This window comes from Peromyscus leucopus, chromosome 3, assembly GCF_004664715.2.
Source record: "Peromyscus leucopus breed LL Stock chromosome 3, UCI_PerLeu_2.1, whole genome shotgun sequence".
Classification (NCBI taxonomy): Eukaryota; Metazoa; Chordata; class Mammalia; order Rodentia; family Cricetidae; genus Peromyscus; species Peromyscus leucopus.
Window position 1 is genome coordinate 85671239 of NC_051065.1, and position 72089 is coordinate 85743327.

The following is a 72089-nucleotide window of genomic DNA, read 5'->3' on the forward strand; positions in this document are numbered from 1 at the left end:
GCTTACCATTCCCGTCTATCTGTGTCATAACCTTTATAGCCCAGGTTCTCTCCCATCTGGAACCTTCTTATCCCAGATATGAATCTCACCAGCTCCTCCCTGGAGGATCATGCCTGTCTTCTCATCATGAACCATATGACCATCAGTGAGACCCAGAGCTCATCCTCCCTACCCATCATCCTTTCTCACTTCCTGTTCTCCTCAACAGGAATCCAGAACAACCAACACCAGGAAAGCAGCACCAACAGCAGAACAGGCAACTTCATTTTGAGAAGGCAACCCAAACAGACCAATCAGTAACCACAAGCAGACAACTGAACTTTTATCTGAGACAAGCAAGTGTGTGTGTCCTCCCTAGGGAGCAATATGCAAAGTCCTGGGTTAGTGCTGCAGTATAGATACAGGAAAGAGTTATGCAGGATGCTCAAGATTGTAAAAATCACATAAAATATCTTCTATGTCAGAGGTGATAATAATTAAACATAACGTAGTACTTGATGTGAAAATAACATCCTAAAAACTGTCAATCTGCGCAATGGCAGAAACTTGGTAAGCTCTGTATTCCAGAAACACTGGAAGGAGTGAAATGGAAGGAGTATGTATGTAATCACTTTCTCTGTGTTAATAACTATGTATTTCTTCCTCTTTCATCAATTTTACAACAAAAATAGATCTCCATTTAACAATATTAAATGCAGAATTTAGGAACTGTCTTTCCTGTGTTTCATTGAATCTGTCTCCATAGGCATAGAAAAAAATAAAAATACCAAGAAGGTATATCTTACATGTTTACTATGAAAATGTAAATGCAATGAATACTAAAAGTAATTTTCCTTGGATATGTGGTTTAAGGAAAGTTTGGAAGTGATTTATGGGCTTCTGGTGTTTGTTGAAAATGATATTTCACAGATGTATTACGTCTCAAAAGTTTTATATAAATTGTATATGTATAACTTTTTGTACAACAATTATACATTAGTGAAATGATCATTTTACATTTATTTATTGATTTATTATGTGTTTGCATTTATGTGTAGAGGAATGTGCATTCCTTGGCACACACATGGATTACAGTGGACAGTGCATGGGAGTCAATCCTCTCCTATCATGTTAATCTAGGAAAATACCAAGTTGTTAGCTTGGTTGCAGACACTTTTCTTTGTTGAGACATCTCAGTAGGTCATTGAATGAAATGGTTTTAGTATGATGTACTGACAGAAAATTCTCCCAGGGAATTGATAGGTAGCTCAGCAGTTAAGACTGCTTGCTGTTCTTTCAGAGGACCTGATTGAGTAACTAGAGCAATTATACTTTAGAGCTGCTCACTATATCCTATAATCAGCTCCAGGGAATTCACCACTGCTTCTGTCCTCTGAGGTACACACATTCATGTCTGCTTATACACAGAGAGAAACACTAAGCCATACACATCCAGTTCAAAATATATAAACATCTTTCTCACAGGTAAAAAGCTAATAGGTACATGCAAAGTTAAGAGAAAAGGGAATTGTTATACCTCAGAAATAGAATTTCAAATTCAAATTAATCTGTCATTAAAATCTGATGGAAGCCCTTGTCCTGTTTTTTGTTTGTTTGTTTTGTTTTGCAACTTTATACAAGATCATGATATCCATGTTGAGAGAACTTCAACTGAGGAAATACTTCGATAATATTCACCTCTAAGCAAGTCTGTGTGGTTTTGGCTTGATTAATGTTAGATATGGTAAAGTGCAGTTCAACATAAACAGTGATAACCATGGGCAGGCGGTAGCAGGTCATGTAACAAAGCAGGGTGAGCAAATCAGGGGGAGTAATCCAGTAAGCAGCACTTTTCCATGGCCTCTGCTTCTGTTTCTGCCTCCCAGTACCTGCTCTGCTTCAGTGCCTGCCCTGACTTCCCTTCATGATGAACTGTGAAGTGGAACTGCATACAGACCTTAACCCTTTCTTTCCCAAGTTCTTTCCCTCATGGTGTTAGCATTTTCAGCATCGTATAGCCATCCCTAGGGTCCTACGGCTGCACATGTGCTGTCAATACTCAGGCAAATGTTCAGTCAGACCAGGTTCTTATGGCCATACATCACTAAGTAATCTATGCACATGTGCTGTGTGCCTGAGTAAGCCTATGCACTCATGTGCTAAGCCCCTCCTTAAAAGTGAGCTCCGCCTATTTCTCACTCTCCCAGTCCCTTCTCTTTCCAAGGCAGGCCTTCACCCCCTCTCTTCACTCCCTACTAATAAACTTCACACATGGGTTTTGTTGTACTTGTGGTTCATTCTCACCACAGTTAAACTACAGCCCATAGTTTTTACCACAATCATAAAGAGCAATCTAGGACAAGCCTCAAGAGTTATCACATGGCTCCAATACTGTTAGTAAAATAAACTTCTTAAGAGAAAGGCTGGGTTCGAATACAGGAATGAATGAACAGGGGTATTTTATATTTTTTACATATTGAGTCTCAGGAATACTCTCCCAATTCAGAATTTTTCTCTAACAGGAAAACAAAATTCTGTTAGATTCTCATTAGTTTTGAATGATAGTCTTTCCCCTCATAGACCTCTGTGTTATATCCACCACAAAGATGTCCAAATTCACAGAAGACTCCATCTAGGTGAACAAAAATAGATTCAAACTTTTAATACCTTAGGGCAATCATCTCTGACCCCCAAACCCCTGGCTCTTATTAGGAGATTAGGGACTATGGTGGTAGATCAGAGCTACTCAGTAAAGTCAGTTAGCTGGTGTACTCTCACCAAATGGGGAGAACATGTTCGTTCCTCCATACTCAAACCCATGCTGGTCATTTTGAATTGAATAGTACATGACAATTTTGGCAATTTCACAAATAAAATATCACCACATTTTAGCACAAACAAAATATCACCACAGTGTCCTTTATCTTATAGAAATTTTTCACTGTCATGAGGTCCTAATTATTAATTTTGATTTTAATTCCTGCACTATTGGTATTCTGCTCAGGAAATTGTCTTCTGTCCCAATGTGTTCAAGGCTATTCCCCACTTTGTCTTCTGTAAGATGCAGTATATCTAGTTTTATAAGTGGATATTAGCTGTTAAATAAAGGCTAATAATTCTATGATACAGAACCAGAGAGGCTAAGTAACAAGGAGAACTTAAGGGGGTGATGTCTCTGGGAATGGGGAATAGAATAGATTTCTGAATGGACTGGAGGCCAATGGAGATGGGAAAAAGAGGGAGTAGGAGTTGGTAGGAATGGAGAGAGAGATGACTAGAATTGGAAGGCAAAACTTGTCAATGTGGAAGCCTAGTGCAATGGAACTAATGGGAATTTATGAAGGTGACCCTAGTGAAGACCCCTAGTAATGGAGGATATGGTGCCTGAAATGGCCATCTTTGGTAACCCGACAAGGCTCCCAGTGGTAGGACTGGAACATCAATACAGCCACCAAACCTTTGATCTACAATTGATCCTGCCTTCAAGTTGTGCTAGGGTAATGGTGTCTCAGAAATTGTGTGTATGACCAATGAATGACTGATCCAACTTAAGACACACACCAGGCTAGAAGAGGTAGCTCTTGCTTGATACTTCCTGGGTGACTAGAAACCAGAGGCTGGATTGTGCAAAGAACTAGGATAGAACTAAAGATGATTGGGCAAAAAAAGTCAATTAAATAATTATTAATAATATTCTATTATTCTCATAGATGAGAGCCTAGCATAATCTTTATCAGAGAGGCTCCATCCAGCACCTGATGAGACCAGATGTGGAAATCCACAGCTGAACACTAAGTGGAACTATGCAACCATCTAGGAATGAAGGTTTCAAGGTTACACTGAACCTGATCTAATGTTGATGTGTCTTTGCGAGTTTTGCCTGTTAAAAGTTTATATCCCTGAAGTTGGGCATGAAGATAGTTTTTGGAGGCTAAAACATGCTCTTGGTCTAGCCATCTGTAAAAAAAAGACTTAAAATAAATAATTAAGAAATACTAAAACAAAGGGCTGGAGAGATGGCTCAGAGGTTAAGAGCACTGACTGCTCTTTCAGAGGTCCTGAGTTCAGTTCCCAGCAACCACATGGTGGCTCACAACCATCTGTGATGATATCTGGCGCCCTCTTCTGGCCTGCAGTCATACATGCTGTATACATAATAAATAATAAATCTTTTTTTTAAAAAAAGGCGTTGTGTATTCTTCGCGCTGCCGCCAGGAGGCGCCCTTGTTTTCATTTGTTAAGAAAAGTGAAATTCAGGAAACAAAATCACTGTATTCAACCCCCCCCCCCAAAAAAAAGAAATACTAAAACAAACAAAAAAAACAATAACCCACCATGCACCTCTGCCTAGTATTAATAAATGATTCAGATTATTATTCCTGTTCTCCTCCTAGAGTTAAAGCAAGTGATTGACTTTAGATGTGGAAACCCTTTCCTTAATATGTTCTTTCATACCTTTAAATCTACTCTGTTCTCTAAATGTGCATATTTTATTACAATAATATTGTTTTAGTATTCCAGAAAACATACTTCTCAATGAGTCTGGATAGCAGAGATTTATGAGTCAGAATATATAAACATGCAAAACTGAAGGTGGAGTCTCTTGACAGGAAGCTACAGCCACAGTGGAGTTCAGAATTATTCTTTCCATGGTAGGTAGAGCTGTTATTGTGAGCTCAGACTGTGAGACCAAGAGATGTGGGGCAAGGAGAATTTTAACATGGCAGTTTCTCTCTGTACCTGAGTTACTCTAAATTTGCTTAAGGAATGCCACAAAAGGAGAATCAGAGTAAAAGAACTGTGCATGTAGATATGAAGAAGTTTCCAAAGAGGTGTAGAAGATTTAAATAAAATGTGAAGGATTTAAACATGGAGTTGATCAAATAAACAAATGAATTAATGAAAATAATAGCCATATTTAATGTAAGGAAAGGGAGTTGAAAGAAAATATCGTTAAAAACTATGAATTTTTGAAACAGCATTAAAATATTTGACATTTAAACTCACATTGTTTTAGCTAGAAATACAAACACATGTCTCAGTATGGATTTCTGTTCATAGTGTTGCATAGATAGATGATTTTCCTTAGTGTTGAAGCATTGACTTACTTAGTCATCCTAAACATTCAAAATTTATAAATTCTACATATTAAAGAAATCAACCTTCTTTGGGGGAAGTTATCAATTTCTGAATCTAGAATTTTCAACTAAGAATTTCTGTAAGCATGAAGGGTTCAGATGAACATAAATTGAATCCAATTTGAAGAGAAATCAATTGGTGAAATTGGAAGAATTTTAACAACACAATAATTAATATGGTATCCTCATTGGAAAGTAGGAAGTAGTCTTGAACGCATTGGCATAGGAGATCACTTCCTAAATATCACACCAGTAGCTCAGACACTGAGAGAAACAATCAATCAATGGGACCTCTTGAAACTGAGAAGCTTTTGTAGAACAAAGGATATAGTCAACAAGGCAAAGCGACAGTCTACAGAATGGGAAAAGATCTTCACCAACCTCACATCTGACAGAGGACTGATATCCAGAATATATAAGGGACACAAGAAATTAGACACCAAAATGCCCAACAGTCCAATTAAGAAATGGGCTATAGAACTAAAGAGAGAATTCTCAACAGAGGAAACTCAAATGACTGAAAGACATTTAAGGAATTGTTCAACATCCCTAATTATCAGGGAAATACAAATCAAAACATCTCTGAGATACCACCTTACGCCTGTCAGAATGGCTAAGATCAAAAACACTGAAGACAGCTTATGCTGGAGAGGATGTGGAGCTAGGGGAACTCTCCTCCACTGCTGGTGGGAATGCAAGCTTGTACAACCACTTTGGAAATAAATATGGTACTTTCTTAGAAAATTGGGAATCATTCTCCCCCGAAATCCAACTATACCACTCTTGGGCATATACCCAAGGAATGCTCAATCATAGCTGAAGGGTACTTACTCAGCTATGTTCATATCAGCATTGTTTGTAATAGCCAGAACCTGGAAACAGCATAGATGCCCTTCAATTGAAGAATGGATAAATGAAATGTGGTACAAATACACAATGGAATACTACTCAGCAGAGAAAAACAATGACATCATGAGGTTTGCAGGCAAATGGATGGATCTAGAAAAAAATCATCCTGAGTGAGGTAACCCAGACTCAGAAAGACAAACATGGTATGTACTCACTCACAGGAGGATACTAGATATGGAACAAAGATGACTGGACTGCTTTATAAGGGAGGCTACCTGGAAAACAGGACCCCAAGAAAGACACAAGGATCGCCCAATGATGGAGAAATGGATGATATCTCCATGAACAGCCTGGACATGAGTGGGGGTAATGAAGGGCAAGGGTCAAGGGAAAGAGAGCTTGGCAGAGTGGGAGATCCCAGCTGGATCCAGAACAGAAAGGGAGAACAAGGTATAGGAGACCATGGTAAATGAAGACCACATGAGAAAAGGAAGAAGCAAAGTGCTAGAGAGGCCCACAGAAATCCACAAAGATACCTCCACAATACACTACTGGCAATGGTCGAGAGACAGCCCAAGCTGACCTACTCTGGTGATAGAAGGTCCAAACACCCTAATTGTCATGCTAGAAACTTCATCCAATGACTGAGGGAACTGGATGCAGAGATCCACAGCCAGGCTCCTGGTGGAGCTCCGGGAGTCCAGTTTGTGTGAAAGAGGAGGGTTTGTATGAGCGAGAATTGTTGAGACCATGGTTGGATAAAGCATAGGAACAAATAGCCAAATGAATGGAAACACAAGAACTATGAACCAATGGTGAGGGGTCCCCAACTGGATCAGGGCCTCTGAATGGGTGAGACAGTTGATTGGCTTGATCTGTTTGGGAGGCATCCAGGCAGTGGGATCAGGTCCTGTGCTCAGTGCATGAGTTGGCTGTTTGAAACCTGGGGCTTATGCATGCACACTTGGTTCAGCCTGGGAGGAGGGAACTGGACCTGCCTGGACTGAGTCTACCAGGTAGATCTCAGTCCTCAGGGGAAGCTTTGCCCTGGAGGAGGTGGGAATGGGGAGTGTGCTGGGGAGAAGGGGAGGGAGGCAGGAGGGGGGAGAACAAGGGAATCTGTGGCTGATATGTAGAACTAAATTATATTGTAAAATGAAATAAAATAAAAATTTTTAAAAATACTAGACAATTTGACTTTAAATCCAATAATGTCTATATTTTCACATTATTGTGTCTGATTTTTATGTTTCTTATTTCCTTTTTGGCATACAAAAAAGTTTTGCTAACTCCCTAATCATTAAATAGTAAAAAGATACACGAAATTTTGAAGGCATCAAACACTTCTCTGAGCCTTTGGCTAACAGGACTACTCTTCTGTGTTACAAACTAGTTGTTGTGTGTGCATTTCTTTTCTTTTTCTTTCTTTCTTTTTCTTTTTTAAAGAAAATGTATTACTTATTGCTTATAATGACTTACAATGCCATGCATTTTTGTGATTTTAAAAAACTTTATTTTATTGTTTCTGAATCACTGGTAATTTTATTGGCCCAAGTTTAGATATCCAAATGGTAATTTACATTTGCATCTATTTTCTGTCTGGGAATATGGCCAATTCATGATAAATTAATTTACACTGAAAATAAAATGAAATCAAATTTATTAATAAAACTTTTCCTATTTATTCATATAAAATATGCATGATATTATGTTGACTCAACAGGTTATATACATATATATTGAATATATACATACATATTCAAATATAAAGATTACATATAAAAGCAATTGATGAAAACATAAATTTGAGGGAGAGTTATATAGGAGGTTTTGGAGGGAGGAAAGGGAAGGGGGATACATTGTAATTAAATTACAATCTCAAATATTAGCAAACAAACAAAAAGAAGAAATGCAAGATACACATCCATGATTTTCAGGGAAACATGAGGGAAGCATTCTTAGAATCTGTAGTATACCCAACAGACTTCACTTGGTATGTAAAGTTTTGAGTGTTAAGGTCACCGACAGACAGTGCATTTATTGCCATCAATATTTTAAGCTCTTTCTTTTATCGGTTTAAGACTGCAAAGGACAAGATATTTAGCTAGGTGATAGAAAGCCTGTCTACAATGTACAATATGCTGACTTTGATGCCCTTGTTTCCTCCTCCTCCTCCGCCTCCTCCTCCTCCTCCTCCTCCTCCTCCTCCTTCTCCTCCTCCTCCTTCTTCTCCTTCTCCTCTCTTTCTCTCTCTCTCTCTTTCTCTCTCTCTTTCTCTCTAACACACATACACAAGACACAAATGTACAATTAAATTGGTGGTAGCATTTATGGTAATTACCTTATCAGTGTTAAAATTCTATATAATGTACATAATTTTAATTTCTCTTGCTACTATATTATCATTCATAATTTTTATGCTAATTTGAAAATATAAAATTCATATATTTTAAAAAGAAAACTATGAAGTTTGATTGCAGTAAATAAATTTTCTCCTGAATGCCACTGCATTTTTCACAATCACACTGTAAAAAGAGTCCTTCAACATCATGCTAAGATCAAGGGCATGGACACCTTGACCTTATCATAGTCATTTTTATCATGGACAAAATTAAAAAGTCCTAGTATGTGACTCCATATAACCTGTGGCTCACTTACTGCCCTGTGTATTTGGGGAGAAGCTAAAGAATTTATACTCACTTTTAAAATTAAGTAACTTATTAAATGAAATAAAAAGATTAATATTGGTTACAGGGGGATGGATAGTGACAGGCCTTCATCTAGCCTTTATTTTTTAGGTTTTTTTTTTTTTTTTTTCATGAGTCATTCATTTGTTGGGAGCCAAAAAATGGATGACTGCGCTCTGACCTTTCTTGCTTGGATGATCTGACGTAACTACACCCTTAACAACCGTTACTAAGTTACAAAAAACAATAACTCCCGGAAAAAAAAACAAAATGTACCTTTAGATTAATATACTTTTAGAATAACCTCCTTGAACATGTTCAGATTGGTCGGTTGCACAAGCTTTGGACCAAGGAGACCTTGCCCCGATCTTATTCTTCAGAAGAGACCTCACCCTAATCCTATTCTTCTAATCTTCAGAAACTTTCCATCCCCCTTCCTTCCCCTATTCACTTCCCTATACATCAGTGTATATAAGCCTACTTCCCCTTGCAATAAACGAGAACTTGACGCAACTCAGACTGACTCTGTCTTTTTTACGCGCTTGGTCTCCTTTCTCTCTCGCCCCCATTGGTTTTTTAGGAGGTGCCTCCTCAAGTCCTACCTAATAACCTGGCCTGCTGGACGGGTCGTTCAGTCTCTTCATTCTTCAGTGCTACCTCCGGATCAATAGACATCTTCCCTCCTCTGAAAAGCTTGGTGATGTTGGCTTCTGTTGCTTGATTAGGCACTGGGGGAAAAGGCTCTGTGCCCATGTTCCTGTCTCCTCTACCACCTTGAGATAGATTGCAGGGTTTGACAAACTCCAGTAGATGCTGTTTATGCAGCTTCTACGCACATCTAAATTATTCAGGTCTTCTAGAGCCACTCATACCTCAAATAAAACACTTGAAACATGATTTATCAAATCAAGTTTTCACTCAGCTTTACCCCATCATTCATTCTGGTTTCTAAGAGAGCAACCTGTTCACTATTCTCCTAATGAAGATGCAGTATCATTGTTATTGCAGCTGATGAAGCCAGGAATACATTAGTGTGGAGTTGTGGTCACAGCACTCATGCTCAAAGGTACTCAGCTGCAACCAGTAATCTGGTGTTCCTCAGCAGCTCTTTTACACAGATGAGGAACAAACGCAGCAGCTGGGCCACTGCAAACAAAGACGTTTTTGTTAGGTTCTGAATCACTGTGGGACAAATGTGTATATTCCATGCAGTAATAAATTCCTAAGTCTTCAGGCTCTACTCTACTGATCTTGAGTGTGAAATCTGTGCCTGACCCACTGCCACTGAACCTGTCTGGCACCCCAGAATATCGGTAGGAAGCCCTGTAGATAAGCGGCTTTGGAGACTGGCCTGGCCTCTGCAGGCACCAATACAAATAGGTGTTTCCATCACCATGTACAAGGCTCTGACTAGATCTGCAAGAGATGGAGGCCTGATCTCCAAGGCTGACAGGCAGGGAGGTTGGAGTTTGGGTGACCACAACATCACCTCTGGAAGCTGAAATATAAGAGAGAAGTGGAAATTTATGAACAAATTTCATGAACGATCTTTGTGATTATAGTTTTTTATATTTATTTCAACAGATGTTTATTTTAACATGCAATACTTTATATAGTATAATTCTCTTTTAAACAAAACAAGCAAATTGAAAGCCCAAAGGGATTCTCGGCATAGTTTATTCCATCCCCATCCATCTTTGTCACAATCTGCATTATGGAACCTCCATCTCCCCGATACTAATATCACAGGCTCCATCTTGGAGGATAAGACCTGTCTTTTTATACCTAGACAAAACACATGTGCGACCCAGGGCTCATCCTCCCTACCCATCATCCTTTCTCACTTCCCCCTGTCCTCACCAGGAAACCTGAACAACAGCAGCACCAAGAGCAGAACAGGCAACTTCATTTTGAGGAGGCAGTCTGAGGTGACTGATCAGTAACTACAAGATAACAACTGAGCTTTTATCTGAGACTAGCAAGGGTGGGTCTTCCCTAGGGAGCAATATGCAAAGGCCTGGGTTAGTGCTGCAGTGCAGATAAGAGCATGAGTTTTTCAGGTTTCTCATGATTGTAAAATCACATAAAATATCTTTCTGAACAAAATCTGGTGCTTGATGTAAAAAGAACACGCTAAAAACTGTCAATCTGGGCAATGCCAGAACCTCAATAAATGCTGTATTACAGAAATATTGGAAAGAGTGAAAATGAAGATGTATGTTTGTAATTACTCTCTCTGAGTTGATAATTATGCATTTCCTTCTTTTTCATTGATTTTACAGAAAAAAAGCTCTTCATTTAAGAATTTAAATAGAACTTAAGAGCAGTTGTTCCTGTGGTCCACTGAATTTTTCTCTAGGGAACAGAAAAAATAAAATAGTGGGAAGGAGTATTCTGAAATGTTCATTGTGAAAATGTAAAGGAGGTGGGAAATAATTTACCTGGAATAATATATGGTTTGAGGAAACTTTGGAAGTAATTGATGGGCCTCTGGTGTTTGTGGAAAATGATACTTTACAGGTGTATTCCAACTCAATTTTATATGAATTAAATATATATTAAGTTTTACGTAGTAATTATACCTTAATTAAATGATCTTTTTAGTTTTATTTATTTACTATATTTATACGTATGTGTGTAGAGGCATGTTCATTCCATGACACACCCATGGATTGCAGAGGACAATGCATGGGAGTCAGTCCCCTCCTACCATGTTAGTCTAAGAAAATCTCAAGTTGTTGGATTAGTGGCAGGCACTTTTATTTGTTGAGATTTCTCAACAGCTCATACGGTGAAATGACTTTAGTATGATGTTTTGACATAAACTTTCTCAGGGGGATTGGTAGATGGCTCAGCAGTTAGGAGCACTTGCTATTCTTCCAAAACATGAGTTTTACAACTAGCACCTATGTGAAGTTGTTCACCATTTTCTAGAACCCATCTCCAAGGAATCCAATATTCCTTTCTGTTCTCTGTCAGCACCTGTAGGCACATACATGAATGGCTGATTAAACACAGAGACACCAACCAATACAATAGATAAACCTCTTTCCCACCGCTAGAGAGCTTCTAGCTATTATGTACAAAGTTAAGAGAAAATGGAAATGTTATACTTCAGAAATAGAATTTGGAACTCAAGGTAATGTGTTAATAAAATCTGATGGAAGCCTTGTTCTGAGTGATTTTTTGTTTATTTTTTGTTAGGTTTTATTTTGTTTTGTCAATTTAATACAAGATAGTAACATCTGGATTGAGAGAACTTCAGTTGAGAAAATGCTTCTATCATAATCACCTCTAAGCAAGCATGTATGGTATTGTCTTGATTGATATGAGATATGAGAAGGCCCAGCTCAATGTAGACAGTGCTAATACTAAACAGGTGGTGATGGGTAGTATGAGAAAGAAAGGTGAGCAAACCCTGGGGGTTAGTGAGCGAACAACACTCCTCCATGGCCTCTGCTTCTGTTCCTGCCCTGACTTCCCTTCACAATGGACTGCAAGGTGGAACTACACTGACATAAACCCTTTCTTTCCCAAGTTTCTTTAGCTCATGGTGTTTAGTACAACCATAAAAAGCAATCTAGAACAGACTTCCAGAATTATTATACAGTTCCTATATCCGATTAGTAAAATAGACTTCTTTGACCCACATAGCCCTCTGTATTATATCCATATCAAAGAAGTAAAAGGAAAAAGAGAACTCCATCGAAGTGAACAAAAATAGATTCAAACTTTTAATACCTTAGGGTAATCATCTCTGACCCACAGTACCCTGGGTCTTGTTTGGAGATTGTCCCTAAGAACTATGGTGGTAGGTCAGAGCTACTTACTCAGTGAAGTTAGTCAGCTAGTGTACTCTCCAAATGGGAAAAACATGTTATTTCCTCCATAGTCCAATCCATTATGGTAATTGTGAACTTAATAATATTTGAAAACTTTGTCAGCTTCACATGGCTTAGAAAGACAGTTACAGGATGGCAGCCATGATAACAGATGATACAAAGAGTATTGTGTAGTTGAATTTCTAAATGGTCTTACTAAATAAAAAAACATGGAATCAAATATAGGGGTGAAAGCATTAGAGAGATCAGAGAAACAGGAAAAGCCACCAGCCAACCTTACCTCACCAACTCTGCAGCTTCCAAATGCGAGTTACTTCCGGTCTACCCATGTCTATATGCATTGCTGTTCTGCCATCTGATCTGCTCTCTCCATTCAGCTATATCACTTCCTCTTCCTACACAGCTCTGTTACTTCCCGTCGGTCAGTAAAGACCTCCAGACCTCCAAGGTTAACTAGTTTTGGAATTTAAGTCATGTGCCACCACATCTGGTTCTGTTTCCAGTGTGGCTTTGAACATACAGAGATCTTGCCTGCCAAGTGATAGGATTAAAAACATGTGCTAACATTTCATGACTTCTGTGTTGTGGCTGGCTTTTTCATCTGATCTATAGGCAAGGCAAGCTTTATTTATTAAAGCATAAATAAAATATCACCACATTTCAGCACAAATAAAATATCACTACAGTATTGTGTAATGGCAATAAATATTAAATAATTTAATCCAAAAATAAAAAATAAGTGAAATCAATAGAGCTAGCACATACAATTATAAAAGAGAAAATTATGTGCCATGTACATATCTATCTGTTTAATAACTAGATTTCTATTATAAATTGTGGGGTTTGTGTTTAAGTTTCAGGTAAAATGGTTGAAATTATTTAAAATGTTAGAAAAGAAATGTAACATAAGTCTCTTCCCTAAGTGTTTTGTTTGGGAAAATTTCTTACTGTCTATTTCTATGTGTTCTTCTGTGACTCTTGATAATAAAGACCCCCTGCGTCTTTGACTTTATTTCTTTACCCAGTTTTCCTTCTAGTTGGTGCTCTTCTACTTCCTCAGCTTCTAGCAACAGCATGAGAATGCATGAATCAGTGCAAACTGTTCTGCTGAAATTATTTACTTAACTTTTGAGTATGTGTTTGCCAATTGTTACCATAAGTTTTAGAATAATACCCTGGGACATGACATCCCTAACAATTTAGTCTCAATGAACTGTCCTCAATGCATTTTACTTAAGGGAATATGAAATGATGGTCAGGATAGATGGCCCAGTAGGTTAGGGCAGGTATTGTTTTTGCTAGGGATCCCAATTTGATTACCTGATTTCAGATTAGGTAGATCAAGACTGTAAGCTGTCACTTGTGGTTTTGATCTTAGCCATTTTGACAGGGCGAGGTAAAATCTCACAGTATTTTTGATCTGCATTTCTCTGATGACTAAGGATGTTAACCATTTCTTTAACTTTGTCTCAAGCTACAGCACAGACCCAAAGAGGCTAGGTAATGAGGAGGGCTTAAGGGGGTGGTGTTGCATGGATTTCTCTGTTAAGAGGAAATAGACTAGATTTCTGAATGTACTGGAGGTCACTGGGAATGGAAAAAGGAGGGGACAGGGTTTGGGAGGTATGGAGGGAGAAAGTACTGTGAGAGACACCTAGAAATGGGAGGCAATTCATGTGAAATGAAAACTAGCTGGAATTTATGAAGTTGACCCTAGTGAAGACTGAGTAAAGGCGGATATAAAGCCTGAATTGGCCATTTTTGGTAACCAAACAGCTCTGAGTTTATCAACTCAGCCACCAAACCATTGACCTACGATTTGTCCTGTCTGAAACATGTGCTTAGGGAACAGTGGATCAGAAATGGTGGATATGACCAACTAATGACTGGTCCAACTTTAGGCTCACACCAGGCTAGGAGCAGTAGCCCATGCCTGACACTATCTCATTTGCCAGAAATCAGAGTTTGGATTGTGCAAACACCTAGAATAGACACAAAGATAAGATGATTACCAAAAAAAGTTAATGAAATGATTCCTAATGATTTTCTGCTAGATTCATAGACCAGAATCTAGCATAATCTTCATCAGAGAGGCTTTGTCCAGATACTGATGGCACCATATGTGGGGCATTTTACCCACCAACCCCACAGCTTCCCAGAGTTTTCTTGAGTGCGAGCAGCAGGAAATATTAGATAGAAGGATTTATAGCGGAGAATCTTGCGGAGATAAACAGATAGAAAATAAAGGATAGCCTCGAGAGGGCCTGGAACCTATTCCAACGGGCCCCGACTGTCTCTGGCCCAGGGTTTTTATAGAGCCGCCAAGGGGTGGAGCAAAAAACCTCCTCCCCCAGCACAGCCAAGGACAGACCATCTCAGACACCTGCACTCAGGCCCGTGGCCTGATCATCCTCTATGCGGACCTGCTGGGTAAAGCCACAAGGAACCCGAGAACAGGCTCTCACAACCATATATATAGAAAGAGACCCATGCCTGAGCAATAGGTGGATCTAGGAAGGAGACCATGTGGAAAGGGGGAGGAAGGATTGTAGGAGTCAGAAGGTGGAGGACACCACAAGATCATTGTAGCAGGAGTCTTAAAAGTTATTAATAAAAACAAACCTGGGGACAGGTATTGGGGTGAATTCTGGGAGATCAGAAAATCAGAACAAGCCACAGCTTCCTCACCTCACCAGTTCTTCAGCTGATCCTGTTTCCTCAGACTGGAAGTCTCTGAGTCCTCATGCAGAAAGAATCTCAGCAGAACTGTGCTGCTCAAAGCCTGAAACTTAACTAAAAGCTTAACCAGCCAAATGCTTCTAGTTTCTGGTTCATGATATATATCTTTTAATTTTTTTTTTTTTTTTTTTTTTTTTTTTTTGCTATCACTTCCTGGGATTAAAGGCTTGCTTTCTGGGATTAAAGGCATGAGTCACCATGGTTGGCTGTATCCTTGAACAGACGGATTTCTGCCTCTGGAATGCAAGGATTAAAGGTGTGTGCTACCACTGCCTATCCTAAGTATCTAGTGGTTTTTCTGTTCTCTGACCCCAGATAAATTTATTAGGGTACACAATATTTTGGGGAGTACAATACCACCACAGATCATGGCCCACAGAATCAACTGAGCAGGGCTCATAGGGTCTCAGTTAGGTCTTCTGTATATATGTTGGGATTGTGTAGTTTGGAGTTCATGTGGGACTCCTTACTGTGGGAAGAAACAAAGTGCTAGAGAGGCCCACAAAAAATCACAAAGATACCCCCACAAAAGACTGCTGGCAATGGTCGAGAGACAGCCGGGAATGACCTACTCTGGTGATGGGATGGCCAAACACCCTAATAGTTGTGCCAGAAACCCCATGCAAGGACTGATAAATCTGGATGCAGACATCCATGGCTAGGCCCCAGGTGGAGCACTGGGAGTCTAATTAGCGAGAAAGAGGAAGGTTTATATGAGCGAGAATTGTTGAAACCAAGGTTGGATAAAGCACAGGGACAAATAGTCAAACGAATGGAAACACATGAACTATGAACCAAAGGCTGAGGGGCCCCCAACTGGATCAGGCCCTCTGAATAGGTGAGACAGTTGATTGGCTTGATCTGTTTGGGAGGCATCTAGGCAGTGGTACCAGGTCCTGGGCTAGTTGCATGAGATAGCTGTTTGAAACCTGGGACTTATACAGGGACGCTTGGCTCAGTCTGGGAGGAGGGGACTGGACCTGCCTGGACTGAGTCTATCAGGTCGATCTCAGTCTTCGGGGGAGGACTTGCTCTGGAGGTGGTGGGAAAGGAGGGTGGGCTGGGGGAAAGGGAAGGGGTGCAGGAAGGGGGAGAACAAGGAAATCTGTGGCTGTTATGTAGAACTGAATAGTATTGTAAAATAAAATAAATAAATATTTACCTGATAGTAATCCTTCTATTTGCCTTTTGAGAGTCCTGTTTGTGCTGTACCCATGAATCATGTAGGACATTTTCAACAATACTGCCACATTTGAGGTGCAGTTAAGTCCTAACAATACAGGGATCTAGGGGCACAGAGATACCAACTCTGAGATACCCAGAGAAGGTTAAAGTGCAAATAAAAAGCAAGGGATAAGCAAAATTAAGGAGTCTTGTTCAAGATGAAGATGTTCTGCAAGTCAGTATTCCCTTTCTTTCCATTTGGAAGGACTCCCTTCCTCCTCCATTTACTTATATTATCCTAATAGTGTCAGAACAGACAGGTGGTACCTGATGTGAAGAAAAGCACCTACTGCATTTAAAGTCTCAGCTATAAACTATTCAAAGCTCTTCCTCAGAACTTTTTTAAATACAAACTTAGAGAATTTGCTATGATGTTCTTCAGACAAACAACACATTTAGCAGCTGACCTCACCAGGCTGAGAGGTTTATGTTTATGGCTGTATCATTATAGGAGGTTTTGCTAGACCTTGCTGACAAAAATAAATACTCACATCCTCAGCCTCTACTCTACTGATTTTCAATGTGAAATCTGTCCCTGATCCACTGCCACTGAACCTGTCTGGGACTCCAGTAGCATGGTTAGACATTAGATAGATCAGAAGCTGTAGAGACTGGCCTGGCCTCTGGTGGTACCATTGCAAGTAAGTTTTGTCATCACTATATAGGAGACTCTTACTGGTCCTGCAGGAGATGGAAAATAGCTCTTCCGGAATGACAGGTATGGAGAATGCGTCCTGTGTCATCACAATAGCCCCAGTGGCTCCTGAAATCAGAACAATAAAAGGTTATGCATAAAAATAATGATACTTTAGAATGATTTCCTTTCTTTATATATTTTCTACTTATGGTGTTCATGACTTTCATTCATATTATAAAAATGTTCCACATAAAATACCTATGTAGAGACAACACAGACGCTCTCTAGAAATCACTGGGACTATGAAGTTTGGTACTTGCCAGAGTTACCACAAGACCACAGGTTCTCCTCCTTTCACCCTCTAAACCTCACTAGCCTATTCCTGGAGGACAAGAGTGGCAATCTCACACATGCACAGAACATGCATTTACATCAGGGGGACCGCAGAAATCCCCATCCCTTCACATTTTCCTTCTTTATAATTGTTTCTCTCCTCACCAGGGATCCAGAACACAAGCAGTCCTAGGAGCTGAGCAAGACACCTCATTCTGAGAACTTGATATGAGGAATCCTATATCGTCAAGACACAAAGAGGAACTAGCTTTTGTTATGGACTTGCAGGGAGAGGTCTACCCTAGGGAACAATATGCAAATCCCCTGGTTGGTACAGCTGTGTGAAAAGTACCAATGGGAGGGAAAAGCACACCATTAAGAGAGAAGTGACATAAAGTGTCTCCTCTGTACAGAAAGGCTGCCTACAGGAGGGGTCAGATGGACTCCACTTGTTATAGGCTGGCTCTAAGTGAATACAGATATACATGATCTATACTGCCTGGGTATGCTGAGGAACACCACAGACATAATTTTCATGAAGGTGTGTGTACTGGTCAGTTTTGGAGAAGAATGGGTAGCCTACTGGGCTTCCTTCAGGCTGTTCTAGGAAAGGACAACATCTGATCCAGTAGTATTAGTGCTCAAAGATTTTATTTAAGCAACACTAGGAATTGAAGCAAGTTGAAGGGGAGTCTCTGAATGTGAATTAAGAAATTACATTCTTGTTTGCAGATCTCTGCATCTACTTCCATTAGTTACTAGATGAAGGCCCATGTTTGTCCTGAGTCTGGGTTACCTCACTCAGGATGATATTTATTTGCCTGTAAATTTCATGATGTCATTTTTTTATTGCTGAGTAGTATTACATTGTGTATATATACCACATTTTTTGTCCATTCTTTGGTTGAGGGGCATCTAGGTTTTCTCCAGGTTCTGGCTATTACAAAAAAAATGCTTCTATAAATGGAGAAGAACAATTCAATGAGCAAGGATTATGATGGAGAAACCTACAGATACCACTAAACCAAACTAGTAGGAACTCATAAACTTTAGACCAACAGCTGTGGAGCCTCCATGTGACTGGACTAGGCCCTCTGCATAAGTGAGACAGTTATGTAGCTTGTTCTGCTTAAGGGGCCCCTGGCATTAGGATCAGGATCCATCACTGGTGCAGAAGGTGGCTTTCTGGAGCCCACTACCTATTGTGGGACATCTTGCACAGCCTTGGTGCAGAGGGGAGGGCCTTGGACCTGCCTCAACTGAATGTGCCAGGCTCTACTGACTCCCCTTGGGAGGCCTTACCTTGACAAAGGAGAGAATGGGGAGTGGACTGGGGGGAAGGCTGGACGGGTGGGAGGAGGGAAGAGAGAGGGATCTGTGTTTGGTAAGTCAACATAGAGTCAGGCAGGTAAGCTGCACTACAACTTTTCTGTTTCCAGAAGTTGTTTATTTAGAGCAGAGAATTACTAATACTCTGACGTATATGCCAATATTCAACTGGCAGGGTACTATAATACATGTGATTTGGACACCTGGTATGGACATATATGTCATCAAAGAAAGCTTAGCGATAGAGACTTTGGGAACATAATAGGATCACATATTCTGTAGACTGTCCTGCAGGTCTGTAAACCCACATTTTCTAAAGCAGTATGGCACAGGATCTTATTCCAGGTGAATTGAGAATCATACATTCATGCTCAATACTAGAGTGGGTCCTCTTTCTTAAGGGACTAGATTTCCTGGGGTGAGAACTGAATTCAAATGATGCTATCTCCAGACACTTCTCCAGCTCCAGGTGGGTGGGTGAAGATCCTTACTCAAGGATCTGTGTAACACAAGTTGACTGCTTTATCCCAGACAGCTTCCTGAAGTGGAATCTCTTTGTCTCTAATTAGAGATGTTGCAGAGTTTATTCTTATTACTGACCTCGCTATCTAGGTCTAAACTACAGATACTGTTTTTCTTTATTGTTATAAAGTGCCATATATTCTTCAATAATCTCGAAGAGGAATTTGCATTCTGTATCTCTATATGTACCTGTGTCTCTCTTTTGTTGAAGGAATCATCTGACATAGCATTTCTGACTTCTGATGTGTCTACCACAAGCTGGGTTTGTGCCCAAGTATGGTCAAGAGCTGAATGCTTTAGGTGGGAACATGGGGAGCTGGCTACTTCATCATCACCTATTGTTTATAACCTATATAATCTCCCTGCTTTAGTTCAGATGGGTGGCTTCTCTGGGCTCAATCTCAGGGACAGGAGAACCTGCGTGGGAGTTGCTTTGTTCAAATCAGCTACTTCCTATAATTTTTCAATTTGCCTTGATATGCCTTACTGCATCAGTTAAGAAACCTATTATCTGAGATGGCGGAAGACAACCTATTACTTGTGACATTATATATTGGATATATGTGATCTGTTCTTATTTTGACTTTATGGGCGATTACAGTTAAGAGATCACATAAACCTCAAAAGAGACTTGGAACTTTGGACTTTAAAACATTGTTGAGACTGTGATAGACTATGGGATCATTTGAAATTAGGCTAAATACATTTTGCATTATGATATTCTTACAAGCTTGGGGTGGCATGGAGTAGAATGTGGTAGTGTCCCTTTAATCTAATAGGGAGTGGCATTATTAGAGATGTGGCTTTGTTAGAGTAGATATGGCATGTTTGGAGGAAGTGTTTCACTGTGGGGTGGGCTTTGAAGTTTCCTATGATTGGAATACCACACCATGATTCAGTTGGCTCCCTGTTGCCTGCAGGATGTAAGAGTATCAGCTCTTTCTCCAGCACTATGTTTGCCTGAATGCCACCATGCTCCCCAGAATGACGATAATTGAATCTGAAACTCTAAGCAAGTCTCCATAAGTAAATGTTTTTCTTATGAATTGCAAAAGCCATGGTGTCTTTTCACAGCAATAAAAACCATAACTAAGACAATGTGGTAATAGTAAATGAAGGTCAAGAGACTTTAATGTGCAAACATTTGAACAGGTATTTGCTCACCAATAACAACATCTTCTTTGGTAAAAAATGGCAAAGGACACCTTCATTCAGACAAAATGACAATCTACTGAGTGAGAAAAAAATTAGCAAGTGCACATCTGAAAGAGGGCTAATATCCAAAATATATAAAGAACTAAAAAAAACCTAGATGTCAAGAAAATAAATAGCCCAGTTAAAAATGGGAAAATGGGTATTGGACAGATTAGACAGATCTAAGCAGCTAAGTCTCAAAAGTGGAAACTCAGGTAGCTGAGAAACATTTAAAATGTTCAACATCCTTAGCTAAGATGAATAAAACAAGTGACATCTCAGGATGTCAAGGATATGGAGTTAAGGAGAACACTCATCCATTGCTAGTGTGAGTGCAAACTTCTAAAACAACTATGAAAATCACTTAGGTGGTTTCGCAGAAAGATGGGAATTGATCTACACTAAATCCAGCTACAACTCTCTTGGACATATACACCCAAAGACACTACCACAGACACAAGTAGATAATGATATTTTCCTAAAAGTGAGAGGGGTAGTATTCTCACGACTTTCCTGGGGAGCTTAGAAGCAGTACTCCTGGGAGAAGGCATAAATGATTCTTAAGAAATTTCCCATCAGTCCAATTTCTCCAAGTTGTACAAATATTACCCCCTGCTCCAAGCATCCAATATGGAGTGATCAAACCCAAAAGTGGCATGGTGGTCATTACGCAGCTCAGCTTTTCTGGATCCCTGTGAAGCAGCTATGATGTCTTTGTGACTTTATGACTTTTGCCATTCCCATCAAATATGGCTGCACCAGGCACTTCTCTCTTTTGCAACTAAGAAAGGTATCAGTACAGATTTTTATTACTCAGTATTGTGAAAGCTGTGTGACCTTCCAGGGAAGTTCTTGGCAACTTATTAATATTGAACATTTGTTGTATTTTTCCAACCTGAGGTGTGAGATGTGAAATCCTGATGATCTAGTCTCCATCTCTGCTGTCTACACATAAGAGTTTTATGCTCTACTGACTGAACTATGGATAAGTACAGGATATTAAGGTAGATTATTATATATACTAATAAACTAATTTAGTAAAATATCAGTCTTAGATAATTTTCACTGTTATGGATTCTTATATATTGATGCAAATGTAAACTATTTTTATATTTATATATAAGATAATTTGTATAGTTCTGCTACTATTAAAAATATTTTATATATTGATACAAATGTAAAATTATATTTATCATACTGTATGTATGTTCTACCTCTGTGTATTGATACATATTAAGAATACTGTTTTCATATTGCATGTTGCATATTAAGAATACTGTTTTCATATTGCATGTTGCATTATACATATCTACCTCTGTTTAAGATATTTTGTGTATTGTCACAATTTTGAGGCATTGTCCTTATACAAATCATCTGTTTACAGACTATTTACCCTGTTAATGTGAAGCCTTCGTCCTTAGGTTATTTAGATAAAAAGACTTACAGATTTATAGTCACCCATGCTTGTCATTTCTTTTTTTTATTTTTATTTTTTCCTTTTATTTTATTTTACAATACCATTCAGTTCTACATATCAGCCACGGATTCCCTTGTTCTCCCCCTTGCTGCTCCCCCTTTCCCCCCAGCCCACCTCCCATTCCCACCTCCTCCAGGGCATGCCCAAGAAATGCTCAATCATACCACAAGAGCACTTGCTCAGCTATGTTCATATCAGCATTGTTTGTAATAGCCAAAACCTGGAAACAACCTAGATGTCCTTCAACTGAAGAATGTGTGAATAAATTGTAGCACATATACACAATGGAATACTACTCAGCAGAGAAAAACAATGACATCATGAGCTTTGCAGGCAAGTGAATGGATCTAGAAAAAATCATCCTGAGTGAGGTAACCCAGACTCAGAAAGACAAATATGGTATGTACTCACTCAAGGAGGATACTAGATGTGGAACAAGGATAACTGGACTGCTACTCACATCACCAGGGAGGCTACTGGGAAAACAGGACCCCAAGAAAGACATGCTTGTCATTTCTATAGTTATGTTTTCTAGATTGACAGAAAAATAGATCAGATAGCTAGGTAATCTTCAAACACTTCATAGACCTAGAGAATATGGCATTTAAATATTTTGATAACTTAGATTTCTGTTGACATGAGACATGACTGCTCTTGGCAGCACTAATCTGCTCCCAAGAGAATGCTGGGCTTCTAACACACTCCATATAGAAGTTTGTCTTCTCCTTGGTGCAAAATGGCCTGCTGGGCAAAGAACTGCCCTTGCCATGACTGCTGACAGAATGAATACTGTCCATTCTGGATGAGCAGGACAGAAGGAAAATTGACTGCTGCACCGTGCCAAGACAGAGTAAGATGGTCTTTCAAAATTCCTGCTTCTGAAAATGGTCTGTCAGATATTCTAGGCCTACAGCCATTGTGGATGTCCAAACAGTGCAGAGAAACTTTAACTGACTGTCCAGGCTACCAGCTGTCTCTGACTATTCTTCCAGAAAATTTTGAAAATTGCTTACATGCATTTCCCATTTTCTCAGGTATTATTATGTCTCTTCTTAGGACTTTGATGGAGTTTAAGACTAGATAGTTACAATTTTAATCTTCTTGTATCTTAGTTAGAACATTTTAAATACTAGGTTCCAATTTTTCCGGATAGGTCAGCTTTTGGAGTAATCTCTGAAACATGCCATTTAACTATGTTCTTGACATCTCTGGGTTTTACTATGTTTCTTGCTTAATGTTGTTCTTGTTGGTTGTAGTTCCCATTTTATTTATGTCATTACCCTTTATCTCTCTTGGACAATACCTGATAATTGTTCCTATTGCATATAGTTGTGTATTAGGTTAGAACTTTCTTATTTAGACAAAAAGGGGAGATGTAGTGGATAGCTGTTCTGATTATGACCTTGAAGCACCATTCCTAGAGAGGCAGCAGGTAACTCCTACACTTACTTGCCAATGACCTTGAAGTACGTGTTCCTGGAGTGTGGCCTTTTGGGACATTTAAGACTTGTGACTCACACTTTCTTCAATCTCTCATGGTTTGGATGCTGAGTTGGACCAGGCAGATCTTGGACCAGGAAGAAGATCAGTGTCGACCATAGCTCAGTTTTCAGGCTGTAGAGTTTTATCTTCTAATTAATTCATTTGCCTGTTATACAGACTCCACGGATTTCTAGCTATAAACAGTGGATGATTTTAATTGCTGAGCCATATCTACAGCTGCTTACATCTGTCTTCAGCATCCAGTTTTCTAAGTTTAGTAAGTACTCTTTAAAGGGATATTAACTTTAGTCAAAATGGCTATAATATTCATAATTTAGAATTTGTTTACAATGCCCTAAGCCATGACATGCCAAGAAAATTAATTATCCAAGAAAAGGTTTCAAATAAATTATAACTATTTCATGAACCCAAGAAAGTTACAATCACAATTATATACTTTGAACAATTTTTACAGCTCATTCAGCTTTCAGCAACTTACTCTTTTCATTGAGTAAAAAGGATTTTTTTAAAAAAAAAAAACAGCCAAGGTGCATTTGAGCCTTTGACACTCATCTCCTCATTGATGGTAGAGACATGGGAACCAGAAAAGGTCCAGAGATTAGTAGACTATAAATATTACCCACAGAATGCATTTCTCCACAGATGTTTGATGGTCATCTTTAGCCATGTTTTGTAGCATGAATCCTAACTGGTCTTAGTAAAAACCCAGAGTCAGATATAGGGGCAAATGCTGAAAGATCAGAGAGACAAAGGAACAAGCCACAGCTACTTCTAACCTCAACAACTTCTTAGCCAAACGGGACTGAGTTCCTGTCTCCTCCCATCTTATGTTCCTTTCTCCATCCAACCCTATCACTTCCTGTCTCAACCTTCTTAGTCCTGGCATGTGATTAAGGGCATGTGACTCTCAAGTACTGGGACTAAAGGTGTAAACTATCACTGTCTATTTCTGTTTTTCTTTTAGAGTAGATCAATCTCCTATAGTCCAGGGTGGCCTTAAACTGGAAGAGATCCATCTGTCTCTGCCTCCAGAGTGCTGGGATTTAAGGTGTATGCCACCACTGCCTGGCCTCTATGGTTAATTGGTGGCTTAGCTCTGCAATCTGGTTTTTAGGCAAGCTTTGTTAGATCACAAAGTATGACCACATTTCCCTTTTTTTGTCTAAAATTTTAAAAGTTAATAACCAATATAAGGAAAACTATATAGAGAAGTACAATAACTATATACAATATATACAGTTAAGAATTATATTAACAATGTCTAGTCCATTAAAATTTGAGAAAATACTCCATTATCTATCCTATTTTGGTGAGTCCTACAGATTGTAACTAATTAATTTTCTATTGTAACTTGCATTACCAAAACTATCTGAAATTGTCCTGAGCAGTTTATAGTCCAAAACCAATCTTCAGGTGATATTTTGCAGCTTAGTGGCATTTATCATAGTCCATGTGGAATCATCATTGTGGGACCCCATCTTTTTGGAGACTTCAGAGACCACATTTTTCTTGGTAATTTTTCCAAGTAGTTCTCCCTTCTTCTTTGGATGGTTAATTGTCCAGAGGTCTCTAAATTCCTCGAGATAATTGTTTTTTTATTTTCCTGGAATTAAAAAAAAAAACAAAATCATACTCCAAAACTAACTTTGGTGAGGTTCCAAATCTAATCATTATCAATTTTGATTTATGGATTCTCCTGAGTTTTTTGTTCTCTCTTTTATAGCTGTTCTATCAACCAGAGACATATGGAGTTTTACAATATGCATTAGGTTCTTTAATTGCTCTGGGATGGAGATTCCTCCATGATATGACAGGAAATGACTGAAACAAATTTGGAGTTGGGGCCTGTGAGAGGACCCTCAAGGCATTTCCTGATGACTGTCCCTCGTTGATCTACATTCATTAGTCCAATGCCTGCCTTTGCCACACTTTCTGAATAATCCACAATGGAGAGGTGTTCTATTGAGATTATTCTTAGCAAAAACATTGTTTCTAGGAATGCCCGATGTACAGTCTTTTTTAGGTGATGTTGCTTACTGAAATTGAAACAGTTGACATTTCAATTTTTCTTCAAACTTCTGGAAATCACCCCTCCTAGCAGGTATCATCATGGTTATAGGATTCAGTGTTGATTGTATCTCAGATCCATTACGTCAAGGGAGGAATCTTGCCTTTAAAAGCCTAATTACCCCTTTGCATTATGCACCAGCATTTTCAAAAGCCAGAGATTCAATCATTACTTGTCTAGCTTCTGAATTTTGTATCATTATATTTACCACTGAAGTCAATCTTTGTAAGAAATCAATGAAGGCTTCTTTTGGGCTCTGAATAACTTTAGTAAATTTTCTTTCTGACTTCATCAATTTTGTCCCAAGCATTCAAGGATGCTGCAGGGCATAAAGCCATAATGTATATAGAGACTGTCTATATACATTAGCATAATCTCCCTCTCCAAGAAGTTGGTCTTGGGAGATTTTCATACTTCTAGCACTGCTTCCTTATTCAATGGTCTTAGCCTTATCTTTCTACCAGGTTCTCTACTGTAACTGAGGACCACCTTGCAAAACTGCTGTAAGCAAGTCTCTACAGTCTTGAGAAATAATTCTATTACAATTAGATCATGACTTTAAAATCTCTTTCACAAAAGGTGAATGCATGCCATATGAGACTATCACTTCCTTGAATCTCCTCAAATCTAACAATTATGTAGGATTCCATCCAGTTCTTTCACAGTCTGGGAGATATGTATCATTTGGCAGTTCCTGTAAGATTACTGGATAAATTAAGATTAGATGCTTGAAATCCTTAGGTTGTTTCTCTGTAACTTTATAATTGGCTCCCCTTTAAATTTTTCTCTCTGGGTCTGAATATCTCTATGATCTGTTTTAACGAATTTTTTTAAAGCTTTTATCTTGGCACTTATATTAACCAACATTTTAATGATAAAACAAAAATGATCAAATGTGTAATATTAATAATTGACTATGTAAATCCCTTGTATATTAATTATCTTCTCATCTAATTGTTTTATTTCAAACCATGCATCATTTAATCATACAGAGACATGGCTCTCTCCATTGTAATATTGCTTTCCATTTTATAATGTGGGGAAAAAACTCTGTCTTTTTTAAAAATTATTTCCCCTTTTATGAAATTCCAATTGACTCATCAAATCTGTTGACAATGGTGATTTAGAGGAAAGTGAAGTGAGGCAGCTACCTAGTGTGACGGCAGCCCAAGGAGAGGGTTCAGGGAAAGCCTCAGCCCACTGGGAGAGGGAAGAAGCCAACTAGCCAGCCCTCTGCATGAGGGAACATGCAAAGACAGCTAATTTCAGTGGATTTTGGAGCACAAAAGCCTGTAGAGTCTGCTGCAGAGAAGGTACAACAAAAAATCCCAGAGTTCCCCAGAGTGCTTGGTGTAGAAAAGGAAATTCTATCCAGCAGGGTACTGACTCAGGTTGCCTGTAGCTTCAGCCTGAGCTAGTGGCTGCAAAGCCACAGGCAAACAGTTTTTTTTTGTGTGTGAATTCATGCCCCACAAGTTGGATGCCAGATGTTGCATAAACCCTAGTTGGTTTTAATAAAAACCCATAGCCAGATATTGGGGTTAATGCTGAAAGACCAGAGAGATAAAGGGATAAGCCATAGCTACTTTTCACCTTACCAACTCCTCAGCAGAAAGGGACTGAGTTCCTGTATCCTCCCATCTTATGTTCTTTTCTCTATCCAGCCATATCACTTTCTGTCTCAACCTTCCTAGTGATGGAATTAAAGGTTTGTGACTGCCAAGTGCTGGGATTAAAGGTGTGAGCCATCACTGCCTGGCTCTGTTTTTCATTTAGATGGGATTAATTTCCTGAAGCCCAGAGTAGCCTTGAATTTAGAGAGATCCATCTGTCTCTGCCTCCTGAGTGCTGGGAATAAAGGTGTTGGCCACTATTGCCTGGCCTCTATGGATAACTAGTGGTTTAGCTCTGCACTCTGATCTTCAGGCAAGCTCTATTAGATCACAGGCAAAGTATCACCATGGTGTTCTTCTCTCTGCATGATAAATTTGACAGAGCAGATATAAAAGAACCACTATTAGAGTCTTTCTGTGTGAGCTTCCAACCAACACATAGTAGGCAATGTGTACAGCCAAAGAAGTGAAGTAAATAGTGTTTGTGGTAAAAATCAAGGTAATAGATATCAGTCTATCTGATAACAGGTGTACATCTGGAACACAAACATTCATCTAGGCAAAACACACATAGAAATGAAATATTAAACTTAAAAAAGGAGGCAGATCTTAATCAATAGAGACCAGAAGCCCTTTTATTGATTTTTAGCATCTAATTACTACTTTGGAGGACGTTCCCATAAGATTCAGAAGTCAGATGCATGGAAAGAAATAAGGATACAGAATCACCAGTTATAGATTCACTGGATGCTGAGACCATCAGGAGCCAAACTCTGGATTTTCCTTCTAGGTCTGACAGCTACAGAAATAGAAGCAGCCAGTATTTAAAGCACATCAGAATTCAAGAAGTACCAAAGATCTCTTCTTACTCTCAAATCCATGTTGGATATTGCTATGTGTAATGTCATTTTACATTCATAAATTAAGCACATAAGTGTGCCAAGATTTTCCTGGATTAATAAGTTATGCCATAAATGAAATAATAAATGTCTTTATAAAAGAATAATCCAGAGAGATTTTTTTTTCATTGACAGAAGGGGGGAAGGTCAGGTGAATAGAGATGGAGTGATGTAAGAGGGGTGATAATGTTTTAGATATAACAGCAGTGGGACACACCATGAATGAAGTATCTGAGCTATCTTACCTTAAAATATGTATTTAAAGGGCAGACACAGACATTCCTTATGCCCCATAAATGATGGATCTTTTCCCATCTCCTCTGACTCTGTTCTGTCTCCTATCATTCACATTGCAGGTGGTTTGTATGGCCTCTAAGCACATTTGTTATCCCTATCTTTAAATGTGTAGGACTAGGAATGTACTGATGATTTTTTTCTCAAACTGACAATCAGTCTTCTAAGTCATCACCAAGATAGTGAACCTGCCTAGGAAGGCAGAATCTTCATTTAATCCAGACATAAGCTATTGAAATACTTGTTTGATGTTTCTCCCATTCACAGGTATTTGGAAAGAGGCATTTTCTGTTCATTGACCTACTGTATCAGTCTTTCAAAAGAAGACCCAGAAACTACAAAGTAGTAAAAATTGAAGCCCTTTGTTATAATTTAGAACTTTTGTAGCTTATTCATATTTGTGCTTGCTTGTTACAAGTAAATATAATAATAGTGATACACACTACAAGATATTCAATATCATGCCACTTCAAAGTCACCAGGGAAAAGCTGACAGTTATCATAGTATTTATTTTACAGCTCTTTATACTGAAACAGCCACACACTATGATAACTGACTTAGTTTTGGAGCAATGCTCTTATTTTCCTAATTGTTCCTTGCAAGTAGGGATTCCCATAAGTTTCCATACATTTTTTTTCTCCAAAAACCCAGTGACCTAGCATTCAGAAACATCGTCCCATTCAAAATATCTATATCATAGTTCTCAAAAAAATCTCTGCACAGGATGCCACAAGAAGAGTATTTGTTATTGTGTCTCATTAATTGTATATACCCATTTCTTCTTCATCTGTGGACAAACTGATTTCTGTTGAATAAAATTTAGCCTTGACTATATTAAAGAAAATTTTAGAGATTCTTCCACATGTCACTCATACCCTTGGTCACATTTCATGTCGAGGAGGAAGCAGATGGGCCCTAGGGAGGTAAAGGATTTTTGTTCGAGTCTGTAGCACTGTGTGAATGGCCTACTACTCCCTTGAGCACAGTAGTAAGTTGCAACATCTTCAGGCTTCATGTTGCTGATTTTTAAGAAGTAAGAGGTCCCAGACTCACTGCCACTGAAGCGAGTTGGTACTCCAGGGGCCAAGTAGGATGTTCTATAAACCATGAGTTTAGGCAAGGCTCCTGGCTTCTGCTGATACCAGTGTAAGTAATTGGAGCTTATACTTGAGCTGGTACTACAGGTGATGGTGACCTTTTCCCCTTGAGATGCAGCCAAGGATACTGGAGACTGAGTGAGAAAAATTTGTCCACTTGATACTGTGATCATGAGAGAAAAGATGAAAAGGGAGAGAAGAAAGTAGATATAGATATACAAAAACAACTTCATATCACACAATATTCAGAAGAAACAAAAGGCAAGGTGGATTATCTTAGATTCACACTTTGCCAGGGAAAATGATTTGGATACTGAACTCAGTACCTCTCCCCTCTATTACCTGTGACACTGAGTAGCAGGAAGCTGAATATCTGAACCTGAAAATACATTGTGTTTACTAATCTTGATCTCAGGTTAATTACTCATTACTCTCCTAAGTACATCTCTTTAAAACATCTTTGAGGCAATTGTAGTTTCACAGGATGAAATATGCAAATAGATACAGTCTTGACAGTTCTTGGCTCATAAACCCATGTGGTTCTTTAGTTAGGATATTTCAGTCAATCCGGGACAGTGTCTACTTACTTGAAGACATAAACATATAAGGATGAAAATTTCCTTGATTTTCTTTTCCTCTCTTGTGATGAATAGTTCTGACCCAGAGTATTGCCCATGTATTTCTGAAAAGCCTAGCTTAATTTGATATTCTAAAGCAAGGCAAGTTCTATTGTCCAATTTTGAGGAATATTTTTCCCAAGACAAAGCTGTGTTAAATAAGAATGGCTCTCTATAATGTACTTGGAGAACATTTAGACCCCTTATCCGCTTCCTGTTTTCCTGGAAGCTACTCACCTCACTCTCTATTCACTCATTACAGTCTAATTGGATGGCTATACCTACAAACCTCTTGGAAAATGAGCGATCTGGAGTCCAGGTGTATTCAGAGACATTTCTGTAATAGTCAAGAATAACTGCCATCCTTTGAGGGTAGGAAAAAATCTCCCACTGAAATAGATGGAAACACAGGCCTGATTCTACAGAAACTTCCTTTGTGTAAGACTCTATCTAATTCAGGATCTAAGAGAACCCAGGGCTTTTAGGTTTGTAAATACATACTCATTTGAGTAACCACTATTCTCAATATGAATTGTGCTCTTTTACTGGTTAGTTTATTTCACGTTATTATCTGGGAATATCTGAGCTACTTTTCAAATAAATTATGTCTGAATTATTAAAGAATGGCATTTCTGGAGGGTGAAAATTCATATATAAATTTGATCAGAGGTTTTACTTTACCTCACAGCACATTGAAATTCTGTTCCTATAAACTTTGAAGTTAAACAAAGTCTAGTAAAAAGCATGGACATCTCTCTAGATCTTCCTACACAACAGCTGCCTCATTCCTCTGTTCATAAAAGACATCTTTTATTGTGTATCAAAGACTGGGAAAAATAGCTGAGAGAATTTGTGAATAGATAAATTTTTTGAGAACTACTGACATCAGAATTGTTGAATTCAAATCAATTGTGAAGTATGCTTTCCTGGGGATTCAATCCTAAATAAATGACTACTGTTTCTTCATGATAACCTGTAGTCTCTTCTTTCATTTATTTTTAATTTTTAGTAGTTAATTGCCAATATATTTCTGTGATGTCTGGCTTAATTTGATCTATTAAAGCAAGGCAAATTCTACAGTCTAGCAGTTAATTGATAGTGTTATTCTTCTTTCTTCCAAACGAAAGAACTTCCATTATTCCCATGAAGACAGATAGTATATTTTTAGCAAAAGGGACCCTAAATCAGCTGTGGTGTTATATAAAGCAAACAAACATATCAGCACATTAGTCAATAAGCCTCCTTCTAGATAAAGGACAGGATATCTCCATCAAGTCACTCTTAAAATTAGTGGTTGATCCTCTTGAGTATCCCAAAAGCAGGATAATAATTGTCTTGGCCTTACTGAGAATGAGGGACATATTTTCTTTCAATTCATTTATACTTATTTTTTCTATGTTTATGAGTGTTTTGTTTGCATATATGTATGGGCACTGCATGCATTTATGATGCCTGAGGAAATCAGAAGAGATATTCAGATTCCCTGGAACTGGAATTTCAAATATTTGTGAGTCACTATGTGGGAGCTAGAAATCAAACCTCAATCCTCTTCTGCAAGAGCAACAAGTACTCTTATCTGCTACATCATCTTTCCATTTCCTGGGAGATCCAATCTTAAGCTTGATGTTAACTCAGTGCCCTCCAATGAGCATCAGTACTAGGACTACAACAAACCACTAATGGAAATATAACCAGGGAAGACTGTGGCTGAAAGCCAGAGATCTGGGAGAATCTTTGTCCCTCTTTTGAAGACAGTGGACTTGCTTGTTTAGGAGGTCCAATGGTGAATGTGGCTGGTGACAAGTTGACTCCCAAGGAGATGTGCAGATAGTTGGAGATTTTCCTGGAAAAGTGCATCAAATCCTAGAGACTTCAAATTTTCTATTTTTACAATGATTGCAGCTCTAAGGCTGGTGATATTAGCTGGATAGATATGTTTTAGTGGTGCCCTCTTCTGGGAAGATGGCCAAAATGAAGAGAGGGCACAGTATTGGCTGTTTTGAAATCTAGGAGAAAAGCTACGTTCACAGTGATCAGTGCTAAATACTTGTGTGCTTAGAACAAAAATAATGATCCTGTGCTTTATCCAACCTTGGTTTCAACAATTCTCTCTCATATAAACCCTCCTCTTTTTCACTAATTAGACTCCCAGTGCTCCACCAGGGGCAAATAACCAAATGAATGGAAACACATGAACTATGAACCAAAGGCTGAGGGGCCCCCAACTGAATCAGACCCTTTGAATAGGTGAGACAGTTGATTGGCTTGATCTGTTTGGGAGACATCTAGGCAGTGGTACCAGGTCCTGGGCTAGTTGCATGAGTTAGCTGTTTGAAACCTGGGACTTATGCAGGGACGCTTGGCTCAATCTGGGAGGAAGGGACTGGACCTGCCTGGACTGAGTCTATCAGGTCGATCCCAGTCCTCAGGGGAAACCTTGATCTGGAGGAGGTGGGAATGGGGGTGGGCTGGGGGGAAGGGGAGGGGGGCAGGAAGGGAGAGAACAAGGGAATCTGTGGCTATTATGTAGAACTGAATAGTATTGTAAAATAAATACAATAATAATAATAATAATAATAATAATAATGATCCTGTTGAAAAGCCCAGATAATGGCTTTCCTTTCGTGCCAGTGATAGAGGCATAAGGAAGAATAATGTTCACACAGTCGAACACACACACACACATACATATATTCCATGACACCATGAAGTTAAGAAACATCAACGAGAAAATGTTGAAGACATTTGCAAAAGTGTCTAGCTTGTATGTGTTCTTATGCGAATGTTAAGTCAAAATTTATAGATATAACATACTACCTTAAAGTGAAGTTACAACCAACTAAAATAATGTAGAAATTACTTATGGTAACAATGGTACCCAGTCATTTAATATAAATCCATAATAATAATAAATTTTTGAATATCCTACATAGTTTTAAAAAGGTGTCACACTGTGTATGTTTGCATTCCCTTTTTGATCACATGGCTGCCTTTGAATTGTAGATTGCTGTTGGCACTCTGCTTCAAGGGAGAGTACAGATACCACAAAAGATAGTGTAGTAAAAGATAAAAACTTGAAATTTGATGTCAATTATTTATTAGAAATGTAATATTTTCGGTCCCATATAAAGGAAAAATGTTACTCAGCTGAACCACTGAATGTACTAATATAATAAGTTGAGGACCAAGAAATCCCACAAAGGACAGTAAGACACATGCTTTTGTGGGATAAATGTTGATAACTTTCACTGAAAATGACTTTTGAATTGTAGTAATTTGTATAGCATTTTCACTCAAAATATTCAATGATGTATGAATAGATGAGTGAATAGTATCTCCAAAGATGTACAGCTGTTTGATCTTCTGGTTAAATCAGATGACACCCTGACTTTCAGTGGCTTAAGTAGTCAGAATAAAGGGAAGACAATCATCCTGAAAGCTTTCCTGTTTTGTTCCTCAGGCTTGTGGGCATCATATTGTCATGTGAAGAAGAATGGAAACAGCAGGTCTCTGCTGAATGTAACTACCATTTCAACTCCAACCAAATTTGGTCTGCATAGCCCTCCCTGAAGTCTTTCCTCCAAGAGTTGATATTGTTGGATTACCAGAGGGGAGACAGATTGTCAAGAAAGGATTATGGCTCTACAATCAACATGCATTATTTTTCCATAATGAAATCTGGATCTCATTTATTAATTCATTGTCAAATTTGTCATCCATTTGATCTTGAATCAAATGTAAGAATTTTGTTGGATTCTTTTATATTTTTTTAAATTGAAATTATAATAAAATCATATAATTTTCCTACTTCCTTTTCCTCCTTTTAATCATTCCAACGTACCTTCCTTGCACTTTCTCAGATTCATGGACTGTTCTTTAATTGTTGTTATATTCTTAAATGCATAACCAAATCTCACTCAAGCTATGTAATATTTCCTATTTAACAAGAGACTTCTCATTGCAACAGGTGGAAACCATTACAGAAAAAACACAACTGGTCAAAATGATCACAAAAGATCTGGAGGTCATATGGTGCCAAGTCCCAGTTGATATATCTACAACATAATTCCTGGATCTATGGCTCAGGGATAATTGCAGAAGATTGGATGGAAAGATTGTAAGTATGAGAGGAAGAGGAAGTTTGTTGTAAGATTGTATCCCTTAGAAATGTCAGAGAAGTTGTATCTATGATGTCCTATCAACATGACTGCCTAACAAGATCTCAACAAGGACTACATCAATGAACCTGATACATGGATATTGGAAATCTCAGAGGTACTGAACCCTAAATGAAGAAATGTAATAAGCTTAGGAATACTAAGAGTGGGGGAAATGGTCTTACCAAAAGAAGAGAACCAAATTGGTTATGCAGTATCAAGTGGGCATATTCTAAGCTCTGTGATTTCAACTTCTCCTTATTGTCAAAGAGACTAAGCTTCTAATGACAGATTGCACCTGTACTTTTAAAACAAATTTATACAGTGTGATATCATTTTATAAAATCTGAAGATTTTCTGATAAGTTTAAGGACTATATACATAATACACATAGTATATACAAATATGTACACACAGAGATGTGTGTGTGTGTGTGTGTGTGCATGTGCATGTGTGTGTGTGTGTGTGTGTCCAGGCTTCTCACTTTGTCTGTACCTTGTCAACTTTGTTCAGTGAAGCTCTTTTTTGTATTGGACAGAAGTCAGTGAAGAAATACATGACTAATCAGAATGATGACAAGAACAAGAAACAGTGATTAGGCCAAAATCAGACATCTAAATATACCCCCAACTGAAAAGCTGAGGAACTATCAGGGAAGAGGTGCAGAACAAATGTAAAGCCAGAAAATGAGGAAACATGTTGAGAAATGCTCTTTTGTCATGACATGGCTACTGCAAATGTGAGCACATGGTAGCAGTGTTTATCCACACAAGACCTACACAAAATCCTGACAGTCAAAATGCTTGCATAGATGGAGAAGAGAGTCTCCAGGACTGACCCCATACTGAGCAGTTATTGTTGTAGGTTGTTGCTGTAAAGACAGAACCACTCTTTGTAGAGAATGTGCTCTCTGGTAGAAATCTTATGCTCCAATAGATGGCCCTATATTCATGTGTATATACACAGCACTAACTGTACTTAGTGGGCTATAAAGAGAGAAGGGTGAGGAGAGTTGAGATGGGGGTTGTGTTACAGGGACTTGGAAAGAATGAAGGAAGAAATGAGAGTACATATTATAATATTTTTGTGTATATATTTGAAACTCAAAATTAAAGAAAAAATTAAAAATAAGCCTTCAGTTTATGGTTCAGGTTGACCCTAATTCAGAGTTTCTCCCCCTCAGCCTCTTCATTGGTGTTACTGCAGGAACAAAAACAATGTATCAACTTTAATATTTAATAAATCCCTTCTCCTCTTTAATATATTTCTTTGTCTTTTTTTATGGTTTGTTCTTGCTTTATCTGTAGCAGAACCTCTTTTTCTTTCTCATTTCCCCTTTCAGGATGCTTTTCACTCTTCTTTGTTTTCTTCTCTTTTGTTATAAAATTATCATCATTCTCCTATTTCTACCTTTGTTAACTATTATTACCAATTCATATAATACTGTTCTGCATAGTTTCCTTTAAGTTTCGAGTTGTAGTCATAAGTGTTTATGCTTTCTGTCTTAACACTTGTGGGATCTCTGATCACTTTTCTTAAGGTGGCCAGATTTCCATGTCATGGTAAACCTGTGGTTACAGAAGGTGCTACAAATAGTCTTCAGAAAAGCCAGAAAGAATGATCCAGGACACTCCTGGAAAAAACAAGTTTTCATATTGTTGAGGATCACCTGTCATGTCTGCTTCCCTTTTCTCAAGCATTTGACAGTAATAGGGTTGATTCAGCGGTGGGATTACTTGCAAGCCCTCAGAGAGCAGATGTTGCTAATTATGTTAGAACTGGAGAATATAAGAAAAAATTAGGAGAAAACACTCACATCAATGAAACCAATATAAACACTGAAAATGTAAACTGGGAAGTGGTGACTCTCTTTGTTATCAGGGGTGTTAAATGCAAATTATCTTTTGATAAAAACAAATGATTTTTTCACAGAGCAGAAATAATATATTTTCCTTTTCACTTTGGGTTAGGGACAACAACCAAAGTAAACAGATAAGAATGATTCAGGTGCATTTGTTAAGATAGCATAGATGGACTATCAGAATGAAAGGTCATGAGAACATCAACAAAATTAGTCCAGAATGAAGGGCCCTGAGCTGAGTTCATTGTTGTACCTGTGAGACTAAAAGCTCAAAATCCCACATGAATTTCTTGAAAAGACCTCAAGGGAGCAGGCTTCATATTCTGACCTTCCTGCAGATTACACAATGTACAAATGTTAACCACCCAAGGAATATGTGTTACCTCATTAGTTGCAATCCATATGGAAAATCAGCAGGCAGTGTAGATATTACAAGCAAGTACTCTATTATTACAGCTGACTAGTCAACAATAAGTTGAATAGCTTAGGTAAGGAGGTGCTATGGTCCAAGACTCCAAGTCAACCCAAGAAAATACAGCAGGTCACCATAAAACAAGATTTAATGTAGGGCAGCACAAAAGAAGCAGGGAATGAGAGGAGGCTAATTAATCAGGACTGCAGAACAGAGCCAAGCTGAGACCCTAAATGCCAGTTGAAGCAACTATTTAAACACAAAAATCACAAACATTTGTTGCTAAGTTACAGTTACAATTTTAACCAATCAGGATTTAGAGATTAGGGGCTTCCTTGAATGTTCCATCATTGTTAACTGTTATACAATACAAGAGACTTTCAGTCCCACCAGTCAGATTCATCTGTTCTTTCTCTTGTTAGGAAGAGTCATGATATTCCTAGAGAAATAAAGATACATAATGACTAGTTCTATGGTTTAAGGAGGAGGTAAGTCAGCTATAGCAAGATTCCAAGCTTAGCTTACCTAGTGCTTGGGAGCCTGAACTTTGTTGCACCCTATAGGTAAAATGGAGTCTGAAGTAAAAATGGCAGTACTTAGGACACAGTACTTTTTGCCTGTTCCCAGTAGAGGTAACAAATAGCCAGAACAGTTGATCAGGTTAGAGGCTGCATATACCTTCAAGCTTACATGATCAGCACAGACACAAATGAGCTCCATGTAGTACTACCAACTTTTCTAACAGATACCAAAGTTAATGACAGTTGTTTACATATCCACTGACTGCATTAAGCCATTTGAAGCAATGATAACAAGTATAGACTAAACTGGTTCCATTTCTGTTGAACAGGACTATGAATTCCAATTGTGTCCTATCAAGGCACCTCATCTGTCAAGATCTGAGTCTTATTACTTTCAGTGAGTTCTCGCTTTGCCTGTGCATCTGAAGCTAAAAAGAATGAAAAAGAGTTGGGATACAGAACAGCTTCCCTGACCTCTTCTACCAAAACCTTCTCTTCCCAAATGAACTTCATGTGGAAAACATACAGTTGCTGATATCAGTGGGAACAGCTGGGACAGCCCACACTTGCCTTTGCTTCCATGTGAAGTTTTGTTGTTATGTGTATCATGGTAATAGCATTGCTGCCCCACTGGCAGTACTAGGTGGCAATATCATCAGGCTTCAGGATGCTGATGGTGAAAAATCAATTTCAAATTTGTTTCCATGAAACCTGGAAGGTATCCCAGTCTGGCAAAGGGGAGTCTCCTAAGCTCCTGACTTATGGTGCATCCAGCTTTGAAGTTGGGGTCCCATTGAAGTTCAGTGGAAATGAGTATGGGACAGATTTTATGCTCAGCAGCAGCAGCCTGAAGTCTGAGGGTGCTGCAACTTATTTCTGTCAGCAATATGATGATCTTCCTTCCACAGTGTTACAAACCAAAACAAAAATCCTCAAAGAAAGACAGTTATTGGTTGGGATATTCATCTGTTCTTCTGTATACTGTAATGACACACAAGTAAAGCCATAGAAAACATGACAACATACACATTAACAGAAATGTACTGAGTTTAAGTTCAAGACCTAGTCAGTAGTAAGCCTGAGCTAATGGTTGAGCAATTTTAATTAATATAAGCCTCTGTGTGTTTACTTGGGTCTGAGAGACTAAGGACCAGGAGGGACACAGGAAAACTTCCAGCTACAGTATACCTCCAAATGTTGATACTGTTTTTCAAATTCACCCAGGCTTCTAAAAATATTTTCAGATTTTTATAGAAGCAGCCATACCATCTCATTGTCTCTCTTAATTCTTCCCTCCATGTGCAGCAAAATATTGCTGTCATTGTGAAATTGTTTCACCTAGAAAAAAAAGAACTGATCACTAAAAAGGATTGGCTCCAATATCATCAAAATCATTTTGCAATGACTAGAGGCCAGATCATTGTGTCTTTTTAAACATTTTTATTTATTTATTTATTTTTTTATTTTTTTATTTATTTATCTATCTGTTTATTTATTATTATTTATTTATTTATTTATTTTTGTAAATCAAATGTCTGTATTTATTTCAGGGAGTAGGAGGTGACATTGTACACATGTGAAAGTCAGATGACAACTTGTTGGAATTTGTTTTTCTCTTACCATGTCAGTTCCATGAATTGAAACCAAGTTCTTAGGCTTGCCAACAAATGCCTGTACACTCTGAGCTATTTCATGGGTCCCATTGTTACTCTTCACAATATAAGAAAATTAATGGTTGTACACACTACAATGGCATGTTTCTTTAGTGTTCTTGTCTCTCAGAATCTAAAATTGTCTTAAGATGCAGGTCTTTTTACAGCCTAAAACTGAAGGGATTCCTTGGTTTGTGGATGTCAGTATTACACCACATTTTCTGATATTTAGTAATGTTTTGTGTGGTTTATTATTATGGCGCATGATTAGTTCATAGCAGCTCAAGGCTTCAGAGAATTCATTCTATGTTTCTTCAACTCTAGCAGCCTGGCCTTGGGTAAACATGTCTCTGGAACTGTTTAAAATGTCCCTTTCCTCTTGAAACATATGCTCCACTGCACAAGCCTTTTTCCTTGTGTGCTTGGTTACTGGTTTTCCTCTACTTCCTTCTAACATGGCCTCTGTGCTCAGAAGTTGAGCTCCTCTCCTTGCCATGGACTCTTCTTTACCAATGCATCTAGCATAATATCTTTTTAACATTTTATTTATTCTCTGATGATGTTATATAAATATGCAGTGTATCTTGATTTTATGTACTCTAATTATTGTCACTATCTATGATTTCCCTTTGAGTCAAGAATCTATCTCATTAATTCAGGGCAATTTCTCCCTATAATACTATTTTACATCTTACAAGATCTATTTCTCATTTACATTGTATTCACACCAGAGGTTAGACTCCATCAGCTTAGATACTCCTTCAAGAATAACTGTTTCAGCTACTGTTCCACTGCACACCAGAAGGTATCAGTCCTGCCTGTCCAGCTGCCTTCAAAGAAAGGGGCACTGTATCTTTTCCAGATTGCAAAGCCACTTCAGTGATGGTGCCATATTGTTCTGGCCTCAGAGGATGCCTGTTGCCAAAGCTGAAACCACACTTGTCTTGGCAAGGATTGGTAGTCCTTTGTTTTGTGTCCTGTTTATCCATTTTGGATAGCATACTGTCAGCAGTAGATGCAAGGACACTTTGTTGCCCAGTGCCTAACTTTTGCCACAATTAAAGTTAACTCCATATGCATTTTCTTCAATGCCCATATCTTTTCTGAAGTACATTGGTCCTGCCAGGAACAGACATGTCTCATAGGAGCTGAGTAACGAGACACCAACAAACATGTGACACAGGACAGGGGAAAGGCTACAAAGCTTCAATTCTGTACAAACTACTACAGACAACTAACTAAAGCTGAGATTGGTAGAGGTACTCAGGGAAGATCACACTGATAGTCCAATATCAAATGGTCACCTCTAAAGAAATAAACATAGACTCAAAAGTTTAGGTTTAGGAATATATATATATATATATATATATATATATATATATATATATGTATATACAAATACAAATATTCATGCAATAAAAATGGGGAAAAAAGAGGTCAGGAATTTGAAGGAGAGTGGGGATGGATATTTGGGAGGGGTTTTAGGGAGAAACTGGTAGAAATATTTTAATCAAAGTACAATCTAACAGATGAAAAGCAAAAAGAGAGAGAGAGAAGAAGCTGTATGACCTCAATAACATTTGCACTTACACATAGTACCTATATCCATCTGTGTGCTCTCTACCATATCTGATAGGCCCCACCATAGAAGAAAAAGTAATAAGGGAATTTTACATTGAACATGACAGAAATTAAAATAAGGTACAATACATAGACTGGTGCTCTTCTTTGTTGTCCAAAAAAGAGCACATTCCTATAAAGAAACCTGTACTGCCTCTCTGATCTGAGACACGGGAAGACCACAAGTCTGTATTGAATCAACAGGCCAGTCTTGTGGCTATGCCCAACCATTGTGATTTGCATGTGCCCAGAGCCCACTGCCCAGAGGACTTCTTCATAGTCAGGTCACACCCTGTGCTGGAGTCAGCCTCACACAGGTCCCAGCACAGACATGAGGGCCACCACTCTGCTCCTGGGGTTGCTGCTGCTCTGGCTTACAGGTAAGGAAGAAAGAATTGGAAATTTATTCAGCTGACTGTGGTTAGTGATGCCTGGTCTCCAGGAAAGTCTTCTTTTAACAGAATTAATTGTGTGAGAATTTGTTTTTGATTTTCCACTCTTAGGTGCCAGATGTGACATCCAGTTGACCCAGTCTCCAGCCTCCCTGTCTGCATCTTTGGGAGAAAGTGTCACCATCACATGCCAGGCAAGTCAGGACATTAATCGTTGGTTAGCATGGCATCAGCAGAAACCTGGGAATCCTCCTAAGCTCCTGATCCATAGTGCAACCAGTTTGGCAGATGGGGTCCCATCGAGGTTCAGTGGCAGTAGATCTGGCACACAGTTTTCACTCAAGATCAGCAGCCTGCAGCCTGAAGATGTGGCAAGTTATTACTGTCAAAATCATAACAATATCCCTCCCACAGTGATTCAAATCATGACAAAAACCACCCAGGGAAGCAGAAGTGAGAGTCTAGGCTGCCACAAATGCTTCTTCAGGTTTCTCCAACTGCTAAGAGTGTTTCTCTTTTCTCTTTGCCAAGATTTAAAGGTCAATGTTATGTTTTTGTACAGGGACCAGATAAACTTTTATGTACTAGATCTCAATCTTTTTCCTCAAGCTAGCATTAAAATCATGGGAATGGTTCTCTTGTCTCACATGAAATACTAACTTTCCATGAGTTGCAGGTTTGGCAACAACTGAGATTTATACAACAAAGATGTGAAAACACACACACACACACACACACACACACACACACACACACACACACACACACACACACCAGGCACACCCATATCCCTACGCAAACATATACCAAGCAGGATTTTTAGATAATTTATTATCCAATTAAAATTAGAAAATTAGTATCTTATCGTAACTTTGAAATCTTGTGGGTACAGGCACCAAACAAAGCAAAAAGGTCATTATAACCCATGGCTTCATAGCATCCTCTGCCATGGTCAGAGTGCTGGTTAAGAGCATCAGCTTGGCTGGGCGGTGGTAGTGCATGCCTTTAATCCCAGCACTCGGGAGGCAGAGGCAGGTGGATCTTTGTGAGTTCGAGGCCAGCCTGGGCTACCAAGTGAGTTCCAGGAAAGGCGCAAAGCTACACAGAGAAACCCTGTCTCGAAAAACCAAAAAAAAAAAAAAAAAGCATCAGCTTGTCTTCCAGAGGACCAGGTTTGTTTTCCAGGACACACATGACTGCTATCAACTGTCTATAGTTCCACTTCCAAAATAGTTGAGGCTTTCTTCCGGGTTCTGAGGTCATTGTACCCATAAGATACACAAATAAATACACAGGCAAAACAAAAATACACATGACATAAATTAAGTAATTCTTAAATATTTAAAAATCCCAAGGAACTAGTATTCTGAAAAACTGATACTGGGAACAGATTATTCTCAGCATCTTGAGTCCATTATTTACAGAAAGTAAGGCTTCCTGGTCCTCAGATAGCTTGTTAATCTCATACCATATGCATGGAGGAGAGGAGGCTTTTTACAAATTACATGTTTAATCATTTCTGTCCTACTAGGAAGCCAAGTGTCTTAGCTAGCTTTTTATTGATACGACAAAACACCTCAACAAGGCAGTTGGTAAAAGAAAGCATTTAATTTGGGGGCTTACCATTCTGAAAGGTTGATCCATGACCAACATTGTTGGCAGCAGACACCCAGCAGCAGGCATACAGACATAGCCCTGGAACAGTAGCTGAGAGCTTACACCTCTATTTTCAATTAGGAGGCATAGAGAGGAAGAGAGCTAATGGAGAGAAACAGCACCATCAAGCCGCATGCATGTCATTCACCACCTATGCAATTTGGTCATTACAACCAATGAGATTATAGCAGCCTCTAGCATGGCCAAATCCATCCAAAAGGATATAATTAAGTAGGGGTAGTCAAACAATTCAGCCTATAACTGACTTTGTGCAGCAAAGAGTGTCATTAAAATAACACTTTATGGAAGTCATTGTGTTTATTATCTTATGCATATGCAAGTTCTACCATGCATATGACTTCAATAAGATACATCAAAGCCAAAGGACATGTGCATTCAACATATCTTGTCAATCAAAACAGAAAATCATACACACTGGCTCCCTCAGCAACCAAAACTTGCTCCTTGTGGATGATGAACAGAAGCTCCTAGAATTGTCTATTGAGGAATTTCATGCAGGGACTTCTGGTCTATTGCAGTGTACCTTTCCTACAGTTCACTTTAATTCTGAATAAAATCACTGATACATTGTTACACCATAGATCACAATAAAATATCCCTCTTTGAAGAGAAAGGAATTATATCCTCATTTTCTATAATAAATCCATTCATTAACTTCCCCAAAGAGTCCTGAATAGTTAATGAAATTGCTTATTTTTAATCTGTTCTATGACCCTATGAAGTTTCTTTTTACTGATCTGAAACTTGCAAGGATAACTCAAAAGTTACACAATGCATTATATAAATATGCTCTCATGCATCAACATCCTTATAATTTCATGACAGTAATTACAGTTGACATTTTATTGCAAATACTCAGGAACAGTACTAGGGTATCTGAAGAGGTCTAAAGGCAGTATGGTTAGAGACCTACCTGTACCTTTAAGGAAGGCAGAGACTTCTGAGTTCAGAATAGCATCAAGGAATCCAATGTTTCAAGTAGAAATATATTATTCAGAATGAAGGTAAGTTTAATAAAGATAAATTGCATGTCATTCTCTAATAATTAACAAAAATATTACATTATTTTTTCATTTATGCAATAATAAAAACATAAGAGAAAGTAAATATTTGGAGATACCATTAAAAAAAGACCACTGAAGCTACAGGAAGAGTCTTCTCAATCTAGAAGAGACATTAAGAGAGAGTAACCCTGTGATACCTGGTACTAAACTATGTTCTTTTCTAAGTGAAAAAATTATTGTCTGATAAGCTACCAGTTCTTTACTACTTCATTATGAAGTTCTTGATGAACAATATAGGCCTAATGCTGATTTAGCTGAATTTAATCATGAGGAGAAAAAGAATTACAAAGCAAGGTCAATTTATTAAATAAGTGCTATTCATTGTTCAAAACTGAAAAGAGGGTGAAATTGTACAAAGGAATTCAGAAGTGTTCCAAAGTGGATGTGATTTAAAAAAAAACATAGCACCAACAACAGCCTATACATAAAGACCATTTTATTACAAACGAATATGGGACATAATTACGAAAGCCAGAAATGTTCTTGAAGGAGGATAAACTGATTACATGACTTTATTGGGGTTATGTAGTAAATCACATTGGAATGTCATTTATTGTATGAACAGAGGCTGGAGAGATGCATCAGTGCTTAAGAATATGTGTTAATTTGCAGAGGTCCAGTGTTTAATTTCAGCACCCTTATGATGGATGGCCTGGGGGGGGGAATCTAATAACCTGCTCAGACTTCTACAACACCAAGCACATGTGTTTTACACATGTATACATTAAGGTAAAACACTCACAAGTGAAATAAAAATGAATACATTTTAAAATTTTAAAGTACATAAATAAATGTTATGATCATAATATCTTCTACATCAAGAAATAAAGGTAAATGTTAGTGATACAATTTCTTGTAAATGAAATTCAATCACAATTCATAAAGAAAAAAACAGTTCTCAAAATATTACAAAATGTTTTGTTTTATTGACTTGTTTTATCCTTTTAGTCAAAATACTATTGACCCATCATTAAAAACATTTTGCTTTTTTTCCATGGAGCTTTCCCCATAGGTACATGAGCCGTGGATTGGTCTTCAATATGGCCAAGTTGGAGCATCTAGACTTCAAATCCTGTCCCAAGTGACACCCTCCCTCCAGCAATGTCACACCTACTCCAACAAGACATCCTAATAGTGCTACTCCCTATGGGCTAAGCTTTCAATCACATGAATCTGTGGGGATCAATTCTATTCAAACTGATCTATTCATCTCCCTGGCCCCCATAGGCTAGTAGATATACCATGCAGAAATGCACTCAGTCCGACTTCAAAAGGCCCCATAGTCTCTAACAGTCTCAACCCTGTTTAAAAGTGAAAATTCCAAAGTCCCTTCACAGACTCATGCAATTTCTCAACTGTAGTACCTTGAAAAATCAAACTGAAAAGATAGATCGCGTACTTCCGATGTACAGTGGCACAAGATTTACATTGCTGTTCCAAAGGGAGGATAGGGAGAACAGTGCAGGGACACTGCACAGAAGCAAGACCAAAACCCAGATGAGCAAACTCCAGACTCTGTATCTCTGTCAGGTGTCAAAAGACTTTTCAGATATCTAACTCCTTTCAGCATTGTTGACTGTAAAAAAAATTTCCTCCCTTTGGAGAGTTCCACTCCCTGTTAGCAGATTGGCAACTGTGGCCCTGCCCAGCCATGCTGATTTGCATTTGCACAGAGCACAGCCCACTGCCATGTGGACTTCTTCATAGTCAGGTCACACACACTGTGCTGGAGTCAGCTTCAGAGAGGTCACAACACAGGCATGAGGGCTCCCACTCAGTTCCTGGGGTTGCTGCTGCTCTGGCTTACAGGTAACAGAGAAAATATTGCAAATGTATTCATCTGAGTATGGTTAGTGATGCCTGGAATCCGGGAAAGCTCTCTTCTTCTTCTTCTTTTTAGTTTCTTTATTATTATTATTATTATTATTATTATTATTATTATTATTATCATTACTATTAAGAGATTTTTTATTCATTTTACATATCAACCACTAATTCCCCTGTCATCCCTCCTCTCTCTGCCTAGCCTTCTCCCTCAACAACCCCCCCTTTCCCACTTCCTCTAAGGCGAGGTCTCCCATGGGGGGTCAACCGAGCCTGGTCCATTCAGTTGAGGCAGGTCTAAGCCCCTTCTCCCTGCACCAAGGCTGAGCAAAGTGTCTCAGCATAGGCACTAGGTTCAAAAAAGCCAGATCATGCACTAAGGACAGGTCCCAGTTCCACTGCCTGATGGCCCCCTAAACAGTTCAAGCTAAACAACTGTTTCACTTATCCAGAGGGCCTGATCCAGTACCATGAGGGCTCCTCGGCTATTGGTCCATAGTTCATGCATTTCCAATAGTTTTGCTAGTTGTCTCTACTTTTTCCAATCATGGTCTCCATCTCTCTTACTGATAGAACCCCTCCTTTCTCTCTTTCTTGTTGATTGGACTCCTGGAGCTCTGCCTGGGACCTGGCCATGGATCTCTGCATCTACTCCCATCAGTCACTGGATGAGGGTTCTATGATGACAGTTAGGGTATTCAGCCATCCAATCACCACAAATCATTTTGTGGATTCCTGGGAACCTCCTAGTACTCTGCTTCTCCCTATTCCTATGGTGCCTTCATTTACCATGATATGTCTTTCCTTATTCTCCCACTCTGTTCCTGATCAAACTCGAACCTCCCACTCCCCTAAGCTCTCATTCCCCCCACCCCCAGTTTTCTCATGTAGATTTTATCCATTTCTCCATTGCTGGGTGATCCATGTGTCTTTCCTAGGGTCCTCCTTACTATCTAGTCTCCCTGGAGCTGTGGGTTGCCATCTGGTTATCCTTTGCTTTACATCTAGTATCCACTTAATCGAATTGTGTGGGATTTTCTTTTCAATTTCCAATCTTAAATGCCAGATGCAACATCCAGAATACCCAGTCTCCAGCCTACCTGTCTACATCTCTGGGAGGAATTGTCACCATCACGTGAAGGGCAAGTCAGGACATTTACAAGTATTTAACATGGTATCAGCAGAAACCAGGGAAACCCCCTAAGTTCCTGAACTATGATGCAAAATTCTTGGCATATAGGTTCCCATCAAGTTTCAGTGGCAGTAGATCTGGTACACAGTATTCTTTCAAGACCAACAGCTTGCACTCTGAAGATGCTGCAACTTATTAGTTCTACAGCATTACAGTAACCCTCCCACTGTGATTCAAGTCATGGAATAAACCACCCAGGGAAGCAGAAACGAGAGCATAGGCTGCCCCAAATGCTCCTTCTGGTATCTCCAGTGATTGAGAGTATTAATTTTCATCTTTGCCAGTATTTAGAGGTCAATGTGATGTTTTTATATAGAAACCAGATAAAGTTTTCTTTGTTCTAAATCTCTGTCCTCTTCCCAAGCACTAGCTTTAAAAACAGGGGAGTGGTTTTAAAAACAGGGGAGCTGACTGTTGGCAGGCTCCAACACTGGGACCAGAATATTCTCAGAATGTAGAGTCCATTTTTTTTACTGAAAGTAAGTCTTTCTGACCAAAGGATCCTCAGATAGCTTCTCAGCTCTCATATTATATGCAAGAAGGAATGGTGCCTTTCCTCCAATAAGTGTTTATTCACTTCTCTTCTTACTAGGGAGGCAAGTGTCTTAGTTACTTTTCTATTGCTGCGACAAAACACCACAACCAAGGCAATTTATTTAAAAAAATCATTTAATTTGGGGTCTTACCATTCTGGATGGTAGATCCATTACAAACATGGTGGGAAGCAGGCAAGAAGCAGGCAGGCATGGCCCTGGAGTAATAGCTAAGTGCTTATGTCCTTATCTGAAAGTAGGAGGCATAGAAAGGAAGAAAGCTAACTGGATATGGGACAGCAATGTCATCAATCTGCATGTACATCACTCTCCAACCAAGAAATTGGGTCATTCCAATGACTTCATGACAGACTCTGGCATGGCCATATCCACCCAGAGAGATGTAATAAAGTAGGGATAGTCAACCAATTTAGCCTACAACTGACTTTGTGCAGTTAACAGTATCCTTAAAATAACACTTTAGGTAAAACCTTCTGCTAATTATTTTATGCATATGTATGATCTACCATGGCTATGATTGTAATCAGATGCATCATGGAGAAAGGATTTGTGCATTGAATAAAGCCTAAGTATGAAAACTGAATTATCTCTTGAGGAAATTTCATGAAGGGACTTCTGGTCTGTTGCAGTGTATCTGTCACTTCAATTCTGAATAAAATCATTGATGTGTTGTTACAACATAGATCACAATAAAATATCCCTCTTTTAAGGGAAAGACAATATATCCTCATTTTTCTATGATCAATCTATTCATTAACTTCCCCAAAGACTCCTGAGTAATTAATGAAATTGCTCATTTTCAATCCACTCTATGACCCCATGAAGCGTCACTTTTTATTGACTTGAAACTTGCTGAGGATACCTCAAAGTTTGCATATACATGATATATATGTGCCCCCAAGAATCAACATTCTTATAATTTCATGAGAGTAACTACAATTGACTTTTATTATCAGTACTCAGGAACAATGATTGGCTGCCTGAGAAGGTCTAAAGACAGCATGGTTAGGTGGCCTGTACTTTCAAGGCAGGGAGCTCTGAGTTCAGAATAGTACCAGAAAATCCAATGTTTCAAGTAGAAATGTTCACAATACTATAAGCTTGCTAGTAAATTTGTAGGTATTACTCAGACTCCAATTGCATGTATTGAAATGATCACTACATGACTACACACACACACACACACATACACACACACAAACACACATATAGTGTGTATGTTTTGTATTCCTGTATATAACACAGCTCATGCTCATCCAGATACTTCAGGTGCAATAATTTCTCTTCATTGATAATCATTAGAGACATTTTTGTATATGTTCATTGTGGGTTGAGGTTTTGGTATGCACATTTAGGTAAGCTTTAGTCTCTTGGGGTGCTTCCACCAAAACTTCCCATAGATCTTCAAAATATAACCACATATAAGAGATGTTTTCAGCAAGTCAAGACAACAGAGGAAAAACCTGGAACAGCCTGGCCTTACTCTTTTTGCCAGAGGGGTTTATGTTATGGTATGAATCACTATGAGAGGGATATCATACATTTGTTGACAGTAATAACCTACAACATCTGCAAACAACAGGCTCTGATGGTGAAGGTGGAATTCATCCTAGATTTATTGCCACTGAATCCTGATGGGAACCCAGGATGGCAAATGGAATGACGCACAGATGGTGATTTTTTGGAACTTTTCCTGATTTCTTCTGTTGGTAGTACAAGTAACTGTTAATATCCTGCTTTGCCTGGCATATGATGGTGACTCTATCCTAGAGATGCCAACAGGAAGGATGGAGACTGGGTCATCAAGATGTCACATCTAGCTCCTTAGATTGGAAAATTAAACACAAACACAATTGTTATCCTTCCCCAAGCTACAAGAGTCCATGGCACACTGTCAGTCTTAGGACCCAGGGGAGAACAGAGATTAGTGTCTGATGCCAGTGAGTGCATACTTAGAACCCATGGGAAGTCTAAATCCAGGGCAGCTTTTTACTGAGGTAACAGGCTAGTTTACATCCAGCTTGAAGACATACGAACAAGCAAAACATATCTAACTTTCATACACAGGTCAGATTGTGGGTAGGCAGGAGTTATTAGTTCAAACACCAAAGAGTTCCCATGTAAGGAGACCGCAACAGCAGAGGTGGCACAATCCTTAATTTATCAGCTGATAGGCTGTCAGAAACATGTTGGTGCGAGCTTTCTGGTAGGGAGGAAAAGACTTGTTGGCTTTTAAAATGACTTGACCTTCTCTCCCTGTGAAGTGGATCCAGGTTTTTCAACCTGAGGTGGAAATGAAGGCCAGACTCCTACTTTAAATCTTGAGAGATCAGGTTTACAGGCACATTCTACCAATTTGTTTGATTCTAAAATTACCCACACAAGAAACAATAATACTAGAGGATTTTAGTGCATCAGCATCCCCTGTAAGTGAATGGAAAGACTCATATGCATGCTGTGTCTTGATTGTAACTGATACCTGCATAGGTTGTGATCAACTTATTCAATAATTGCTCATGAAGTGGGGTGTGCAATGGAAACATGCAAATTAGCAGGGTTAAGAAAATCTGGGCACAACAGTCATCAATATGTATTACACAGCCATCATGAGCTTCATGATACACTAAGGGAATCAATGTGCTTTCATCCTAAATCATAAACATCTTTGATTTCTTCATATAGAACACTGGAGAATTGAACCAAGAGATTAAAAATGAGTCACAGAAGCTTTAACACATTTTGTTATCTGAGTCAAATTTGTATTAGTTGGTCCAGGGACTCTTGTAACAAATTATCAATATTTGTACTTTAAATGAAGGGAGTATAATATCTCACAGTTCTAAAGAAAGAATTGTAGCATCAGGGTCAATGAGTCAAGTTCAGGATGTGAATATTGAGGCCCTAGTGATGTTTTAAGAGAGATATTAGTTATTGAATCTTCCAGACTGTAGTTCTTACTTCTCTGTGGCCACATTACCTTATTGTTCTCCATGCTCACATATACTTCCTTCATGTCTGCATTAAATCTATTAGTCATCAAGTATGTAATTGCATCCAGGAACAACTGTTTAATCAGCCTCCCTCAGATAAGAGCTAAAACTATAACTAACACCGCTGAGATGTAACCCAATAAAGTCAAACATTCTAAATGCACATTATATTCTCCCTCTTCCTTGCCCACTTCATCTGTTTCCACTTTCCACTCTCTCCTTTCTCCCATTAATTTTAGTCTTGCTTACATAAAATAGTATTAAAATCTCTTCACTTCAGAAAGAATGCACTGCAAGTGTGTGTGCTCAGAGGATTCCTTCCTATAGGAGGATACTTATATAGTTTACATGAAGACCTGCTTTGTCTCTATCATTATGCAGGAAGAGGATACAGACACAGATGATTGTGAGTAATTTGGTGAGTAGCACTGCCGACAAAGAATCCTCACAGCCTTTAAAACCTCTTAGTCTCACTTAAAAATTATGTTTTGAGAATTTCATACATTCATATACTATGTTTTGACCAAAGTACACAATGTACACTTATGAAAATGTAATAATGGATCCCCCTTTATTTCGTATAGTGTAAAAATACCTCTGGATCCTTTCAAAGTCCTGCATTCCTTGGCTTCAGGGTAGAAACAGTTGGTACATAACTCTAGAAGAAACCATCTCTCTCCTCCATTTTAAGCCTTTCTCTCCCTTAGGAGAGATTAGTGAGGGATCAATGAAGTAAATAAATTGTATGTAGCATGAAAATGACTGTGTTTTGAAAAATCACATAGTTTAATGTCAATGTTTCAAAAATATTTTGAATTAATTGTTCAAGTGAGAACTGCATTTCTGGTCATATCATAGCTCTACTATAAGAGAAATTCCTAAATGATAAATATAGCAATCACTAGGATTAAGGTATAAAACCCATAAAACCAAATATACAAATCTAAGATAGGTGTTTAAATTGTAGACCATCAATAGTTCATGTAAACTGTTATAAACTTATAATTATAAACTTTTTTTTCACTTTTCACACAATCTGCCTCAGAAGCAGATGAGTGCCCATTTAGAAAATTTGAGCAACAAGACTTTCATCTATTAATGGAAATTAGTGTTATACCTGTATTTGGTAATTTTTAATTAGTCTGTTATTTAGCATTGCAAAATATTTCATTCAAATTTCCTTTTTATGCTTACTCTATGTCTTCATTACTTTGTATCTGTTTTTTAAACTATGATCCTATTACTGATAATACTTCAAAGACATTCAGATATTATGAATCTAAACCTTGTCTGTCATAATCTGAAAATTCAGGAATAGCAACTATATTATGTTTACTGTTGTCAACACCGAATGACAGACCTAGATTTCTGAGCAGGTCTGAGGTCAGCATTTTTCAACAGCCTATACATTCTGGGTAGAGAGTCCTGTAGAGAACAGCTGATAGGACTACTTCGTATCTACTTCAGTAACTTCAAGAGCACCCAAGCCAGTTAATAGCTAGTACAAATAGTCCACTTCCCATAATATTGCTTCTTTGAATATTTAACATGGCTTCTGTTTTTCTTTATGGATCCCAATTCACATCTAGATGTGTCAACTGCATAAAATTCTGTTATTAAGGATTCATGAGAAGCATTGTCAAACCTCTGATATTGTGGTGATATGGTAGAGAGTTAGGTACACAGCAGGCTCCCCTTGTCATTCACAAAAGCCTACAAGTGACCCTCAGAGCCTGGTTACATCTGAAAAATGCTGTCAGTGGGTAAAAGAACAAACAAGAATATCTGGGGGAGTTTATACTCTCACTTCTGCTTCTATGGGTGGTTTTTGTTATGACTTGTATCACTGTGGTACAAGTTAGCACCTTGCTGACAGTAATAAGTTGCAACATCTTCAGGCTCCAGGCTGCTGATGGTAAAGGAATAATCTGTCCCAGACCCACTTCCACTGAACCTCGTGGGAGCTCCTGATTGCAAAGTGGATGCATCATAGATCAGAAGCTTAGGAACTTCCCCTGGTTTCTGTTGATACCAAGCCATATACTTGCTAATATCCTGACTTGCTCTACAAGTAATAGTGATTCTGTCTCCCAGTGACACAGACAGGGTGGATGGAGACTGGGTCATCTGGATGTTACATCTGGCACCTGAATTTCAAAAATTAAAAGCCAATACCCATGAAATTAATAATGTTTTGTAAGACAGGATTATCTTCAAAGACAAGCAACACTAATCACAGTATTTTGAGAAATTTCCCAAGAACACCCCCCCTTTACTTGGAAGCCAGAGCATCAGCAGCCCCAGGAAATGAGCAGGGATCCTCATGTCCATGCTGTGTTGTGATTTGGACTTACTCTTCTGGAGGGCTTGACCTGCTCTTTAAAAAGTACTCAGGTCAGTGGGCTGTCCTCTGGGCACATGCAAATCATCAGAAGCTGAGCAGAGCTGATCACAGGTGTAGAAGTAGCTCATCTCTGTAAAAGCCCCCAGTCTCTAAGTGTCCTATCTCCAACCACAGCAGCAAAGAGAACATTGTTCCATCTCGCTGAAAAACAGGGTCTTTCCATTGTTTGTGAGTAGCAGTGATATCATTTCCATTTAATGTTTTTCCTTGTCTTCCTGTTACAATCCGAGAAACTGCAACCAAGTTTCCCAGTTCCTCCCATTTGGCACAGGTTCGAATTACTAAGATCATAGGGTATTCCTTTTGGTACAGCTCCTTCATATTCTCAGGGTGAAGTTGAAGTGCAAAGCAGCTATTAGCACCATGCTTTACAAGGAAGGGCATAAACTGTAAAGCCTAAGCTTTCATTTTAAAATAATTTTTCCTTTATTCATGATTATTTGCAGGCTAAACTTACATGAGTCATTAGTAAGCATTACTGGAGCATTTATCACAGCCACCCTTCAGGCACACTCAAATTACAAAGTGTCACATACCACTCTCTCAAACTCTATGTATAGACACAGTAGACGAAGTGGTCCAAAGATCCTTGAAGGTTCTTAAATCTTTAATATCACCTTTTTGTATGATATTAATTCCACCTCTATGTCACACCATCTCTTGTTTCAGATTTTACTTCTGCAAATAGACTATTGAATAACACTCAGCCTGACTTCATTGGAGAACGCTGGTTGTGTGTTCCTCCAGGGTCATACTTGCAACCACCGTTTGTGGCCTCACCCATTGTCTTATTAGATTCTCTCATCTTATTATGTGTTAATTGCTGAGAGCCAAATGTCACTACCACCCCTTTTCTCTCCAACATTCCTCTTTTCAGTATCACAGGCTATTTTAACTCCTCAGAAACATACCTTGTGGGTACCCTGGATTCCACAGACTGCAGTACCATTATCCTTAGTACTACCACCCAGCTCCTATGTCCAAACATTTACAGTGCCTTGATTCTGTGCATCACTCAAGTTTATCACTGCTTATCTGATAGGTGGTCTGGAACTTTGTGCCCTGGTGTTCCTTTTTATTAAATTAGGGGTAGTACCTGGTGAAGAACCCTTGCCAATTCCTATCACCAAGTTCATAGCAGCACAGCATGAAAAAGGAAAACTTTTAAGAGTCAAATGAGCATTAGAGTGTGTATCTCCAGTTTCTAAAATGGTGGATTATATGAAGAGAGGAAAAGAAGATGGAGACATCCAAAGAATACCATGAAATATGTATAATGAAAGCTGAGCCAAGAAGGGAGCTCATGCAACTGAGAAAACTCCTGATAGTGGACAGCTTTTATTGAAGTAACTTGGCAGAGCATTGATAAATGGAGGAACACAAGATTGCTTATGAGGAGATAAAAGACCCACCCCTTCCTTGCAGTCATGACTCAAAAATAAATTTAAGTATTATTGATGTTCACTTCAAAAGTATCAGAATCAGAAAAAAAGTATGTATTTTTGTGAACAGTGATATCAATAATCAAAACTGAAATAAGCAAAATGGACACAAATCATGAAAGAGAATGCAAAGCTAATTATTTTTTCTAATTCTGCCAGGAAAAACCACAGGGGAACTGATCCCCAGCACCCTCGGGAACCCAACTGCACATTTTTCACACAAGCAACTTAACTGGGACAGAACAAAAAAGGGCATTTAAAATTAAGGCAGCAAACTTACTGCTGCCAACAAACCAGTTCATACAGACAGATGCATGGATTTGGGTGAGGACTGTGAAATTACTACTGTGGTATTTCAGATGTGGCATCAGCCCCTACACTTTGAGCTATTGGGGTATGTCTCAGGATGGTAGTTCATGTTTTCATTAGCAGGTAAATTCTGACTTTAAACAATCCAAGAGGAGGCAGAATAACATCTGTGCTGTTGATTTTGAACAACTTTGAAGTATGAATACATCCAGTAATTGTTCTTAGCAGTGAGAGAATCACAAAACACGCCCTGGGTAACCCTCACATTTTAGCTTCCCTGGGGGTTTTTGTTATGACTTGTATCACTGTGGGAGGATGCTCAGAATACTGTAGACAGTAATATGTTGCAATGTCTTCAGACTCCAGGTTGTTGATAGTGAGGGAAAAATCTGTACCAGATCCACTCCCACTGAACTTTGCTGGAACCCCAGTTAGCAAATTGGATGCAAAATGGATTAATATCCTAGGAGATTTCCCTGGTTTCTGTTGAACCCAAGCTAAATGCTTGTTAATATTCTTAGTGGCCCTGCAGTTGATGGTAACTTGGTCTCCTAGAGATGCAGAGAGGAATGATGGGGATTCTGTCATCTGGATGTCACAAATTACAGCTGAAAATAGAAATATATAGCAAATGTGTTATGTTACACATATATCACAGGAAGAACACACAAAGAACCAGCAGTACTGACCAGAGTGCCTGAAGTAAATCCCCAATGTCATCCTTTCTTACTTGTGATCCAGAGCAGCAGCAGCCACAAGAGCTGAGCGTGGTCCCCCATGGCCATGATGTGTCCTGCCTGATTCCAGCTGACTCTTGCATAGGGTATGAGAAGCCTATAAAAAATTTGTGGTGGCAGTGGGCTGTGCTCTGGGCATATGCAAATCTCCAGGGACTGAGCAGGGTTGGGTGCATTTCCAGGGCTGATTCAACTCAGTTACTTAGCAAGGGCCCAAGGGCTGCAGGTGTCTCTAGCAAAAGGAGTGATGTCCAAATTTTACTACCAAGGACATGTTGAGGTCTGACAGCCATAGTGACAATGTCTGTTTTGTGTTCTACAAATAGCATCTTATTTTCATTTCAGTACATACTTGCTTTATCCTGTTCCACCTAGAACAGGCACTGTTCATTATGGAACAAGCTCAGAATGTAAATAAGTCCCAGGCTTCCTTCATGAGAGCCTGTCAAGGTTCTTGATGCCGAATTCACTTTCTCTTCATCCATATCCCTGATATGCTGGATATTAAATACAAGCAGTACTAACAAACACAGACATAAAAAGTACAGTGACTCATATTTTCCAAGGAAGGACAGTTCATTACTGTCACCTGTCTCATGCAACAAAACTATTATTCTTACTCCATCTGCGATGTTGTCACATTGCTTCCATACTGACCAACCAAAGTTAGGATTTCTTCCATTCTCGGTACTATTTACCTGTATAGTCTAGTCCTAATTTTTCCTTGATACCCCAGACTATTGCTTCTGCTCTCTATCCATTCTTAATACAAACCATTGTCTTTTGGGTTAAGGGTCTTTAAAAGAACAGTGAGTATTCATACCCAAGCACACACTTGTTCCCTAAACCTGTGTACTCTGCAAGTATTGAATGTCATACTCTTCTAAGAGAAATCTCTTGTCACTGTCTATCATTAGGATATATGGCTTGAACAGGCAAACAAAGAAGAAAGTGGTATGAAAGGGGCACTTTCCTTAAGGAAGTAAAATAGCCATGAGGTCTTGAGTATTTCCTCACATAGAAGTATAATTACTTATTGGGTCTTGTGATTAAGAAGGGTGGGCCAAGAAGATTATTCTCTGTGAAGGGGTCACTTGTACATTACTACTGATCATAGCATGTAAAGAAGAAAATCTATGCAGGAACAGAAATACATTGGTAGCTGGAAGGGATATCTGATGATGTATATATGGGGTTATATATGGTTGAATACGTTTGGAAATGTGATGGAGGAGGTACGGGCTCTTAATTTTCTTTTCTTTCTTTTTTTGGTTTTTAGAGACAGGGTTTCTCTGTGTAGCTTTGGTGCCTTTCCTGGATCTCGCTCTGTAGACCAGGCTGGCCTCAAAGTCACAAATATACTCCTGCCTCTGCCTCCTAAGTGCTGGGATTAAAGGTGTGCACCACCATCACCCGGCCTCGGCTCTTAATTTTCATAGAGGTATTGAGGAAATAAGAAAATTGATGAACAAATGTAAGAGTTTTGAGTCTCACTGTCATTTGAAAGGAGGAGTCTTAAATAAATGAGGTGGTCTGGGGATGGAATTGAATATATGAAGTTAAATTCAGGCTTTTTGTAGCAGAGATATGAATATGTGTTTATCTCTGTGTGTAAAAATAAGCAGATGAATTCTCTGAGTTCAGAAGTATCCTTTAAAAATCAATAGTACCTATAGTTCATAAATTAAACCTTACTGAAAGGAATAATTAATTTACCATTAAATATTTATTTTTGGTTGTAGTATAAAGAAAATACAGCGTAACTGTAAACCTGTCTTCAAAGTGGAGCTGAAAAGTTATCACTAATTATAAACACAGTGAATTCATTGCATTTGTGCCCATTCTATACATTTCAATTTTTGAGGACACCTTCATTTTGATAATGGCTGCATTCCTAGGCCTTAGTGAAGTGGCCCTTTAAAAAGTAATAACCACCCAATGAATATATATGTGTAAAAAAGACAAAAGTAGTACATTAGAGAGTTTGCAATGATGCCTAAGTCTCCATGATCCATTCATTATTCATGATGTGCTGGGATTCTGGAGTTTTGGAGGATTTTCTTTAGTAATATACTGATGTGACATCTATCCTACACAGAGAAGCAATAATTACTATTTTGAGAACTTTCCTAATAATTTGGGTTATAATTGCCTTGGAATCATTATTCCAATTGTGTTGAGATTTTTCCTTGGTAGATCAATAGAAACACTTATTACAAATTGGGATGAAATGAGAAAACCAGAAAAGAAGAGCAAGCTTACATTATTAAGTTTGTTTTGTAATTTCTTATGTGTAAGTGTATATTCCACATGTATGGCATCTGACCAAAGTGTCAGATCTCCCTGAACTGACATTATTACAGTTGGTTTCTTAGGCACCAAACATGAGTACTGGGGCCAAACTGAGGTTCTCTGCATGGGCAGCTACCTCTCCTAACCATCAAATCATTTCTCTCTGAAGTCTCAAGAAATCCATCTGGATGAGTAATGTGTTTATTCTGTTTGTTTTCATGGTGCTTGATGAGTTATGGTCCTAAAATTTGCAGAAATGCCCCACATTCTATCTAACAGGTTTCTATTCTATATAATTGTGAGCTCACAGCAGTCATGCAAAATTTGGCTTAGAGTTCTACCTAGTATTGAAGCAAGGAAGCGGCAGCAAGTTCAGATAACACAATGAAGATTCATGGGAAGTTATATATTTGTGTTGGCTCCATCCTTTCTCTTTTCAGGGATTCTTCTGGGTTTTTAACATGCTACCACACTATGTTAAAGATAGATTTGGTTTTCTGTAGCCTGTCATCTAGATTAGAAGCATATTGGCTTGCTGTGAGGTGATGTCTCTTTGAGTAGGATATGGAAGATGAATTTCACTACAGACAACTGACACCAAGAGAGATATATTCCATATCAGGGTTTACTAACATATTCTGGTAAGCTGTTAACAAAAATATCTGGATCTTGAATGGGATTAAAATTTCAGATGACAGGTTTTTTATGCCAAGATATAGAGAGCCAAGATAACTGGAAACCAGATTACAGTATTATCAATTTTCACATCTGCAATATCATAAAGGTGCTATTTAACACATATAATTATATATATATATATATATATATGTGTGTGTGTGTGTGTGTATGTATATATGTTATTGTATATATACATATATGCCATATAGAGAGAGTATATAATATGTAATATGTTTTATGATTTATATAAAATTACATATATATTACAAAATTCAAAGGAAGAATTTTCAGGTGAAGAATCAGTTTTCCACGGATAAAAAAAACTCTCAGTACATAGATAATAGGATTAAATTCTTTGTTATTCCTTGAAGATACTCTGTGAGAAGAAGTCTTAAGAAGTCCTTTTTCCCATGTTCATTAGGGAACAGAGAGCATAAAGCTGAGATGAAGACCTTCTGTTGCTTGGAAAGTTCTACTTTACTGCAAGAAAACTTTTGGCCCTCAGAGGAGCCAACAATAGCAGCTGTCTTAGTGTGGAACCCCTAGGGACAATATGCAAAGCAGATTCAGTTTTAGTTGAAAGTATGGGGGTGAAAACACATTCTGTTTCCATTCTTTTCCAGCAGCTACACTGTTAGATGTGGTGAAATGTATTTGCCTAGGAACACATAGCAAAACAGTTCATATTGGACCATGAACTAAACCAGAAAGGCTGGTAGGATGACTGGGAAGTTATTTGGATCTAGGTAGTTTTCATAGTGTTTTCAAATCTATGTTGTCAAGGTCTGCAAAAATGAACAGTAGATGAGAGTTGATATTCATAAGGTCTATCCACCAGATGAACAACTATCTGATGGAGGAATTTTGTTAAGCAAGGCTTATGAGACCATTGCCTGTGAATAACTGATTGCTTCTGTCTGTAATTCTCTTGTGTACTATTATAATTTTCCTTTAAAATGGCCATAGGATTCTTCCCACAACTGTTAGCAGTTTTTTCCTCCTTTACTGGGCACTGTTATTCCTGTGAGTTGACAGAAGGATGTTTTCTTCCTACACTATGTAATTCTGGTAAATAAAATCAATATTGATAGTAAAGCCTTTGTTCAACAAAATGGTGAGAAACTTAGAAGCCTGTTTTCTATTACTAGCTAGCTGACAAAGTAATTAACTAGACTATCTCTGTGAACAGACCACAAGTTAAACTTTCACAAGGACAGAATTGCAGGTGTCTGATTTGTTGAATCAAAGTCTTTAAGACACAAAAGTGACCTAAATTACTTGCCAGTTTCTTTGGCCAAGTCTAGCTGGTAGCACAGACAAACAGAACTCCCCACTCAAGATTCTTTAAGCAATTAACACTCTGCATGAACTTCCAAACTCAGTTTATAGTACAAGATTTTAGGCTCAGCTTACTAACTGTTTAAGTCCTGAAATTTATGTGTGTAACAGGAAAAATCAATTAACCAACTAACCAAGTCTGGAGATAAACAGCTTTTTGCCCAGATAACCATGGGTAAGGTTTCACAAATGGCCAGGACTGTAGATGATGGCCTGGCCTCACAGTCTTGAATAAGAAATTACAAGCTTCCCTCATTGTGTTCTGGGGTTGCATGCAGAATAAGAAAATGTGTTTATTGACTTGGAACACTTTTGAATGTCATTCCTCTATAACTCCTTGTATGCTATCTCCTTAGGAGATGAAATTTGAACCCCCCTTACAGCTGCCCACTGATCAGAAAGCTGACAAGTTCCTTTTGTACTTGTCCCTTATCATTTACCCAAGGAATGCATTTTGACCGTGAGAAATAGCTTTTGTAACCTTTTTAATTGTCTAAAGTTTGTTGTTGAATGTGTATTATAAGTTGAATGTGAAAAAAGAAGCTGGAGAGAATTAGAGCTGGAAAAAATAAATCTCATAACTCTCAGGTCACGTGTGAGTCCTTATTCCTTCACATAGATATGAAATATTTCTAAGTCCTGCTACTCAGAAAGCATTCTTTCTTCAGCCCTGGTGCAGTTTAGGGAGATGGTCTACCAGGGTTTAATAATATGTTGACTTGATAAATTTTTGTTTCCTATTATTCTGATAATGTCTTCTGTACTCTTCATATCTACAATGTTACAAAACCAAAAACAACCAATCCAGTGTCCCAAAATTCTGAAATGAGTCATATAAAAAGCTTCAAGGGAGGAGCATTCAATTATTAGGTGACATTTTTCTGTAAGCCAAGGTGAGAGGCCTCAGAGAATAATAATATTGCTTGATTCTATACAGCTCACCAATAGTCAATAATAGATAACTAAAGTTCAGGCTGCTCAGTCCTGATGTTCAGGCTGTGGTGCTTTATGGGGACTGTATGGGGACTTTTCATGGGGAAATGCACAGACACTCCTATTAATAGCAAGCAGCACACCAATACACCAAAGAAAGGATTTCATCTAAATTTAGGTTAGCAAACCAGTTAGTTTAGTAAGTTGTTGGGCTATAGATTATTTGAAGGAAAAAGCATAACTGATATGTCCTACTCCAACTTGGATAATGCATCCCAGCAGCTGCTTTACCAGAGTTCCAGTCCCAGTAAACATTCACCTTCTATATATTGTAGTAATCATGTGGAGTTGGGGTGGGATTATGCATTAATATGTTGATATATGGTCATGATTGAGGACTGGACTCTCAGGTGAAATGTTGATGACCACTGCTTTTAAATCTCTCTCTCTCTCTCTCTCTCTCTCTCTCTCTCTCTCTCTCTCTCTCTCTCTCTCTCTCTCTCTGTGTGTGTGTGTGTGTGTGTGTGTGTGTGTGTGTGTATGTGTGTTTATATAAATATGATTGACTACGGGCATGCCATGGCACAGCTGTGGAGCTGTGGATGTCCAAGGACAACCATGTGTGTCAGTCCTTACTTTCCACCTTCTTTGAGGTTGGATCTCTTGCTGCCCTAGTATGCCAGACTGGTTTGCCTCACATCATATCATAGGAGAGAGAGCTGGAATTACATATGCATTCTACTTTCACTTGCTTTGCATTGTTTGTGGAGATCTGAACTCAGATACTCACACTTGTACCATACGACAAAGACTTCAACCACGAGCTATCTTCCCAGTCCCATGATTCCCTAGACTAAGAAATATTAACAGGTACAGTCTTGTGAGGGTACCATAAGAGTAATCAAACTGCTATGGTTTATTGTTGTCAACAGCCAGGACATGTTGACAAAGTTCTACAGCACAGTCCTGCAGAGAAGCACAGTATCAAGTGGTAGAACATTTGCACAATTACTATGCTGAATAATGAGAAAAAAAAATTCAAAATGAAGGATATAATCACATACTCAAATATCTCTTTAACATGGCACATAAATCTTTTTTTATGACTTATTGTGCTTTTGTTGAAATTTTCATCTCAGCAATCAATCATGTGCCAAGTTTATGTCTTTCTACTGTGCACAAGCAGAGGCTGAACACACTGACAATTTGCAGAAATACAACATGACTTAAATAGACAATAGTAATGGAAATTTATGTCTGTGATACACCCACATGTCCATGATAGAGTGCAAAACTCTGGACATGAATCTTAACAATATCAAAAAATCACAATTGTTGGGAGATCCTTGATTGCTTGAGAAACTACTCCAGAATTTGTACCTCAACACTCATCAAATGTTTGACATAGAAAACAGGCCTTATGAAGCTTCACTACTCAGCTCTTCTTTTTCTCTTTTATCCTTGTTTTCTTAGTGATCCAAGTCAGAGCTGTTCATATGCACATGAAATTTCTGGAAAAACATCATAAATTTGATAATTATTGCACTATCTATTTAAATTGCTTTGAGTGATAGGCAGTCTGATTATAGTTTTAAATCCATACTGTTGTTGCTAAATTTAATTTTCATTGTGTTATAATCAGAAGAAATACTTGCCTGATTTAATTTTTATGTTGTGTTTTGTTTATAAAGCAGGATTTCTTTGTTGCTTGAAGGTGGTGATTAATTCTTTGTGAAAGAGATCTGCCTGCATCAACTTCTCATATACCTTGGCATACAAGCGTCCTCTATCATATCTGGTGATTTTGTGCCTTTATAAATTTAATGTAAATTGTTTTGTGAACTACTATATTAGGGAGAATGTTTTGAATTGGATATCTTTTATCTTTTTTGATGAATGTTCAGATGTCTTTTTGAATAAATCTATTTGTTATATTGTTTAAGCTCTCTATTCCCTTAATATCTTCTTTAATTTAAGTTTTAGGATTTAGTTTTAGTATTTTAAAATTATGTGTATGTATGTGTCTGTATATAGTATGTTCACTTGAGTGCATGTGCCTTAGAAGGTCAGAGACTAGAGCAACAGATATTTGTCAGTCACTGGATGTGGGTGCAGGAATTCAACTCAGGTCCTCCACAAGAGCAGTACATTTTAATGCTTGAGCTATCTCTCTGGGTTCTTGATTCCAATTAAACTTTTAAAATGATGTGTATTTTCATGAGTCTGTGTAGGTTTGCCCATTAGTGGAGTGCCTAAAGAAAGCAGAAGAGAAAACAGATATCCTGGAGCTCAAGTTAGAGGCTGTTGTGAGCCACCTGACATATATGCTAGGAGTCAAACTCTGGTTCCCTGAGAGAGCAGTCATCCCTCTTAGCTGCCCTGCCATCTCTCTTCCCCAGTTAAAGATGTTTAATGGCCTCTTCTATACTTCATTGAAAGTGTGCACTGAATTTTCAAACAAATCTAATGGAACTCTTTTTTTTCCTGTAATTATTTCAATTTTACCTACTAAGCCATCTTGTCATCCCAGTTTTCAAATAATGCTAAAAAGAAAATGTAACATTCATAAATAACAGGATTCTGATAGAGCTATAATGTATTGTGATCTAAAAATCTGCTTATTTTGTGCTAAAAATCTTCCAGATGATTCACTTATTTTTATGTTCTTTATTTTACTTCCTACATATTCTTTCCTTCTTATCTTCTCCCTTTCCTTTCTGTGTTGAATATTACAAGTATTGTTTAATTTATAATAATTTATTTCATTTAATACCAAATTAGATTTAATAGTACAAAAGAACTTTTCTCTCTGGCAAAATACAAAAAAATACATTGTAATTTTCTCCCCTTATTTATTCCCTAGCAAATTGATTTTGTGTGCACATCAGTGTAGGTTCACAATTAATCACCATTTATTTTTGCTTTTAAGTCATGGGAGAAAAGGGAAAAAGTTAAAATCTTTAAGTCTTTTTTGTTAACTTTCATATTTACTCTAGTATTTAACTTTACATTGTTATTTTATTGCATGTGATTTAGTTACCATGTCATTATATTTCAGACACAGATTTTTCTTTTAGCCTTGTATGGTAAGAGTTAAACACACAAGTGTAGATTATTCTATTTTGTGTATAAACATATCGTAATTTCTCATTTATTTATACATCCATTTATTCATGCTTATATTTATTAGCTAATTTATTTTAATAATGAATAATTTGTCTAACAAACACTTCAATGAAGTCTGATAAGATCTATTTTGCTTTGGTAACATATACAGTATAATATAAATGCAATATTTCTAATATTAAGTATTTAATTTCCTGAGATTTCCCCATGATTTTGTAGTTTCTATTTTTATATTTAACTTGATAAATTGATAAATAAAATGCATATTAACATATATCTTTATCAGAAAAAAATGTCTCCAGTAAAATATGCAAGTTCTCAGTAATAGGCAGACACAGCTTGTTTCAATGTTTTTCATTATTTAAACATTTAATAAAGCATCATGTTTTCTTGGGACATTTTTATATATTTGGTTTAGTTTATGTCGATGTTACCTGATCAAACCCCATATTCCTGCCCTGTGTTCACAATTGTCTCCTTCACACTCAGCAATCCTCCTGCTACTTTGCTGTCACATGTTTTCTGTTACCCTCTCACCCATAGCAGAAAAGAACCATCACTTTTACAGCATGTGACTTTCCATATCCTCCAGAGAACACCAGATTGTCTGCTCAGTGTTAATTTCCTCTTGAAGAATGCATGGATGTGGGTGATTTCATGAACATGGGAGTGACTAAAATAGATATATGAACTTAAAAACATTGTATTATCAATTTAAAATAAAGACTAGTAAAGATTATTGGCCTGTATTTTATTAAATATGAGTGGTCTATATTGCTAGTTTTTGAAATACTATTTTTATATAACTTCTGCAATCACATTGAAAAGATACATTTTAGGTAAAAATACAACAGGTAATAAATGTGAAATCTGTGCATTTTCCTACCCAGCCAATGAAAGCTCTGTTCTCTCAGCAACTGAATTATATGTTTTGTTTTAAATATTCAATTTTAATGAGCATAGTAGCTTTGAAAGAGTGAATGACTATTTGGCAAAGGGAAACCCTTATTTAAACACAATGGCTTGAATTAAGAGTGTGGAAAGAGACCAATACCATGAAGCATCCACAGAACACTATGTATGGATGTGTTTAACTGAAATCAGAGGTAGAGGACAGTTCTCATGATTCAGAAAGGAAGGTAGAATATACCTGACTTTAGATAACAGTGGTAGAAGGAATGTGGCAAAGTAATCCTGAATAGCAAAAAAGTTACTAAAAGGTTACAACTTAGGCATCACAGAGTCTGCCTTTTTTTTTGTAATGAATGTTGCTTGTGATTGTTTTACACTTCAACATCAAACTAAGAATGTGAAGGAATTGTATTACAGAGGAATCCTCTGTGAGCTCAGTAATACTGAAAAGCGCCCAATGGTAGAAGTTTGAAAAGTTGTTGCAGTTTGTTAGAGAAAGGCAAGGCAACACATTTCACACTCACAGAATACAGAATCACCCTGTTTTCAGTCAGAAGGAACAATGTTCTCTGTGCTGTGATAGGAATGAGGGCTTTTAGAGACCATGTGATTTCACAGAGAGGAGATACTTCTTCACCAGATCTCATCTCTGCCCAGCTCCTGCTGATTTGCATGTGCCCACAGCACAGCCCATCGCTTTGAGTATATTTTAAAGAGCTGGTCACACCATCCAGAGGGATCTATCTGAATCACATGTGGCACAGCATAGACATGAGGGTCTCTGCTCATTTTCTGGGGCTGGTGATGCTCTGGCTCACAAGTAAGGAGTTTTGGCCCTGGGAAATTTCTCAAAACACTGTGATCATTGTGGCTTGTCTTTGAGGGTAATCCTGCCACAGTATTATTAAATTCATGGGTGTCTGCTTTTAATTTTCCAAATTCAGGTGCCAGATGTGACATCCAAGTTACCCAGTCTCCATCCTCCTTGCCTGCATCTTTGGGAGACAGAGTCACCATCACTTGTAGAGCAAGTCAGGATATTAAGAAGTATATGGCTTGGTATCAACAGAAACCAGGGGAAGTTCCTAAACTTCTGATCTATTACGCGTCCATATTGCAATCAGGAGTTCCCTCAAGGTTCAGTGGCAGTGGGTCTGGAACAGATTTTTCTTTTACAATCAGCAGCCTGGAGCCTGAAGATGTTGCAACTTATTATTGTCAGCAAGGTTATAACTTGTACCACAGTAATACAAGTCATGACAAAAAACCACTCAGAAAAGCAGAAGTAAGAGTGCAAACAACACCAGACACTCGTCTTTGGTGGTGGGTATCTGCATCTGTTTCCATCAATTGCTTGATGAAGTCTCTATAATGACATTTAGACTAGATACCAATCAATGGGTATAGCAGAATAATATCAGGCATTGACATTGACATACTTTCTTTGCCAGTCATGTTTGATTCTATACTAGGTCTCTGGGCTATCCAGTCTCTGGGTCCTGGCCCCTCAGGTAGTATCATGGTTGAGTTCCCACTCTTGGTATTGTTCTCAGCCTGGCCCACTAATTGGTTGATCACTCCACAATTTCTGTGTCTCCTTTACCCAAACACATCTTGTAGGTAGGACCAATTATAGGTTAAAGGGTTATGTGGCTGGGTTGTTGTACCAATCCCTCCATTGGAAGTGTGGTTATAGGAGATGTCCAGTTCAGGGTACATATCCCTAGTGCTAGGAATCTTAGATAGGGTCATCCTTGTTCATTTCGGGGAATTTCTGCCACACTAGGTTTCTACCTCACATAGAATTGTCCCACTTTTCAAGTCATCTCTTCCAACACTCTCTCCCCAGCCCTCACCTGAACCCTTCTGTTCCCATCCCTACCCACCTCCAATCTACCCTCAAAATCTATTCTACTTCTCCTTCCCAGGGAGATCCCAGTCCCCCCCCCCCAAACAGACCAAGAGAAATTTAAACTATATAAAATTAAGGTGGGTCAATTATTACATTTTCATAAACATACATTGTATACTTTGGTCAAAACATAGTATTTGAATGTCTAAAATTCTCAAAAGAATGAAAAAGATTTTAAACACAGTAAGAGGTTTACAGGCTGGGAATGTTCTATGTAGATAGTGCTACTGTCCAGATTATTCAGAATCAGACCTGGCTGTGTCCTTTTTCTCCATGATAAAATGACAATAGAGAAAGTGCTGGTCTTCATGTAAAACCATAACTGTCCTCCCCCAGATGACCTGTAAGCATTACACTCTGCTGTGCATTCTCACCAGAAGAAAAGAAATTTTAATACCATCATGGTTAAGCAAGACAAATAGTGACAAAATGAAAGAGAGAGGGAAGAGAGGAGAAGGATGGAATGGGGCACAATAGGGGAGAGGGATAAGATTGAATATACACTGATTTTATTGGGTTCTACCTCAGTAGGATGTCATTGTTTTAGCATTTATCTGATGGAAGATGATCGACCAGTTTGACCGTGGATGCAATCCCAAGCATTCTGACTAATAGATCAATACAGGTACAAATGATGCACATGACAACATGGAGAAGAACAATAGAGCAATGTGGTCACAGAGAAGTAAGATCTACAAGGCTATAAAAATCAATGGGGAAAAGTTTCCCTTAAAATCTCCCTTTCCCCACCACCCACATCTTGATCTTGACTCGTTGACTCTGACTCTACAATTCTTCTCTTTAGAACTATAAGAGATTACGCCCCAATTAAAGTCCAAATGTTGGTAATTTATTATGAGTCCCTGGAACAACTAATGTAAATTTGACTCAGAGAACAAAATAGATTAAAGCTTCCCTGATTGATTTATTCTCCTGGTTCAGTTCTCCAGGTATTTGTATGAAAAGGTAGAAGATGCCTATAGCTTAGAAAGAAAGCACATGAAACTTGGTAGTGTATTGTGAGGCTCACCACGGCTGTGCAATTCACACTTGTGATTGTTGTGCCCAGCTCCTCCCAATCTCTGCTGATATGCATGAACACGGAGCACAGCCTAATACAAGAGTACTTCTTGGATTTGCTGGTCACATCCTGTGTAGGTGTTGGTTACAATCAAGACAAGGGCTGTCACTCAATTTCTGGGGCTGCTGATGCTCTGGGTTCCAGGTATTAACTGTCAACTCTGGGATTTCTCCCAACAAAGTGGTCTTTGCTGCTTGATATTTGAGGAAAATCACATAGGAATATTACATATTTGGACAATGTTTGATTTTATTTTTCTAATCTAAGGACATAGATGTGATAGCCTGATGACCTGGTCTCCATCTTCCCTGTTAGCATCTCTAGGAGAGAGTCACCATTCTTTGCCAATAAAGTCAGGATATTAGAACTTACTTACACTGTCCTGAAAAGAAACAAGGAAAAGTTACTAGTAACTTCACCTATGATGCATTTTATTTGTAACCTAGGGTTCCATCAGGGTTCAATTGCAGTGATTCTGGGATAAATTTCATTCTCTCCATCAGCAGCCTAGTGACCAAAGATGTTGTAACTTGTTACAGTCAACAAGCTGTGATACGCTTCCTACAGTGATTCAAGTTATAATATAAATGCCTCAGGGAAGAATAAGGCTGGGCTGTTCCAGCTGTTCCTCCTGATGCCCCACCTGCTGACAACATCTCTATATGGAACCAGGTTTTGAAGATCACTAGGAAGATTTGGGAAAGAGCCCCAGGAGACTGATACCTACCTACACATGATAACATCTCTGATGATTCTCTAAGAGAAGTTTATGTACATTGAGTATCTGTGTGAGCATCAGGAGTGATGTGCATAGAAAAACAAAAGCCACTCTATGTTTCTTCATTTCCTTTTATTTGAAACAGATTATTTTCTCTTATAATATATCCTGATTATACTTTGTCCTCCCTCTTCTCCTTCAAGTTCCTTCCCATCACACTTCCATTCTGAATCCACTCCCTTTCTGTTTCTCACTAGAAAATTTTGACTTCTAAGAAACAACAATCAAATATAACATAATAAATTAAAATAAAGCAAAAGCCATCATATCAGAGTTGGAGAAGGCAAGGCAGCAGATAAAAGAGTCCTGTGAGCATGCAAAAGTAGCAGACACCACTCCTTCTTATGCTCAGGAAGACCTGGTAAATACCCATGCATCTCTGTGTAGTGATCAATTCAATAAATGCGATGGGAGTCTGAGTGACACCTGTGAATTTAAATAAATTCATTAGCATTTTTACTTAAAACATTGGATTCTCTGGTACTATTCTGAATTCAGAGCTCTCTGCCATGAAGGTATAGGCTACCTAACCAAGATATCTTTAGACCTCCTCAGAATTCCAGTATTCTTCCTGAGTTTTGCCAATAAAAAGCCAACTGTGATTATTGTTATGGAATTTTCAGAATGTTAATTCTTTGGAGTATATTTACATGTATATGCAACCTTTGAAGTATGCTCAGCAAGTTTCAGGTCAGTAAAAAGAGAAATAACATAGACTCATAGAGCATTTGGAAAATGAGCAGTTGCGTTAACAATGCTGGAAACTTTTGGGAAGTGTTGATTGCTGAGGCATGCAATCTATATGATTTTCTGTTTTTATTTATAGACTCTGTTCAATGCACATGTCCGTTTAACATGATGCATCTGATTGTAATCATTTGCATGACAGAATATGCATAAGATAATAAATAGGAGATTTCCTAAAAATGTTATTTTAAGGACAATGTTAACTGCCCAAAGTCAGCTATAGGCTAGATTGGTTGACTACTTCTATTCCATTACATCTTTCTGAGTATATTTGATCATGGCAGAGGCTACTATGAAACCACAGGTTGGAATGAAGTTATTGTTTTGTTTGCAGAGTGATATGCATGCAGCTTGGTGAGTATTTTGTTCTGTTTCCAGTTTAGTTCTCTGCCTCCCTGCCTCCTACTTTCAGATACAGATGTAAATTCTTAGCTACTTCCCCTGGGACCTACATATATTAAAGATATCTACAGCAAAATACTCCAGCCTCCTTCCTTTCTGCAACCATGCTTTCCACCTTGTTGATCATGGATTAATCCTCTGGAATCATGACCCTCTAATTTAAATATTTTCTTTCATAAATTTTCAAGTCATTTTTTTTTTTCACTGCAATAGGAAAGCAGTTAAGCACTTGCACTCCTAGTAAGGAGATTAATGAACAGTTAATGGAGGGAAACCTCCCCTCCATGCATATGATGAAAGTTGACACCTGTAGTGGGTAGTCATTCTAGCTCGGATTTTGAAGTTCCAACCCCCATTGAGACTCTGGCAACTGTCATGCCTACAAGGCAGGGCCAGGGGAGGTGCCTGGAGACACAAGAGCTGCATGGACCAGCACTCTCTCTGTGTGCTCTCTCTGTGCCAGGACCCTGAATGTTGAAGGCGGGCTGAGCAGAGCTCCAGAGAACACCACTGGACTGCAATACACCTTTCTCAGACTCTGCGACTTACCTATCACTTAAATCGTGAGTTACGCCATTAAATAAATATCCTTTTAACTACGTGGAGTGGCCACAATAATTTCACCAATATCTGGCGCCCAACGTGGGGTATGAACCCATGACCCTGAGATTAAGAGTCTCACCCCCATTGAGACTCTGGCAACTGTCATGCCTACAAGGCGGGGCCAGGGGAGGCGCCTGGAGACCCGAGAGGTGGATGGGCCAGCGCTCTCTCTGTGCACTCTCTCTGTGCCAGGACCCTGAACATTGGAGGTGGACCTAGCAGAGCTCCAGAGAACACCGCTGGACTGAGATACACCTTTCCCAGACCCTGCGACCTACCTATCACTTAATTTGTGAGTTATGCCATTAAATAAATATCCCTTTAACTACGTGGAGTGGCCAAAATAATTTTATCAATAGACACCCTATCTGAGGACTTGTGGTAAAAAATGAACTCCAGATTCTGAGAAAAAAAATATGTTTGCAGTATTAGTTTGTTTGAATATTAGTCCCTTAGACTTTTCAAATACATTGATTAGTTTTTTTTTTTTTTTTTACTTTATGTCTATATACATTTTCCTAGCTTATATTTTGTGGACCTTATAAGTACAAAGTTCTCAGAGGCAAGGAGAGAGGCTCAGATACCTGGACCTGGAGTTGTCAACAGTTGCTGGCAGTCATGTGGGTGTTGGGAGTCCAGCACAGGACCTCGAAAAAGCAGCCAGTTTTCTTTTTTTTCTTTTTTTTTTTTTTTTTGGTTTTTCGAGACAGGGTTTCTCTGTGTAGCTTTGCCTTTCTGAACTCACTTGGTAGCCCAGCTGCCTCGAACTCACAGAGATCCCCTGCCTCTGCCTCCAAGTGCTGGATTAAAGCGTGCCCACCCGCCGCGCAGCCAGTTTTCTTAACCAAAGTTCTGGACATGCTAGAGGCTGCTATGAAGCCATGGGTTTGAATGACTATATTGCTGAATTAGAACCCTGCTTCCTCAGAATTTAAGGCTATAGCTAGATAAAAAAATTTCTGGCCCAAATATAAATTACTGAAGCTTCTTGTATTATGTGTGTGTAGAGGTGTAACTCTCTCTCTCTCTCTCTCTCTCTCTCTCTCTCTCTCTCTGTGTGTGTGCGTGTGCGCGCGTGTGTGCGCGTGCATGCGTGCGTCTCTGTGTGTGTGTGTTGACATTTCTGCTGTATAAATCTCAGTTGTTGTCATGACTCTGCTACTCATGAGAAGAATTCCTGTGTTTTTAATGTTGCTAGGCCTGGAGAAGTGGATAGCTTGTAGCACAGAAAAGTTTCTCCAATTCCACACAAAAAGATCACTTTACCTTCTAAATTCTGACAAAGAGAAACACTCTCAACAGCTGGAGACACCAAGAGGAGCAAATGGGCTAACGATGACTCTCACTTCTGCTTCCCTGGGTGGTTTTTGTCATGGCTTGAATTACCGTGAGAGGGGTAGTATAATGATTTTGACAGTAATAAGTTGCAGCATCTTCAGACTGCAGGCTGCTGATCTTGAGAGAATATTGTGTACCAGATCCACTGCCACTAAACCTCGATGAGACCCCAGTTATATAAACAGGAACCTAAGAGGTTTGCTTGGTTTCTGCTGATACCATACTAAATTCCCATTAAGGTCCTGACTTGCCTCGCATGTAATGGTGACACTGTCTCCCAGAGATGCCGACAGGGAGGCTGGAGACTGGGTCATCTGGATGTCACATCTGGCACCTGAGACTGGAAAATTAAAAACAAATTCCCCCACAATAAATAATGTTGTAAGAGGACTTTCCCAGAGACCAAAAAGCACTGTCTACACTCAGCTGTGTACATTTCCAATGTTGTCTTCCTCACCTGTAATCAGGAACAGCAGCAACCCAGGAAGCTGAGTGGAGGCCCTCATGTTTGTGCTGTGACCTGTGTGAGGCTGACTTCAGCACATGGGGTGACCTGACTATGAAGAAGTCCTCAGGCAGTGGGGCTGTGCTCTGGAAACTTGCAAATCAGCAATGATTGGCCACAACCACAGGACTAGCCATGTCAATGACTTTTTAAATGCCCATGGTTGTCTTAAGTCTCAGATAAGAAAGGCAGTACATGTTTATTTGTAGCAAATACTCTCCTCTTGGGAGACCAAAGAACAGCAACAGTCTATGAGTTGTACCTTATATTGATTTGTATAATTTTTCATGTAGAATTTCCTTGTTGCCCTTTCTTCCATAGCAGGGCCTGTCACATATGTTACAGTCTAGACAGTACATAAATGGTTAATGGGTCCTTTGATAGGTAGCTGTAGATGTTATAGAGGCCATGCAGCTTCTTTTGTATGTAAATATATGTATATATAAACATATGTTTATATATAATTGAGTATGTATTTGTGCATTAGCAAACTCTAAAATTTAAAGTTCTCAACTTAAACTTTAGGTAGTAGAATTAAGAACTTATGTCATAATTTGAAACTTTTACTACATTCTTGTATTAGTGCTTATTTGT

General features: G+C 38.5%; 1 pseudogene and 5 gene segments (V, D, J or C); 1 reads left to right on the plus strand and 5 right to left on the minus strand.

The window, feature by feature from the left end:
- Window positions 1-9723: 9723 nt before the first annotated feature.
- Window positions 9724-10580, minus strand: LOC114687884. The segment is given in 2 exon segments: window positions 9724-10151; window positions 10514-10580. Coding segments are annotated over 2 exon segments (477 nt in total).
- An 18591-nt stretch (window positions 10581-29171) lies between these two features.
- On the minus strand, window positions 29172-29882 carry LOC114687885. The segment is given in 2 exon segments: window positions 29172-29588; window positions 29768-29882. Coding segments are annotated over 2 exon segments (444 nt in total).
- A 10652-nt stretch (window positions 29883-40534) lies between these two features.
- Window positions 40535-41230, plus strand: LOC114687886. The segment is given in 3 exon segments: window positions 40535-40645; window positions 40769-41110; window positions 41220-41230. Coding segments are annotated over 3 exon segments (402 nt in total).
- Window positions 41231-51773: 10543 nt separating this feature from the next.
- Window positions 51774-52289, minus strand: LOC114687887. The segment is given in 2 exon segments: window positions 51774-52105; window positions 52235-52289. Coding segments are annotated over 2 exon segments (387 nt in total).
- A 1753-nt stretch (window positions 52290-54042) lies between these two features.
- On the minus strand, window positions 54043-54926 carry LOC114687888. The segment is given in 2 exon segments: window positions 54043-54721; window positions 54844-54926. Coding segments are annotated over 2 exon segments (402 nt in total).
- Window positions 54927-70981: 16055 nt separating this feature from the next.
- LOC114687889 lies at window positions 70982-71666 on the minus strand (annotated as a pseudogene).
- Window positions 71667-72089: the final 423 nt, after the last annotated feature.